Genomic DNA, 55,997 nt, shown 5'->3' with positions numbered 1-55,997 from the left:
TTTTTTCCAAATTACTCACAGATCAATAGCGCTAGAGAGAACGTATTTTATGACAATGTATATGTCCTCTACTATTAGCAATTGTAATTTCGTTTCTAGAATAAATGACAAAAAAATCTAATAGACCAAGAACGGAATTTCAGCAAAATTACGCAGCCTGGTCTCAGATCATTTCGTATTATTCTGTACGTTGGTCGACGGGGCGGGAGAAACACAGCCTTGGGATGGAAGTAACAGCTGGCAAGAAGTGCACAATATCTGTCTTATTTCCATATTTCTGTTTAGTAATGCTTGTTACTTTCAACAAATGTACTATCAGCCATCATTTCATGTTTGTATCGAGTTCAATAATTCATGCTATAGGTTAAAAATGTATGAAAATGGACCATGCATCAACATCACAATGTTGCGCAAACACAACAATTTGCCTTACAATATGAATCAGACTAAAATGGATCACATAACAGCTATATTAACCATCATTTTCTCATCTCACTTTAATGGGAATGTAGTAAGATATCTTTCTCTCCATTTTCCATGACTATTCATACTAAGCCAATCAGGTGCACTCCAGCTGTCCTTGTCATGCACACTCCTCGTGTCTTCATAGAATAAACATTTTGATTATTTTCACAAACTCATCAGGCTTATCACATTTTCATGGCTTGACACAAGGTAATTAACCACCAGAATCATAAAAATATATATTTTTAATAACCCCTAACCTGTCGATAAAAGCTTATGTGAGAAGCTGATTCATCAAGTCAATTGATTAAGGCATAATTCTAATGACATCATATAGAATTTTCGAACATTCAGTCACTTGTTGATATTTCGCATTATAAAAGCAATATCAACTAGAGAAGACAATGGCCTGTGTTAAAACATTTACACAATTTTATTCCAGGTCATCAGTTAACATTGTGTTACTTTCGTCCCACCCATCTCTCCTGTAACTTCTCCCAGGCTAATGCCGCGTTCAAAAGAACTGGGAACTCAGAACTCAGAAATCTCTAACTACCGACTCACTGGGACAACAAAAAAAACTATCCCCGACTGGGAAAAATAGTTTTGAACGGTCATCCAACACAGAATTTCAATTTAGGAATTCGGGCCCCTTTCCAGAGCTCCAACTTTCTGACCTGAAGATCACGGACGTCATGATTTGACCTTGTATTTTTCAGAGTTCCACAACGCAACACAACACCCATGAATAGCTAGCATGATACTTGAAACCTATGCTGTCATTTAGTCACTAGAGGGGTTAAGAAAAGTACGTATGTTAGGAACCTTGAACAACTGAACAACTCTACAGCTCAAAACCACTTTTTGTTGATAACTTAGAAAAACATGGTCGGACTGGGCTGTTTTTTTTTTTTTTGCAGGGAGCTCGTCCTCCGCATTAGGTACATGCTTCTGTCTTATCTGAGAAAATGGGCGTGTTACTTTCACCCCATGTTACTTTCGTCCCGGCTTTCCCTTCATAATTTGTTTTATTTTAGACAAATAAACATGGTTTCCCGGGTCGTGGTGGGGGGGACTACACACCATATCATCGTGTGACTCCAAGTTTACTTTGATATGATGGTTATCATATCAATATTTGCGCAAAAAGGCGGTTCCACTGCCATTTCTAGCATAATTAATTTGACCAACAAAATAATATCCCACCATGTCGAAAAACACATTTTCTGTCAGCATTTGTAAAATTGTACCAAAACTTCCCTTTTCCATCACTTTTTTTTGAATTTACTGGCATAAAACCTGTGGATGGAAATGTGGTTAATGAGGACTTTTCTTTCCGAGACAAATTCCGTTTGACAAATAAAAATATTCTTGCTCTTATCCATAATAACTTCATCATGTAGACTAGCCTACCTGCACTGTATCTGCCAGCTGTTGGCTAGAGAGCACGTGCCAAGACCAGAGGAGGCACATTTGCTATTGAACGCAACAGTTTTTGTGACAAAAATATTGGTAGAGTTTAAAATGAGATGGAAACACATTGACCTTTAGATTTTTATTCGGTACATGAAAACTTAAGAGATAAAGTACATTTTGTGTGCACTACATCATCATGCACTGATTCTTATCCACAACAAGTCAGTTGGGTGGAAACACACCACTAGTGGGAAAATTAGCATATTTTCTTTATGTGAATTTTTGAATATTCACATATATTCACATGAAAATGAATGGTAACCTAACATGGTAACCTAGCAACCAGTTCGTCTTGTCAGGTTGCACCAGCGTGTTTCCCTGTTCTCAAGTTTTTTTTTGTGTCTAGTCCTCCCTGTTCTGACCTTTCTGCCTTTCCTGAGCACAGGCTCATCAGTAGGTACAAGTACGCTGGTGAGCCGTACGGGGAGTTTCCAATCTCCCATTACTCGCACCCCTTTCCATGCTATCCTGTTGAGTGGTGACCGGTCCAAATCTTTCCGGGTGCTCATTGACTCTGGAGCTGACGAGAGCTTTATGGACACTACCCTGGTATCGTAGCACAACCCCCTCTCTGTTCCCATGGATGGCAGAGCGCTGGATGGGCGCTCTATTGGCAGAGTCACCCAGAGTACGGTTCCTATCAACCTGCGAGTATCAGGTAATCACAGTGAGTCTATGCAGTTCCTGCTCATCGAATCTCCTCATGTACTTCTGGTTTTCATGGCTCCAGAGGCACAATCCCCTGATTTGACTGGGGATACTGGTTCTATCATGGGTTGGAGCCCGTTCTGCCACGCGCATTGTCTGAAGTCGGCGCAGCCTGCCCCGGGACGTCTTCCTGCGGGCTTGGGAAAAGCCTTGGATCTGTCCCCGCGGAGTACCAGGAACTCTGGGAGGTTTTCAACAAGGCCCGCGCCTCATCTCTTCCTCCGTAGCGCAGTCGTAGGGTCGATATCGACCTTCTCCCAGCACAACACCGCCTCGGGTCCGGAGACCAAGACGATGGCAGGGTACATTGAGGACTCTCTTCTCGAAGTTGGACCTTCGGAAACGCCTACCATCTGGTTCGGATATGGGAAAGGAGACGAAAGGAAGACAGCCTTTAACACGGCTAGTGGGCACTACGAGTACCTTGTGATGCCATTTGGACTGACCAATGCTCCCACAGTATTCCAGGCCCTGGTCAACGATGTGCTCCATGACATGTTGAACCTTTTCGTGTTCGTCTACCACGACGACATCCTCATCCCCCCCCACCGTTCAGCTCAAAAGCAGGTCCTCCAGTGTCTCCTGGAGAACCAGCTTTTTGTGAAAGCAGAGAAATGTGAATTCCATCACTCCACTGTCTCCTTCCTGCAGGATTCTGACAAGGTGAGGGTCCCGTAAACTTTCCCCTGGTTTTATCGGCCCTTTCCCTATGTCAAATCCTTAGCCCCTCTACTGTTCGTCTTCTGTTGCCCCCGCACCCTCCGTATACATCCCACTTTTCATGTGTCTAGGATTAAACCTCTGTCTCTCAGCCCTTTTTCTCTTGTGTCTTCATCTGGGTCTTTTACTGAGTTGTGATTGTGCTTCCTTCCTTAATTGTAACATTACTGTCCTTTACTTTAATTGAAAAATATCCTCGAACTCTGTCATGCTTGTCTGAATTACCTTGATTCACGGGTAGGGAAGAGTGAGGGAAATTGTTCTAAAGTTACATGTTCCATTAGTAAGGGGAGACCGGGGGAAGTTGTAACATATTTAGTATTTTTATCTAGTATAGACCTGTTTGGGTTAGTGATCATGTAGAGTGGCTCCCTATTTGCCCTCAGCATGCATATTTTCAACATTCTATATGTCTAAAGAATCCGTATGTTCTGAAATATGAACATAGATATACTGAACACTTTGAACTTATGGTGGCAATTTGAAACCATAATAAGAGGGGGGTAGGGGCAAAAGGGGTGCACTATATAGGGTGCCATTTAGGATTCAGACCTGTCATTTCTCAGTACTTGTGGTTTCTCTTAACAGAAAAGAACAGAGGAGCATCCAAGCATTTCCAGTTCAAGATTTTCAAGACAAATGTTTATCGTTCATAAGTTGGAGGTCGTCATTACTAATCTACTGCTAGGGCTGGGTGGCTGAGTGGAGACTTGTTGATGGAGAGTAGGTCTGCGTCCCAAATGGCACTCTATATTTTTGTGCACTGCGGTTGACCATGGCCCATAGGATTGGGGCGCACTGGTTAAAAGTAGTGCACTAAAATGGGAATAGGGTGCCCATTTGGTGTAACGTCCGTCGTTCAAGGTAGACCAAGGCGCAGCGTGAGTTGAGTTCATAATCTTTTATTTTAAAGGTGAACCAGCAAAAAAACATAAACAACACAATGAACAAAAATGAACAAAAAGCTTCAAAATAGCTTCAAAATACATGCAACCAAACAAAGACAAGATCCCACAACTGACTGTGGGGAAAAAGGGCTGCCTAAGTATGATTCCCAATCAGAGACAACGATAGACAGCTGCCTCTGATTGGAAACCATACTGGGCCAATCAAAGGAAAAACCAACATAGAATTACAACACATAGAATGCCCACCCCATGTCACACCCTGACCTAACCAAACAGAGAAAAACCGTCTCTCTCAGGTCAGGGCGTGACATTTGGGATGTAGCCACAAGAGGCTATGCCCTAATTGATCCGAGGACAGTGAATGCTGTGGGACCGAGGCAAGCCTGGACGAGGCTCCAGATATGGAGATATTTTTATTTATTAGCCAGTTTAAAATAGATATTGATGTTCTGTCAGTGATGGTGCACCATTTTGATTGTTCAATTATGAATAAATGTATTGGAAAATGTGTGTGTTTGGCCGGTACCTGTTATTTTGCCCTCCATAAATTGTCTGTCAGACACGCAGTAGGGAGAGAGAGATCTGCCTCTCTGTTCCGTTGTAGAAATCCACAGTGTATTCCAAGAGGACAGATGAGAAAGCCGTTGAGGGTGTGTCCCCAAAATGGCACCATGTTCCCTTATCTGGCTACCCATCCTCATCACATCGGTTCTTCTGCATGATGAGTCTGGATTTGCCTCCCTCCCTGATGATTTTCTGGAATGTGAACACATTCTGACCATTGTGATTGGTCCCAGAAAACTAATGGGTTGGGCAAAAGGCGGCCCTACATGATATCAACTTTGATACTCTGACTGGTTAGAGACGATCCAATCGCTGATGAACGCCCCTCATTTTGAAGTCCCACAAACGACTTCTAGGGTGGCAGTTTCAGACTGTATGTCATGAACGATAGAGCAGAGGAGTTAAATTGAGGGTGAGTCATCAGGAACCATATTTCCTACATAGCACACTACCTTTGACCATAGCCCAATAGGAATAGGTCACCATTTGGGACACGTTTTAGGTTTGGTTAAGATATGAAGACAACCAGTTTTCTGTCCACGAGAGAGATTAAATGAAAGTCAGCTCTACTTCATCTATTTATCTCCCTGTTTTCATTATAATAAATGGCCTAGTGCATGGGGTAATAAGCAAGGGCAGACAGACAAAGTAGAGAGTTGTTTTTCTGTGGTACTGCTAATGGCTTAGTCTGGAGAGGTGCTTGTCCACGTCTGACTGTCCCTGGGCCAGGCTAACTGCCGCTCCAGTGTTCCACTTTATCACTGATTGGAACCAAGCAGCAAAACAGATCTGCCCGGCAACAGTTCAATGTTTATTAAACAACTTAACTACACAATGTTCTAGAAGCCTTTTCGGGCCAATCAGTCATTTCCCCACCATAAGCTGGACACGGTCACTGGAATCCCACTTGTACAATACAATGGATTGTGTTGTGTATTGTATGCTGGGTTGTAATGTGCTACATTGAACACTACCCTCTGTTGTGTGAATCCAGTACTGCAACTAGGGACAACAGTGAAGGGCCTCTCAATGATTCATATGCCCCAAATGGCCCCCTATATTCCTGGGTAATGTTCATGATGCTGTTGACCTTAACAAGGGCCCCAGGACCAGTGGAAGCGAAATAGCCCCACAACATCAAAGATCCACCACCATATTTTACAGTAGGTATGGGTATTATTTTCTGCAGATCGTCGCTGTGATAAACCTTGTAACAAACATTTTGCCAATACATTTTTTTAAATTCTTTTTTTTACATGTATTGAAAGCAGTAACTCCCCTCAATGTACTCTGAACATGTAATGACTCCAGGACCAAGAACATTCATTCAAAATAGCTTCTGATGTTTCAAGATTGTATGTTCATTAAAGGAAAAATATGGCAGTTTCCTGAGAACCTCTTATCTCCAAAACAGAGAATTTTTCATCAGACTGCAACTAAATTTATCTCTCTTTCGACACAATACCCACCACTGGTGTGTGTGGCCAAAGAGCTTTATTTTCATGTCATCTGACCATAGCACCTCCTGGAGTTTGATAACTGGCATTGGCACTTGGATTGGAGCTGGTGGTATGGTCATATGACATGAACATAGAGCTCTCTGGCCACGCCCACCAGTGGTGGGTTTGGTGTTGAAAAACAGAAGCTTATGCAGAAAAGTACCTCATACCTACAGTAAATTATGGTGGTGGATCTGTGATGTTATGGCGCTATTTAGCTTCCACTGGTCCTGGGGCCCTTTAAGGTCAACGACATCGAACTTTACCAAGTAGCAGGACATTTTAGCCCAAAATGTTTTTGCCTCTGCCAGGAGGCTGACAGTTGGCCACAAGTAGATCTTCCAGCAAGATAACCCCAAGCAAGCATTCATCAAAATCCACAAAGAAATGGTTAGCCTAATTGACCACAAAATCAACATTTTGCAATGGCCATCTCAGTCTCTGGAATTGAACCCCATTGAAAACCTGTGGTTTGACTTAAAGAGGGCAGTCCATAAGCACAGACAAGGGGTATCAAGGATCTGGAAAGATAATGTGTGAAGGAATGGTCTAAGATTCCTCCCAATGTGTTTTACAATCTCATAAAACATTTTAGAAAAAGTCTCCCATAAGTGTTCATTTGGGTTGAGATCTGGTGACTGAGACGGCCATGGCATATGGCTTACATCGTTTTCATGCTCATCATATTATTTAGTGACCACTCGTGCCATGTGGATGTGGGCATTGTCATCCAATGGGGGCATAGCCGTGGTAGTAAAATAATGACCTGAGTGACAGAGTGAGGGTTTTGCATAGGCGCTTTGAGTTTTTGTTGTGGGACTAGAAAAAAATGTTCGGAATATATAAGAACTTCATTAACCGGTTCCCATGCTTTTAAAAATAATGGTTCTGTTCCCGGAACAGTATGGATCACTTTCGTTCCAGGTTTTATTTCTGTTCCTAGAAAAACGTTCTGTTCCCTGAACAGGTTCCAACCCCTGGTGTTAATTGCTTAATTAACTCAGGAACCCCACCTGTGTGGAAGCACCTGCTTTCAATATACATTGAATCCCTCATTTACTCAAGTGTTTCCATAGGAGAATTGGTTTAAGCTTAGGAAAATGCTAAAATTGTCACAGACACGACTCAAACTTTTTTTTTTTACTTTATCTGTACTTCATCTACCCACAACTGCAGGATGGGAGTCTGGTTCACTGGAAGTTAAAAGGTTTGCTGACTGTCACTGATTCATAATGTCCCAAATACCCCCGATCTAATCCCTTTATAATCCACTACTTGTAACCAGGGCCCTGGGCAAAACTCTCTAAAATCAGGAGTCAAATCGATGTCTTCTTTCCAACAACTCACAATGTTCATACTAGATTTAACACAAGTCATTGTGTTTGCTCAACCGGGGGGGGACTCTTGAGTGACAACCTGTAATTCTGTTGAAATTGGTGATCAAATCGCTAGTTCCAGGGAGACGGGGCCTGGAAGGCTTATATGGACCAGTGTGGTGGTACAGGCTGGGAAGGCTGAGGGTTATATGGACCAGTGTGGTGGTACAGGCTGGGAAGGCTGAGGGTTATATGGACCAGTGTGGTAGGTACAGACTGGGAAGGCTGAGGGTTATATGGACCAGTGTGGTGGTACAGGCTGGGAAGGCTGCGCGTTATATGGACCAGTGTGGTAGGTACAGGCTGGGAAGGCTGAGGGTTATATGGACCAGTGTGGTGGTACAGGCTGGGAAGGCTGAGGGTTATATGGACCAGTGTCGTGATACAGACTGGAAAGGCTGAGGGTTTTATGGACCAGTGTGGTGGTACAGGCTGGGAAGGCTGAGGGTTATATGGACCAGTGTGGTGGTACAGGCTGGGAAGGCTGAGGGTTATATGGACCAGTGTGGTGGTACAGACTGGGAAGGCTGAGAGTTATATGGACCAGTGTGGTGGTACAGGCTGGGAAGGCTGAGGGTTATATGGACCAGTGTGGTGGTACAGACTGGGAAGGCTGAGGGTTATATGGACCAGTGTGGTGGTACAGACTGGGAAGGCTGAGGGTTATATGGACCAGTGTGGTAGGTACAGACTGGGAAGGCTGAGGGTTATATGGACCAGTGTGGTAGGTACAGACTGGGAAGGCTGAGGGTTATATGGACCAGTGTGGTGGTACAGGCTGGGAAGGCTGAGGGTTATATGGACCAGTGTGGTGGTACAGGCTGGGAAGGCTGAGGGTTATATGGACCAGTGTGGTAGGTACAGACTGGGAAAGCTGAGGGTTATATGGACCAGTGTGGTGGTACAGGCTGGGAAGGCTGGGGGTTATATGGACCAGTGTGGTGGTACAGGCTGGGAAGGCTGAGGGTTATATGGACCAGTGTGGTGGTACAGACTGGGAAGGCTGAGAGTTATATGGACCAGTGTGGTGGTACAGGCTGGGAAGGCTGAGGGTTATATGGACCAGTGTGGTGGTACAGACTGGGAAGGCTGAGGGTTATATGGACCAGTGTGGTGGTACAGGCTGGGAAGGCTGAGGGTTATATGGACCAGTGTGGTGGTACAGGCTGGGAAGGCTGGGGGTTATATGGACCAGTGTGGTGGTACAGGCTGGGAAGGCTGAGGGTTATATGGACCAGTGTGGTGGTACAGACTGGGAAGGCTGAGAGTTAATTGGACCAGTGTGGTGGTACAGGCTGGGAAGGCTGAGGGTTATATGGACCAGTGTGGTGGTACAGGCTGGGAAGGCTGAGGGTTATATGGACCAGTGTGGTGGTACAGGCTGGGAAGGCTGAGGGTTATATGGACCAGTGTGGTGGTACAGGCTGGGAAGGCTGAGGGTTATATGGACCAGTGTGGTGGTACAGGCTGGGAAGGCTGAGGGTTATATGGACCAGTGTGGTGGTACAGACTGGGAAGGCTGATGGTTATATGGACCAGTGTGGTGGTACAGACTGAGAAGGCTGAGGGTTATATGGACCAGTGTGGTGGTACAGGCTGGGAAGGCTGAGGGTTATATGGACCAGTGTGGTGGTACAGGCTGGGAAGGCTGAGGGTTATATGGACCAGTGTGGTAGGTACAGGCTGGGAAGGCTGAGGGTTATATGGACCAGTGTGGTAGGTACAGACTGGGAAGGCTGAGGGTTATATGGACCAGTGTGGTAGGTACAGACTGGGAAGGCTGAGGGTTATATGGACCAGTGTGGTAGGTACAGACTGGGAAGGCTGAGGGTTATATGGACCAGTGTGGTAGGTACAGACTGGGAAGGCTGAGGGTTATATGGACCAGTGTGGTGGTACAGACTGGGAAGGCTGAGGGTTATATGGACCAGTGTGGTGGTACAGACTGGGAAGGCTGAGGGTTATATGGACCAGTGTGGTGGTACAGGCTGGGAAGGCTGAGGGTTATATGGACCAGTGTGGTGGTACAGGCTGGGAAGGCTGAGGGTTATATGGACCAGTGTGGTAGGTACAGACTGGGAAGGCTGAGGGTTATATGGACCAGTGTGGTAGGTACAGACTGGGAAGGCTGAGGGTTATATGGACCAGTGTGGTAGGTACAGACTGGGAAGGCTGAGGGTTATATGGACCAGTGTGGTAGGTACAGACTGGGAAGGCTGAGGGTTATATGGACCAGACATTTAGTGGGTGCTAGAATAAAAGCTGTGTACGGTACTCACGCCTGGCAGCATGACATGTCCCCGTTGGTTTGACAATAGCAGTTCATGCAATCACTGGTCCTCCAGCGGGACCCAATATCATGCCACGTCCCATCCTTGTCGTAAAGACACTGCCTTATGCCTAGACAAGAAAACAATAAAAAAATACATATTTGTTGTGATGTCATGCCATGTCCAAGAAACATCAGTGCATAACAATATGAAATGAGGTTAAAGGTCAGGTGGAGGACCACTGAAATAAAACCCTAAAATCACATCATTAATATTGCTATACGAGGGGTCCTTTTTTTTGGTTATTAAATATACAGGTGTTTTGTGTACTTGTGTGTGTACTTGTGTGTGTACTGTGTGTGTACTTGTGGGTATGTGGGTAGGTGTTAGCAGCTGGTTATCTTTGTCCTTTACCTGGTTCTGCTGGTTTAAACCAGCAGCCAGCATGGAAAAGTGGCAGCAGTACACACAGGATTACAGCTACAGCCAAGGACATCTTCCCAGGGAGAAAGAAGTGACACATTTCAACATTTGGCACTAGTAGGTCATTAACCCTACTCTAGATCTCTAGGTAACATATTTACCTTTCAGTATGTTGTTCCAATGTTACTTGCCTATTATGTAATTTAAATGTCCAATATTTATTAAGTCCATATTAAGACAAACAAATATCAATCACATGAAAATGAAAACCACATTACTTACAGTGCCTTCGGAAAGTATTTCTCCCCCTTTCCCTTTTTACACGTTTTGTTACGTTACAGCCTTATTCTGAAATGGATGAAATCATTTCTTCCCCTCATCAGTCTAAACACAATACCCCATAATGACAAAGAAAAAAACGTTTTTTATAAATGTTTGCAAATTCATAAAAAATCCAAAACAGAAATACCTTATTTACATAAATATTCAGCTCAGGTGCATCCTGTTTCCATTGATCATCCTTGAGATGTTTCTACAACTTGATTGGAGTCCACCTGTGGTAAATTCTATTGTTTGGACATGATTTGCAAAGGCACACACCTGTCTATATAAGGTCCACAGTTGACAATGCATGTCAGAGCAAAATTCAAGCCATGAGGTTGAAGGAGTTGTCCGTAGAGCTCTGAAAAAGGATTGTATTGAGACACAGATCAGGTGAAGGGTACCAAAACATTTCTGCAGCATTGAAGGTTCTCAAGAGCACTGTGGCCTCCATCATTCTTAAATGAAAGACGTTTGAAACCACCAAGATTCTTCCTAGATAAGGCTGCCCGGCCAAACTGAGCAATTGGGGGAGAAGGTCCTTGGTCAGGGAGGTGACCACGAACCCTATGGTCACTCTAACAGAGCTCCAGAGTTCCTCTGTGGAGCTGGGAGAACCTTCCAGAAGGACAACCATCTCTGCAGCACTCCACCAATCAGGCCTTTATGGTAGAGTGGCCAGAAGGAAGCCACTCCTCAGTGAAAGGCATATGACAGCCCGCTTGGAGTTTGCCAAAAGGCACCTAAAGGACTCAAACCATGAGAAACAAGATTCTCTGGTCTGATGAAACCAAGATTGAACTGTTTGACCTGAATGCCAAGCGTCACGTCTGGAGGATACCTGGCACCATCCCTACGGTGAAGCATGGTGGTGGCAGCATCATGCTGTGGGGATGTTTTTCAGCGGCAGGGACTGGGAGACTAGTCAGGATCGAGGGAAAGATGAACGGAGCAAAGTACAGAGAGATCCTTGATGAACACCTGCTCCAGAGCACTCAGGACCTCAGACTGGGGGCGAAAGTTAACCTTCCAACAGGACAACGACCCTAAACACACAGCCAAGACAACGCAAGAGTGGCTTCGGCACAAGTCTCTGAATGTCCTTGAGTGGCCCAACCAGAGCCCGGACTTGAACCTGATCGAACATCTCTGGAGAGAGAAGAACGGGAGAAACTCCCCAAATACAGTTGTGCCAGCTTGTAACGTCATACCCAAGAAGACTCGAGGTTGTAATCGCTGCCGAAGGTGCTTCAACAAAGTACTGAGAAAAGGGCTGAATGCTTATGTAAATGTCATATCTCCTCCCAGAGTGCTAAGAGCCTTGGCGTGACCCTGGACAACACCCTGTCGTTCTCCACCAACATCAAGGCGGTGACCCGATTCTGTAGGTTCATGCTCTACAACATTCGCAGAGTACGACCCTGCCTCACACAGGAAGCGGCGCAGGTCCTAATCCAGGCACTTGTCATCTCCCGTCTGGATTACTGCAACTCGCTGTTGGCTGGGCTCCCTGCCTGTGCCATTAAACCCCTACAACTCATCCAGAACGCCGCAGCCCGTCTGGTGTTCAACCTTCCCAAGTTCTCTCACGTCACCCCGCTCCTCCGCTCTCTCCACTGGCTTCCAGTCGAAGCTCGCATCCGCTACAAGACCATGGTGCTTGCCTACGGAGCTGTGAGGGGAACGGCACCTCCGTACCTTCAGGCTCTGATCAGGCCCTACACCCAAACAAGGGCACTCCGTTCATCCACCTCTGGCCTGCTCGCCTCCCTACCTCTGAGGAAGCACAGTTCCCGCTCAGCCCAGTCAAAACTGTTCGCTGCTCTGGCACCCCAATGGTGGAACAAGCTCCCTCACGACGCCAGGACAGCGGAGTCAATCACCACCTTCCGGAGACACCTGAAACCCCACCTCTTCAAGGAATACCTGGGATAGGATAAAGTAATCCTTCTAACCCCCCCCTTAAAAGATTTAGATGCACTATTGTAAAGTGGTTGTTCCACTGGATATTATAGGTGAATGCACCAATTTGTAAGTCGCTCTGGATAAGAGCGTCTGCTAAATGACTAAAATGTAAATGTAAATATTTAAGTGTTCATTTAATGTCATTATGGGATATTGTATGTAGATTGATGAGAAAAACAACAACAATTGAATACATTTCTGAGTAAGGCTGTACTGTAACAAATGTGGAAAAGGTAAAAGGGGCCGGAATACTTTCCGAATGCACTGTCTGTGTAAATTAGAAAGATTCTAATAACTCATACTTAACATGCAAAATTTGAAGAAATGTTCCATGATTCATAGGAATGTGGACTTGATTCAAAGGTAGATTCTGTAGGTTCTGTTCAAATGGAGAGAGAGTGCGTGAGAGAGAGTCAGAGAGAGAGAAGTATCAGTTATGTTGTTGTCTGAAGAGCTTTAACAGAGACTCTGAGCGGTGGATGTTTTAGACAGCAGCAGAGCAGATTCTAGCAGTGTAATGTCCAGGGACTGACTTTCATTTACACTGACAGATCAGTTGGTAAACTGTACACTTTGTATCAGACCTGGTTTACTATACAATATACTATTTAGGGTGTTTCAATTACTTTCAAAGACAAAACACAAGTTGGAAAGTATTGGCATGTATTTGAAAATACTCAAATACACAGTATTTATACAAATGTTTAAATACTCCCATGCATTTGAATCAGGTCTGTTTGGTATTTGATATAATGTATTTGGAAATAAATATTTGAAATACTTTTAAATAGTGTGATATTTATAGGAAAGTATTTGAAAATACTTTCAAATACTTCCAATAGAAGTAGATGATTCGGGCCACATTATTTGAAAATACTTAAATACACAGATAATTACTTTTTAAATAGCAAATACACATGTATTTGTGCCCAGGTCTGCTATGTACATATCTACAACAAAACATTACACAGTGACATCTCTCCAACAACTCACCATTTTTATACTGTGTTTGCTCAACTGGGGGGTAAGTGACACCTTGTAACTCCGGTGAAATTGGTGATCGCTAGTTCCAAGGAGAGGAGGCACATAGGCAATAGTTAAATGTGATATGGTGTTATCAAAAGAAAATAAATGAAAACTTTAATAAAAAGTTTTGCACGCAATGCTGTTCCTTCCCTTGTATGGTGGCAACATGATGACGATGTTGTTGAGGAGGATGATGATGCATTCATAATAATGATGGGCCCTGGTCAAAAGTAGGGCACTATAAATGGAATAGGGTGCCATTTGGGGCGTATATTTCACCTTCAAGCCTTGTCCTTTACCTTCTCTTGAAGAAGTAGAGATTTGAATTCTTCCCCCATTGTAACTCTCAATGAAACATATCCTGACATAAAGGAACAGAATGTCAATCTTCAACAGTCCTCCAGTCAGTGGTCTGTGGTATTCCTCCACTCTGAACAAATCTCTCCCCCTCTTCCTCTGACCATAGACTGCACTCTGGACTAAGATGTTGTGAGTAAGCAGCGACCTTCCATTTTTCAGCTGAATGGAGAGCGTCTTGGCTCCCAAACACATGGAAAAGGCATTAATATGTAGAAACTGGGCCTCTCAGGCTTGAATCCAGGCACATGCATACTGTTCCTTCTTGACTACTACTCATTGGATATTAGACTGGATTTGTTTATCCAGTTCAAACACAACCAAAGGTAAGATGGACAGAATCCACATCTGTAGTGTGGGGTTATAACGTATAGGCAGGCAGTAAGGAAGCAGGTGGGTGAAGGTGAGTTTAATAATAGACATGAAGAAAATACAAAACAGGAGAAGCGTACTGAACGTAACCAAAACCAATACTGCCTGATGACTGAGGGTTATAATGAAGGGAGAGTAATCAGGGTGGTGATGAAGTCCAGGTGTGCTTAACGATGGGGAGCAGGTGTGCGCAATGATGGTTGCCAGGTGTGAAAAATGTGGGATGCCAGGACCCGTGGTTAGTAGACCAGCGACTTCGAGCACCGGAGGAAGGGAGCAAGAGTAAGTGTGACGGGCTGCAATGTTCTTTCTCAGTGTTCTCACTGGTGACAGACTGTGTGTCCCAAATGACACCTGGGCCAAGAAACACAACCTGATGAGTCCAAATTGAGATTTTTGCTTCCAACCACCATGTCTTTGTGAGATGCAGAGTAGGTGAATGGACGATCTCCGCATGTGTAGTTCCCACCGTGAAGCATGGAGGAAGTGGTGTGATGGTGCTTTGCTGGTGACACTGTCTGTGATTTATTTAGAATTAAAGGCACACTTAACCAGCATGGCTGCCACAGAATTCTGCAGCAATACGCCATACCATCTGGTTTGCGCTTAGTGGGACTATCATTTGTTTTTCAACAGGACAATGACCCAACACACATCCAGGCTGAGTAAGGGCTATTTTACCAAGAAGGAGTGATGGAGATGATCTGGCCTCCACAATCACCTGACCTCAACCCAATTGAGATGGTTTGGGATGAGTTGGACCGCAGAGTGAAGGAAAAGCAGCCAACAGCATATGTGGGAACTCCTTCAAGACGGTTGGAAAAGCATTCCAGGTGAAGCTGGTTCACAGAATGCCAAGAGTGTGCAAAGCTGTCATCAAGGCAAAGGGTGGCTACTTTGTTGAGTCTCAAATATAAAATGTAACACTTTTTGGGCTACTATTTTGGGTTAATATTTCATAGTTTTGATGTCTTCACTATTATTCTACAATGTAGAAAATTGTAAGAATAAAGAAAAACCATTGAATGAGTAGGTGTGTCCAAACCTTTGACTGGTACTGTGTATGCATGTATATTATTGTACTGCTCTAGGGATATAATTATTGTTTGGATACTTGTTTCACTCTTTATGCGATGCGCACTGCAGAGAACACCGGAAGACGAAATTATCACAGTGAATGTCACGCCCTGACCATAGAGAGCCATTGTTTCTCTATGGTGTAGTAGGTCAGGGTGTGACTAGGGGGTGATCTAGTATGTCTATGTTGTGTTATAGTTTCTTTTTCTATGTTGGTGTTTTGTATGATTCCCAATTAGAGGCAGCTGGTAATCGTTGTCTCTAATTGGGGATCATATTTAAGTAGTTATTTTTCCCACCTGTGTTTGTGGGATTTTGTTTTTGTGTAGGTGCCTTTTTGCACTTCACTGTCTTCACGTTTCGTTTGGTCACTTATTGTTTTGTATTTTGCTGAAGTTTCACGTTATAATAAAGATGTGGAACGCTACTCACGCTGCGCCTTGGTCCAATCATTACGACGATCGTGACAGTGAATTGTGATGTTTGTTTATGTCAATTAATCCCATATGGGAAGGGTTGCCAACTGGCGATGTGACACACAAATAACATTTCATTCATTCAATACTCCATAATTCACATTATACAGGCCTTACTGAGGTTGAAATTGCTGCTCACGTCTCGCAAAATAATGCTCTATTTCTAGAGAACAAAACTACTGTTCCTCACGCCATAGCTTGACACATCTATGATGTGACCGGTTTGGTTTTACTATTGCATCACCAGTATTACAAGCATTCATCAAATGTGTATTCACCAAAACCAGTTTCCCAGCAATATGACCTTAAGACCACCATTTTACTATGCTGAATTCAAGGCGAATGTTTCAATCAAAAGTTTATTCTTTATTCCCCAGGGTTCTATTCATTATTCTATATTCCCCAGGGTTCTATTCATTATTCTATATTCTCCAGTGGTGTGTGTGGTACAACACCAAAATGTATTTTTGTTTCTGCTGCTTGAAACTCAGGTGGTGGGGTGGGATCAGTGACACCTTCCCAATGGATCTGAGCTGGCCCTGGTCAAAAGTAGTGCATTATGGGCCCTGGTCAAAAGTAGTGCACAATATATAGTGAATTGCGTGCTATTTGGGAGACAACCCTGCTATTTTCATTAACTGCTGAATTCCCCAGCTTAGTCTCAATGGGCTCTATAAGCACGGCGGTGTCATGCTACAGCACCATTGAGGGCAGAGCCGCAGAGCCACCACATCTTTCTTAATGGAGTGGGAAGAACTGTGGCGCTGCCCTGTTGCCATGGCAGCAAGCACTGCTCTTGTTGGCATTTTCCCCAGCTACTGTTGACTGGCTTGCTGTTCCATCAGAATGCTCCCTTCCACGCCACAGAGACCGCTCTGCTCTCCGAGGGAGCACAGTGAAGCTTACCTTCTTCTCTGATGTAGTGACACTTCAGATGTTTCCCAAATGGCACCCTATTCCTTATAGGTCCCTGGTCAAAAGTAGTAGGGAATAGGGTGCCATTTGGAACGAAGACTCACTCTTAATCCCATTGCTGACACCAATGTCTGAATCACATTATTACTAACTAATACATGGTGCAGCCCGATAACCAGCTCTCATCTATCTGCTGTCATACCTTTCTGTAGGTACCGTGATGTTGTTTCAGAAGACTTCTGGATTGGATAAAAAAGTCTGAAACCATCTTATTTCTTATTTTTATATCTTGTGTGTTTTTATTCTACCTTATTTTCTAAAATTATTTGTAATATTACATAATTATTGATTACTGCATTGTTGGGTTTAGAGCTGGCAAGAAAGGCATTTCACTGTACTTGTGCACGTGACATTAAACCTTAACTGCCACTATGGTGGTCCTATGGGGCAAAGGGTCTGTTCAAATGAAGTTACAGTGCACACGCAAAACAATACCTTGAACAGTTTTGCAATGCTGTCCCTTCCCTGGTATGATGAGAATGTTTTTTGTTGTATTTTTTCACAAATCATTGTACAAATGTCTGTAAACAATGATTTGTTAAATAATAATAACACAACATTATTATCATCATTATACCAGGGAAGGAACAGCATTGCAAAACTGTTTATCACAAGTGTGTTTCCTTTTGATAACAGCATGTTACAACACATCACACTTTACTATTGTTTATGTAACCCCTCTTCTTATTGGACTTAACGATAGTGATCACCGATTTCACCACAACTACAAGATCACTTAAAAGCCATGCCCCTAGGTTGAGCAACTACAAGGACTTGTGTTAAATCTAGTATAAAATGGTGAGTTGTTGGAGAGAAGACATGGACTTGACTCCTGATCACACAGACCAGCTCTAGCATCTTGTTACTGAAGGTAAGAGACTGATGGAGTTTCCTTATCTTGTTGTGCTTATTGTCTGATGTTATGGCGAGGATTATTGAATGACACCTTGCTCTACAGCTCAACAGAACCTACAGAATCTACCTGTGAATCCAGTCTAAATTCCTGTCAATCATGGTAAGTTCCTTCTATCATTGCATGTTATGTATGAGTAATTACAATTAGAAATGACTTTAGGTTATTTTATTCCCCAGAGATCTAGAGGGTTAATGACCTATCACCTCCACATGTTCAAATGTGTCAGTTCACTATGCTAGTTTTTAATCTTTTAATGTTTAGACGGTTTGATGAAAGGTCTATGTTTTATTACCCAGAGATCCAGAGGAGGGTTAATGACCTATCACCTCCACATGTTAAAATGTTAAAGTTCATTTTGCTAGTTTTTCATCTTTAATGTTTAGACGGTTTGATGAAAGGCCTATGTTTTATTGCCCTCTGTCTACATCTATGTATCCTGTCTGTATATTCTCTTCATTGTGGTCAGCAAGTACTGTAAATGTAGCCTACTAGGAGAATAAAGGGGATTCAGATAACATGCTTTTCTTCTTTCTCCCTGGGAAGAGGTCCTTGGCTGTAGCTGTAATCCTGTGTGTACTGCTGCCACTTTTCCATGCTGGCTGCTGGTTTAAACCAGCAGAACCAGGTAAAGGACAAAGATAACCAGCTGTTAACACACACGCGCACACACACAACCATAGGGCTCTGGGCAAAAGTAAATGGTGTTGTAACATGCACGCACGCACGCACGCACACACACACACTCCTGTACACACTCCTGTACATTTATCAACCTAATAAAATAACCTCTTGTTCCAAATCATTATGTGATTTTAGGGTTTTATTTTTGTATTTTATTTTATGACCTGTAAAGGACATTTCATATTGTTATGCAATGATGTTTTTAATACACTTGAATCTTGAATCTCATTGAAAAAGACAACAAACACATTGATATGATATATTGAATAGGCATGTATTGTATAGGTATGAGGCAGTGTCTTTACAACAAGGATGGGACGTGGCATGATATTGGGTCCCGCTGGAGGACCAGTGATTGCATGAACTGCTATTGTCAAACCAACGGGGACATGTCATGCTGCCAGGCGTGAGTACCGTACACAGCTTTTATTCTAGCACCCACTAAATGTCTGGTCCATATAACCCTCAGCCTTCCCATCCTGTACCTACCACACTGGTCCATATAACCCTCAGCCTTCCCAGTCTGTACCTACCACACTGGTCCATATAACCCTCAGCCTTCCCAGCCTGTACCTACCACACTGGTCCATATAACCCTCAGCCTTCCCAGCCTGTACCACCACACTGGTCCATATAACCCTCAGCCTTCCCAGTCTGTACCACCACACTGGTCCATATAACCCTCAGCCTTCCCAGTCTGTACCTACCACACTGGTCCATATAACCCTCAGCCTTCCCAGCCTGTACCTACCACACTGGTCCATATAACCCTCAGCCTTCCCAGTCTGTACCACCACACTGGTCCATATAACCCTCAGCCTTCCCAGTCTGTACCTACCACACTGGTCCATATAACCCTCAGCCTTCCCAGCCTGTACCACCACACTGGTCCATATAACCCTCAGCCTTCCCAGCCTGTACCACCACACTGGTCCATATAACCCTCAGCCTTGCCAGTCTGTACCACCACACTGGTCCATATAACCCTCAGCCTTCCCAGCCTGTACCACCACACTGGTCCATATAACCCTCAGCCTTCCCAGCCTGTACCACCACACTGGTCCATATAACCCTCAGCCTTCCCAGCCTGTACCTACCACACTGGTCCATACAACCCTCAGCCTTCCCAGCCTGTACCACCACACTGGTCCATATAACCCTCAGCCTTCCCAGCCTGTACCACCACACTGGTCCATATAACCCTCAGCCTTCCCAGCCTGTACCACCACACTGGTCCTGATTAAAATGGCAGCAGTTTTATGGCGCCCAACCAATTGTGCTATTATGTGTTTTTTTGCGTTATTTATAACTTATTTTGTTCATAATGTTTCTGCAACCGTATCTTACGGCAAAAAGAGCTTCTGGATATCAGGACAGCAATCACTCACCTCGGATTAGACAAAGATTTTTTCTACAACAAGGCCGACATCCTCGTTATTTGCAAGAGGAAGCGACGCAGGTACAGAGGACAAAGAGCCGGATGCCCTGTCAGGACCCGGAGAAGGCGAGTGGGAAAGCTGCCGTTACCGTCAATATTACTCGCCAACGTACAATCATTGGACAATAAATTAGACGAGGTACGATCACGAATATCCTACCAACGGGACATCAAAAACTGTAATATCCTATGTTTCACGGAATCGTGGCTGAATGATGACATGGATATTCAGCTAGCGGGATATACGCTGCACCGGCAAGATAGAACTGCACACTCCGATAAGACGAGGGGGAGCGGTCTGTGCATATTTGTAAACAACAGCTGGTGCACGAAATCTAAGGAATTCTTTAGATTTTGCTCGCCTGAAGTAGAGTATATTGTGGTAAATTGCAGGCCACACTACTTGCCTAGGGAGTTTTCAGCTATACTTTTCGTGGCTGTTTATTTACCACCACAGACAGATGCTGGCACTAAGACCGCACTCAGTCAGCTGTATAAGGAAATAAGCAAACAGGAAACCACTCACCCAGAGGCGGCGCTCCTAGTGCCCGGAGACTTCAATGCTGGGAAACTAAAATCAGTTCTACCAAATTTCTATCAACATGTTAAATGTGCAACCAGAGGGAAAACAATTCTAGATCACCTGTACTCCACACACAGAGACGCGTACAAAGCTCTCCCTCGCCCTCCATTTTGTAAATCCGACCACAACTCTATCCTCCTGATTCCTGCTTACAAGCACAAATTAAAGCAGGAAGCACCAGTGACTCGGTCAATAAAAAAGTGGTCAGATGAAGCAGACGCTGAACTAAAGGACTGTTTTGCTATCACAGACTGGAACATGTTCCGGGATTCTTCCGATGGCATTGAGGAGTATACCACATCAGTCACTGGCCTTATCAATAAGTGCATCGAGGACATCGTCCCTACAGTGACTGTACGTATATACCCCAACCAGAAGCCATGGATTACAGGAAACATTCGCACTGAGCTAAAGGGTAGAGCTGCCGCTTTCAAGGTGCGGGACTCTAACCCGGAAGCTTACAAGAAATCCTGCTATGCTCTGCGACGAACCATCAAACAGGCAAAGCGTCAATACAATGCTACGATTGAATCATACTACACCGGCTCTGACGCTCGTCTTATGTGGCAGGGCTTGCAAACTATTACAGACTACAAAGGGAAGCACAGCCGCGAGATGCCCTGTGACACGAGCCTACCAGACAAGCTAAATCACTTCTCTGCTTGCTTCGAGGCAAGCAACACTGAGGCATGCATGAGAGCATCAGCTGTTCCGGACAACTGTGTGATCACGCTCTCCGTAGCTGATGTGAGTAAGACCTTTAAACAGGTCAACATACACAAGGCTGCGGGGCCAGACGGATAACCAGGACGTGTGCTCCGGGCATGTGCTGGCCAACTGGCAGGTGTCTTCACTGACATTTTCAACATGTCCCTGATTGAGTCTGTAATACCAACATGTTTCAAGCAGGCCACCATAGTCCCTGTGCCCAAGAACACAAAGGCAACCTGCCTAAATGACTACAGACGTGCTTTGAAAGGCAGGTAATGGCTCACATCAACACCATTAGCCCAGAAACCCTAGACCCACTCCAATTTGCATACCGCCCAAACAGATCTACAGATGATGCCATCTCTATTGCACTCCACACTGCCCTTTCCCACCTGGACAAAAGGAACACTTATGTGAGAATGCTATCCATTGACTACAGCTCAGCTTTCAACACCATAGTACCCTCAAAGCTCATCACTAAGCTAAGGATCCTGGGACTAAACACCTCCCTCTGCAACTGGATCCTGGACTTCCTGAGGGGTCGCCCCCAGATGGTGAGGGTAGGTAGCAACACATCTGCCACACTGATCCCCCAGGGGTGCGTGCTCAGTCCCCTCCTGTACTTCCTGTTCACCCACGACTGCATGGCCAGGCACGACTCCAACACCATCATTAAGTTTGCAGACGACACAACAGTGGTAGGCCTGATCACCGACGAGACAGCCTATAGGGAGTAGGTCAGAGACCTGGCCGGGTGGTGCCAGAAGAACAACCTATCCCTCAACGTAACCAAGACTAAGGAGATGATTGTGGACTACAGGAAAAGGAGGACCGAACACGCCCCCATTCTCATCAACGGGGCTGTAGTGGAGCAGGTTGAGAGCTTCAAGTTCCTTGGTGTCCACATCAACAACAAACTAGAATGGTCCAAACACACCAAGACAGTCTTGAAGAGGGCACGACAAAGCCTATTCCCCCCCAGGAAACTAAAAAGATTTGGCATGGGTCCTGAGATCCTCAAAAAGTTATACAGCTGCACCATTGAGAGCATCTTGACTGGCTGCATCACCGCTTGGTATGGCAACTGCTCGGCCTCTGACTAAAAGGCGCTACAGAGGGTAGTGCGTACGGCCCAGTACATCACTAGGGGCAAGCTCCCTGCCATCCAAGACCTCTATACCAGGCGGTGTCAGAGGCCCAAATTTGTTTTCAAAGACTCCAGTCACCCAAGTCATTGATTATTCTCTCTGCTTTCGCACGGGAAGTGGTACCAGAACGCCAAGTCTAGGTCCAAAAGGCTCCTTAACAGCTTCTACCCCCAAACCATAAGGACTCCTGAACAATTCATCAAATGGAGACCCGAACGATGTTTAATCTATGCATAGTCACTTTACAAATTACCTTCATTACCTCAACTAACCTGTACCCCCGCACATTCATTCGGTACCCACTGTACATAGCCTCGTTATTGTTATTTTATTGTGTTACTTCAGTTTATTTAGTAAATATTTTCTTAACTCTTATTTTCTTAAAACTGCATTGTTGGTTAAGGGCTTCTAAATAAGCATTTCACAGTAAGGTCTACACCTGTTGTATAAATTTGATTTGAGAATGAGTGAGTGAGTGATAGTCCATACATTTTCTATCAAAGTATTTGCTGATGTTGATTGTTTGATTGCAGATATTCTGAGCCCACAAGATTTCCTGATGATTGCGTGAAGGAGTTTGACCAAAAGGCATGTAAATACAACGTGTTCAAGAAAACTGATCGCTCCATTCCATGTCCTATCTACGGCGGTAAAGGGAAGTGATAGGTTTTCTTCCCCGTGCTCTCAATAAACAGGGAATGAAGAAGGAAAGGGAAAAGTACAGTTATTGTTTTATAGATTTAATTGACATAATTGTTAGCTTAGCTCTGCCATACTGTCTGGTAACTTTCTGTAACTGTAATGATTGAAAAGCCATAATGTAATATGTCTATCATTGAAGATCTGTTATCATCTGTGCTGACTGTGTCATGAGAAGAACCTGGGTTCAAAAACTATCTGAAACTGTGAGCATTTGATATGTCCTGCCTGGAGTGCCAGATGGGCGGAGTTTGCTATTTTGGGACAATTCTATTGGTTCATTAAGTCAGTGTTTCCCGACCCTGGTCCTCCAGTACCCCCAACAGTACAAATGTTTACTGCAAACCTGGACAAGCATACTTGACTCAACTTGTTAACTAATCATAAAGCTTTCAATGAGTTGAATGAGGTGTGTTTGTCCAGGGCTACAGTGTAAATGTGTTCTGTTGGGGGTGCTGGAGGACCAGGGTTGGGCTGTTCGGGGTACTGGAGGACCAGGGTTGGGCTGTTCGGGGTACTGGAGGACCAGGGTTGGGCTGTTCGGGGTACTGGAGGACCAGGGTTGGGCTGTTCGGGGTACTGGAGGACCAGGGTTGGGTTGTTCGGGGTACTGGAGGACCAGGGTTGGGCTGTTCGGGGTACTGCAGGACCAGGGTTGGGCTGTTCGGGGTACTGCAGGACCAGGGTTGGGCTGTTCGGGGTACTGGAGGACCAGGGTTGGGCTGTTCAGGGTACTGCAGGACCAGGGTTGGGCTGTTCGGGGTACTGCAGGACCAGGGTTGGGCTGTTCAGGGTACTGCAGGACCAGGGTTGGGCTGTTCGGGGTATGCAGGACCAGGGTTGGGCTGTTCGGGGTACTGCAGGACCAGGGTTGGGCTGTTCGGGGTACTGGAGGACCAGGGTTGGGCTGTTCGGGGTACTGGAGGACCAGGGTTGGGCTGTTCGGAGTACTGGAGGACCAGGGTTGGGCTGTTCGGGGTACTGCAAGACCAGGGGTGGGAAACACTGCATTTAGCCATGCAAGCTCAATCAATCAAGATGAAGTATTTGAAATGATTTCAAATACTATTTGAACCCAGGTCTGTTAAAGACACACAAGCTGCATAATGTACATGAAGTGTTGATATATAACCTTGAATAATAATAATAATAATAATACTGTTTGTTGTTAACGCTTTCTTATTAGTCCATAGCCATAAAGGTGGATATTGATATGCTGTTTCTTCTATGGTTCCTGACCCACAATACAGTTGCTTTGGATGCATTCTGTCATTTAATGTCAATAAATCTATACGATCAAGGTTGTCTTGTCCTTGGGGGTTATGTGTAGACACTCTAAAACCCTGGTCACATGACATAGGAGCTGACTTCATCTTCCTCTGTGGTGTCACATGGAGTAGTTCACTCTAAGCAGGTTTGGTGAAGTATTGCAGGCTCAGTTGAACATTTACTGAATTAACTAAGGGGTCATTATTGTGGTTAACTACTACTAACTAGGGCCACCAATGGGGCCAACCACCAACCACACTCCAGTTAGCTCTACTACATGTATTTGCATCACAGGAGGTTGGTGGCACCTTAATTGGGGAGGGTGGGCTCGTGGTAATGGCTGGAGTGGAATTAGTGGAATGGTATCAAATGCATCAAACATTCCATTAGTTCCGTTCCAGCCATTATTATGAGCCTTCCTTCACTCAGCAGCCTCCTGTGATTTACATGTGAGTCACCCTGCCTGCCCCCTGTGTTTCTGAATCTGTGCTACATGTCCGGACATGTCTACAACTGGGTTTAGGGAGAATTAAAGGTGCTGTCCTGCTGGGAGTAGAGTGTTAAGAGGAGAATTAAAGGTGCTGTCCTGCTGGGAGTAGACTGTTAAGAGGAGAATTAAAGGTGCTGTCCTGCTGGGAGTAGACTGTTAAGAGGAGAATTAAAGGTGCTGTCCTGCTGGGAGTAGAGTGTTAAGAGGAGAATTAAAGGTGCTGTCCTGCTGGGAGTAGACTGTTAAGAGGAGAATTAAAGGTGCTGTCCTGCTGGGAGTAGACTGTTAAGAGGAGAATTAAAGGTGCTGTCCTGCTGGGAGTAGACTGTTAAGAGGAGAATTAATGGTGCTGTCCTGCTGGGAGTAGAGTGTTAAGAGGACACTTGAGAGACAATATGACTGTAGAGATGACATGGCTGGACAATCTAGCACTTAAAGGTACAGCATTTTTCTGCTTTGCCATGTATTTATGACTACTCCTGCTTGCTTGGATTGAGGAAGCTAAGCTATTCTGTTGACAGTAGAAGCAGGTGTATAGAAGAGAATGTGTTCAGACAGGACATGCAGTCTGTTGCATGTATTCAGACAGGACATGCAGGGGGGGCATGTATTCAGACTGGACAGGCAGTCTGTAGCATGTATCCAGACAGAACAGGCAGTGTGGTGCATGTATTCAGACAGGACAGGCAGTGTGGTGCATGTATTCAGACAGGACATGCAGTGTGGTGCATGTATTCAGACAGGACATGCAGTCTGTACCATATATTTAGTCAGGACATGCAGTGTGGTGCATGTATTCAGACAGGACAGGCAGTCTGGTGCATGTATTCAGACAGGACATGCAGTGTGGTGCATGTATTCAGACAGGACAGGCAGTCTGGTGCATGTATTCAGACAGGACATGCAGTGTGGTGCATATATTCAAACAGGACATGCAGTGTGGTGCATGTATTCAGACAGGACAGACAGTGTGGTGCATGTATTCAGACAGGACAGACCTTGTGTTGCATGGCAAGTTCCTATATAATAACACTTTTTATTCTATAGTACAGTATTTCAGGCCTGTAGTACTTAAATCATCTCTGCTTCTCATGTCTCAATGCTGTTTGAACTTTAAAGGTTAAGGAGAAGACATCACACGGTATTTCCTTGGAGGAAACTGGACACTTTGGAGCGACTGATCTGATCTCACAACTGTTCTCGACAAATATCACAGTTTTACACACTTAAGGTGAGTTGAATACCTAAATGTGATGAGACCTTGGAGACACGTCCCAAATGGCAACCTATTCCCTATATAGTGTGCTACTTTTGACCGGAAGCCGCCCTACAGGGTGCTATTTAGGACACAGCCCATTAATGCCACTTCAGGCCAGAGAGGTATCAACAAAGTGCGTGGGATTAAATGATATTATTTTGTTATGGAGTTCTCTCAGTTCCGAGAGGAGGTGGGTCTGTCTATATGCCCTATTAAAGGTAAGGTTGTGTAACATGCCACAACAAAACAGCCATGGTTCTCCCGGTGATGACAAGGTGAAAGGTGTGAAAAAGGAAATGAGAAAGTGTGAAAAGAAAAATAAAGTATTCAGGGTGATTGTGGAGCGAGAGAGAGAGAGAGAGAGAGAGAGAGAGAAAGAGAGAGAGATGACTAGCTAGGCCTTGAAATAGAAGAATAACCTACGTCACAGAAAGTGTGTGGGGACAGGCTGCGTAGATAGAGAACAGGGAAGGAAATGCTTGTAGACAGACCATTTTTGTGTCCACAGTAACTGGTTCAACTGTGCCCGTCGTTCGCTATGGACATAGTCCCATGTTAGTTTAGAGCTGGAATGGCGAGAGCGAGCAGAGACCAGCTTACAGTATAACCAGGGCCCGTTTGTCACAAGCACACACACACACACACACACCTTTCTCATGGTTACAATTATGAATTTTCTATAAACATCATCCACAGACTGATCCAAGTCACCCTTGTTCACACATGTTGCCTGGTAAAGTCAGTACATATGTAGTTTCACCCTGCAGGAGCCATAGAAGTTGCTATTGTAGCAGCTACAGTAGACCTTTTAGTACAGCAACATCACCAATGGCATCCTATTCCCTGTATACTGTAGGGCACTACTTTGGACCAGAGCACTATAGGCCTATAATGGGAAAGGCACCATTTAGGACACAGATGTGTTTTAATGAAAATATTCAACCCTCATAACACTTGTGGCTGTGGGATGTCAGGTGTGCGTGCGTGCGTGCGTGCGTGCGTGCGTGCGTGCGTGCGTGCGTGCGTGCGTGCGTGCGTGCGTGCGTGTATGTCCCTGTCCTGTTCACAGTATTATTGCATGCAGACACAACTGACTCCCAGGGCTTGTTGACCCGTATTATGGAGACTCCTTGGAACTCATCCTTGTCTTCCTGAAACCTCACCTATAGGCCTCAGCACTGCTGTGGCTGTGTAATGCAGTGCAATATGTTTGACAAGGAATAGGGAGGCATGTTACTAAAATGACGTTTTTAGATACACATGGATAACAACTGTACAACTATAAAACTGGCCAGCACCCTCCTGTTCCAGGCATGGGCAACACATCACTCATCACCTATGTAATTCACTGTGTGTGTGTTGGGTGCTGTGGAGGGTGTGTGTTAGGGTGCTGTGGAGGGTGTGTGTTAGGGTGCTGTGGAGGGTGTGTGTGTGTGTTAGGGTGCTGTGGAGGGTGTGTGTTAGGGTGCTGTGGAGGGTGTGTGTGGGGGGGGTATGGGTGTGTGCATGATTGAAAGGTACATCTACAATCCCCATACATGGACATGGAGGAGAGATAGGGGAGGTCTGGAGGAGAGCTAGGGGAGAGCTAGGGGAGGTCTGGAGGAGAGCTAGGGGAGAGCTAGGGGAGGTCTGGGGAGAGCTAGGGGAGAGCTAGGGGAGAGCTAGGGGAGGTCTGGGGAGAGCTAGGGGAGGTCTGGAGGAGAGCTAGGGGAGGTCTGGGGAGAGCTAGGGGAGGTCTGGGGAGAGCTAGGGGAGAGCTAGGGGAGAGCTAGGGGAGAGCTAGGGGAGGTCTGGGGAGAGCTAGGGGAGGTCTGGAGGAGAGCTAGGGGAGGTCTGGGGAGAGCTAGGGGAGGTCTGGGGAGAGCTAGGGGAGGTCTGGGGAGAGCTAGGGGAGGTCTGGGGAGAGCTAGGGGAGAGCTAGGGGAGGTCTGGGGAGAGCTAGGGGAGGTCTGGGGAGAGCTAGGGGAGGTCTGGAGGAGAGCTAGGGGAGGTCTGGGGAGAGATAGGAGAGGTCTGGGGGAGAGCTAGGGGAGGTCTGGAGGAGAGATACCCTCTCTCTCTCCCTCCTCCCTCCTTCGTGTGTGAGCATAGTCTGTTATGTGTGTGTGTGTGTGTGTCTGTCTGTACAAGCTATTCACTTACGTTCTATCTTCCACCCATCCCTCTTTTATCCCCTCCTCCCTCTCTTCCTCCCTTCTCTCTCTGCCTACTCCCTCTCTTCCTCCATTCTCTCTCTGCCTCCTCCCTTTCTCTCTCCCTTCTCCCTCTCTTCCTCCCTTCTCTCTCTTCTCCTCCCGCTCTCTCTCCCTCCTCCCTCTCTTCCTCCTTCTCTCTCTGCCTCCCCCTCTCTCTCCCTCCTCCCTCTCTTCCTCCCTTCTCTCTCTGCCTCCTCCCCCTCTCTCTCCCTCCTCCCTCTCTTCCTCCCTTCTCTCTCTGCCTCCCCCTCTCTCTCCCTCCTCCCTCCTTTCTCTCTCTGCCTCCCCCTCTCTCTCCCTCCTCCCTCCTCTGTGTGTGAGCGTAGTCTGGGCGCTCAGCCAAGTAGAATGTGTTTTTGAATGAATATCTGATGCGGCTGGCTGTGGGAGGAGCTATGTTACTGGAGTACTGGGAGAAAAGGAGGGAGGGAGCGTGGGAGATAGAGAGAGAGAGCGAATGAGAGAGAGAGATGGAGAGAGAGAAAGGGGGAAAGGGAGAGACAGAGAGAGAGAAAGGGAGAGACAGAGAGAGAGGTCTGACTGCCTTGCATAACACACGTTGGAGCAGCTTTGCACGCAGGACTTCATGTGATTCTTCAACCAGGGGGACTTCCTCTATCGCTGGCTCATCACAGAGCCTTACGGCTGGGTGTACATGTTCACCCTCTCTCCCGGACGGACCCTGCCTGGAGCCTGGAGGAAAACAGGGCTGGAGCAGAAAAATGACTGGCTCTGAAAAATAGACCTGCACAAAGGAGACGTAGAGAAAAAGGATTTCCCTATAGGAATACGTAGTGTAGAAGCTACACAGGCAAGAGGAAGCCTGACAATGCTCTGCCAGCTGTGGCTGTGTACAGCCTGGTAAGCTTTTCCCCTCTCCCTCGGCAAAGGCAGTGTTTCTTCTTGTTTTGTGCTTGATTTGTGGCATAGTATTTTGGACCCTGTTCCTCTCCACTCATGCGTTCATCATCACTGTCATTTCCTAATCCAGTAATGCCCCTAGAGGCTACAGAACATACACTGCATCTGGTTGGCTTTGGATCACATTACAATAAATAGATTTACAAAAGAGCAAGTCATACAGGTTTGTAGAGAGAGGTGTTTGCTTGTTTACAAGGGAATCCCTGCCTCTCTGTTTGTCTCTGTCTCTCTGTCTCCATCTGTCTGCGTCTGTCTGTCTGTAGTCTGACATTGTGTGATCTAGCTTAGTGAGGAGATGAGCGATGCAGGACGCTGGAGTCATTGTGAAAAGAAGACAAGCAGCCAGCTAGCCACAGCTCGCTCTCTCTCTCTCTCTAATACTGCGTTCATAACTAAATGGGAATATACCACATGCGACAGGGAAAAATCCAGTTGAACAGCCCTCCAACTGGTAATTACTAGTGCAAAACTCATCTATCATCCTGAGCTGCCACTTCACCCACATGCTGACCTCTGACGTCACCTACCAAGGAAATGACCTTCATAACAGCATTTTGGGTATTTAACTGTAACAACAAAACTTTTTAAAATAGAAATCAATCTGTTCATGTTTTTTTGAACACTATAATTTGTTTATAAGCATGATAGCTGTACTTTTAGTTCATGGTTTACGCAGCTTGTTGGCCATTAGCCAATCTGCGTTTCTTAACTTGTTTAAAGTATGTGAATGCATCCAACTGGTAAATTCCCACCTCCCACTTGGTTACGAACACAGCATTAGAGTCTCCTTCACACTCCTGGTCCGCCTTTTAAAGGGAGAGTCAGTCAGGGAATGGAAGGGTTTATTTGGAGTATTAAAGCTAGTAGCCCAATAGACACACACAGATGGTTAACCTTGTGTTTGGTACATTTATAGGAGATTTGTGGAGGAAAGATAATATCACAGATGGTTAACCTTGTGTTTGGTACATTTATAGGAGATTTGTGGAGGAAAGATAATATCACAGATGGTTAACCTTGTGTTTGGTACATTTATAGGAGATTTGTGGGGAAAGATAATATCTGATGGAGAGTGTAGACAGTCAGTTAGTCATTGTCAACCAGTCAGTCATTCAGCCAATCAGTCAGTCATTCAGCCAGTCAGCCAATCATTCAGCCAATCATTCAGTCAGCCAGTCAGTCTTAGTCACCCAGTCAGTCAGTCAGTCAGTCAGTCAGTCAGTCAGTCAGTCAGTGAGTCAATCAGTCTGATGGTCAGCCAGTCAGTCATTCAGTCAGTGAGTTAGTCAGCCAGCAAGCCAGCCAGTCATTAATTAATTAATTAATTCAGTCAGTCAGTCATTCAATCAGTTAGTTAGTCGGCCAGCCAGCCAGCCAGTCATTCAGTAAGTCAGTCAGCCAGCCAGCCAGTCATTCAGTCAGTCAATTAATTAATTAATTATTTCATTTAGTCAGTCAGTCAGTCAGTTATTCATTCATTCATTCAGTCAGTTAGTCGGCCAGTCAGCCAGCCAGCCAGCCAGTCAGTCAGCCAGCCAGCCAGCCAGCCAGCCAGCCAGTCCTTCAGTCAGTCAATTAATTAATTTATTATTTCATTTAGTCAGTCAGTCAGTTATTCATCATTCAATCAGTCAGTTAGTCGGCCAGTCAGCCAGCCAGTAAGTCAGTCAGCCAGCCAGTCCTTCAGTCAGCCAGCCAGTCAGTCAGTCAGTCAGTGAGTCAGTCAGTCAGTCAGTTAATTCATTCATTCATTCATTTAGTCAGTCAGTCAGTCAGTGAGTCAATCAGTCTGATGGTCAGCCAGTCAGTCAGTCAGTCAGTCAGTCAGCCAGCCAGCCAGCCAGCCAACCAGTCAGCCAGCCAGTTAGTCAGTCAGACAGCTAGCCAGCCAGCCAGCCATTCAGTCAGCCAGCCAGTCATTAATTCATTCAGTCAGCCAGCCAGTTAGTCAGTCATTCATTAATTAATTAATTCAGTCATTCAGCCAGCCAGTCGTTCAGACAGTCAGCCGGCCAGCCAGCCAGTCATTCAGTGAGTCATATGTAGTGTAGTCTCTGTGACAACAGAGTCAGGTCACAGAAACACAGCAGGGCAACATGTTGTTTCATCGTCAATGTTTGGTTATTTCTTGGTTATTTGGTCGTCAAAGCTCATTTCTGGGAATAATGTACATAATGTGACCATGGCCCATAAGGCCAAGTGCACTATATAGGGAATAGTGTGCCATACGGGATGCAACCAGTCCCTCTCCAGGTCTGCCTAGCCAAAGGGCCCAAAGAGCTTCCTGTATTTGTGGACTGTGGGTTTTTTTCAATTTTATTTGAATTTTTTTATTTCACCTTTATTTAACTAGGTAGGCTAGTTGAGAACAAGTTCTCATTTGCAACTGCGACCTGGCCAAGATAAAGCATAGCAATTCGACACATACAACAACACAGAGTTACACATGGAATAAACAAAACATACAGTAAATAATACAGTAGAAAAAAGAAAACAAAAAGTCTATATACAGTGAGTGCAAATGAGGTAAGATACGGCAATAAATAGGCCATGGTGGCGAAGTAATTACAATATAGCAATTAAACACTGGAATGGTAGATGTGCAGAAGATGAATGTGCAAGTAGAGATACTGGGGTGCAAAGGAGCAAGATAAATAAATAAATACAGTATGGGGATGAGGTAGATAGATGGGCTGTTTACAGATGGGCTATGTACAGCTGCAGTGATCTGTGAGCTGCTCTGACAGCTGGTGCTTAAAGCTAGTGAGGGAGATATGAGTCTCCAGCTTCAGAGATTTTTGCAGTTTGTTCCAGTCATTGGCAGCAGAGAACTGGAAGGAAAGGCGGCCAAAGGAGGAATTGGCTTTGGGGGTGACCAGTGAGATATACCTGCTGGGGCACATGCTACGAGTGGGTGCTGCTATGGTGATGTCACGTCCTGACCAGTATAAGGTTAATTGGTATTGTAGTTTGGTCAGGACGTGGCAGAGGGTATTCGTTTTATGTGGTTCGGGGTGGTGTGTTTTGTTGAAGGGGCATTTGGTTTAAGTATTCCGGGGTTTTTGGGCACTGTTTGGTTTTCAGGTATTCTATGATTTTGTCTAGTATGTCTGTTTCTATGTTTGGTTAATTGGGTTTGGGACTCTCAGTTGAAGGCAGGTGTTGTCTATCTGCCTTTGATTGAGAGTCCCATATATGAGGGTGTGTTTGTTTGTTATTTGTGGGTGATTGTTCCGTGTATAGCGTCAAGCCTTACAGGACTGTTTATTGTCGGTGTGTTTCTTTTTGTATACGTGTTTATTTTGGGTTTGCCTTCTTTCCTTATAATAAAGAAGATGAGTATACACATACCTGCTGCGTTTTGGTCCTCCATTTCCAACGACAAGCGTGACAGGTGACCAGTGAGCTGAGATAAGGCCGGGCTTTACCTAGCAGAGACTTATAGATTGTAGCCAGTGGGTTTGGCGACGAGTATGAAGCGAGGGCCAACCAACGAGAGCGTACAGGTCGCAATGGTGGGTAGTGTATGGGGCTTTGGTGACAAAACGGATGGCACTGTGATAGACTGCATCCAGTTTGTTGAGTAGAGTGTTGGAGGCTATTTTATAGATGACATCACCGAAGTCGAGGATCGGTAGGATGGTCAGTTTTACGAGGGTGTGTTTGGCAGCATGAGTGAAGGATGCTTTGTTGCGATATAGGAAGCCGATTCTAGATTTAATTTTGGATTGGAGATGCTTAATGTGAGTCTGGAAGGACAGTTTACAGTCTAACCAGACACCTATGTATTTGTAGTTGTCCACGTATTCTAAGTCAGAACCGTCCAGAGTAGTGATGCTGGACGGGCGAGCAGGTGTGGGCAGTGATCGGTTGAATAGCATGCATTTAGTTTTACCTGCGTTTAAGAGCAGTTGGAGGCCACGGAAGGAGAGTTGTATGGCATTGAAGCTCGTCTGGAGGTTAGTTAACACAGTGTCCAAAGTTTAATACATGAAGTGCTCTCATTTGTGTTTCTTAATGGCCGTGTGTTTGTTGTTCTCAAGGTTGTAATAATAACTGTGGGAAATGGAGAAGGTTTCCTCCTTGGTTTCTGTGCTGCTTGCTATCCATGCCAGTGAGTGCCTGAGTCCCAAATGCCATCATACAGATACACTACATGACCAAAATTATGTGGACACCTGCTCTTCGAACATCTCATTCCAAAATCATGGGCATTCATATGGAGTTGGTCCCCCCCTTCACTGCCATGACAGCCTCCACTCTTCTGGGAAGGCTTTCCACTAGATGTTGGAACATTGCTGCAGGGACTTGCTTCCATTCAGCCACAAGAGCATTAGTGAGGTCGGGCACTGATGTTGGACGATTAGGCCTGGCTCGCAGTCGGCTTTCCAATTCATCCCAAAGGTGATCGGTAGGGTACAGGTCAGGTCTTTGTGCAGGCCAGTCAAGATCTTCCACACCGACCACGACAAACCATTTCTGTACAGACCTCGCTTTGTGCACAGGTGCATTGTCATGCTGAAACAGGAAAGGGCCTTCCCCAAATTGTTGCCACAAAGTTGGAAGCACAGAATCGTCTAGAATGTCATTGTATGTTGTAGCGATCGGGTCCTAGCCCGAACCATGAAAAACAGCCCCAGACCATGATTTCTCCTCCACCAAACTTTACAGTTGGCACTATGCATTGGAGCAGGTAATGCTGTCCTGGCATCCACCAAACCCAGATTTGTCCGTCGGACTACCAGATGGTGAAGTGTGATTCATCACTCCAGAGAACGCGTTTCCACTGTTCCAGAAACCAATGGCAGCAAGCTTTACACCACTCCAGCCGATGCTTGGCATTGCTCATGGTTATCTTAGGCTTGTGTGCGGCTGACAAACTGACTTGTTGGAAAGGTGGCATCCTATGACGGTGCCACGTTGAAAGTCACTGAGCACCTCAGTAAGGCCATTCTATTGCCAATGTTTGTCTATGGGGATTGCATGGCTGTGTGGTTGATTTTATACACCTGTCAGAAACGGGTGTGGCTGAAATAGCCGAATCCACTAATTTAAAGGCGTGTCCACATACTTTTGTATATATAGTGTATTCTATCTTAATTTGATCACTCTGTGGTCGCAAATGTGTAGGAAATGCACGTTTGTAGTGTATTCAATAAAGGCTTCTAAAGTTTGTAATTTCAACTTCAACAATGTATCAACCCCTACAAAAATGTCCATTAATTATAATCCACATAAAAATTCTGATTTTCTGTTGCCGCAGAATTATTTTCCTTCTGTGAAAAACTGGTCAAATTAAGATAGTACGTCTGTATAGTGCACTGTGGATCCTGGTCAAAAGTAGCCAGTCATTGGTAGTGAGTTGAGTTGAGTTGTAGTGAATGGAACAATGCTTGTTCCCATTCAGGACGTGTCTGCTGCCTCTGGGGCATGTGAGGAGAGACTCTCCATATAGCTGAGCACAGGAGAGTTGTCCAAGGGGGCTGGGATCCACTGGTTGTCTTTAGCGTTGTCGGGCAGTGCGTGTGCGTGTGTTGCCCGACACTGTGTTGCCATGTGTCTCCCGGTGTGCTGTGAGAGTGTTGGACTGTAAACAGATGACTGTATTTACTCCAGTGGAAAGTGGGGCATGGTGTCTCCGTGTTGTGACTGTCCTGTAACCATGCCTCATAGATTGTTTTTGTGTTACCGCAGTGTTCATTGTCAAGGCTCGGGTTGTTGTGGTGTTGTCCTCGTGGTGTTATCATGGGATTGTCATGGTGATGGGGTTGTGCTGTAGCAGTGTCGTAGCGTGTGTGTCTGTGTGGAGCTAATCGACTATGTCTGTGTGAAGTGGAGGCTATATGGTGCTCTGATGCTACAGCCACCGCTTAATGTGGGTCAGGAAAAGCAGCTCTCTCTCTCCCTCCCTCTCTCTCTCCCTCCCTTCTCTCTTTCTCCCATCCTCTGCCACTTTCTGTTTTTCCTCTCTCCCTCCCTCTCGCTTTGTTTTTCTCTCTTTCTTCCCCTCCCTCTTTCTCTGTCACTCCATGTTTTTCGCTGCATCTCTCCCTCCCTGCCTGCCATCATGCTTTCTGTCTGTCTGCCTCTCTGTTTATCTCCTCTCTTTCTCCCTTTCTTCCTGCCTCTCTCCTCTCTTCCCTCTCAGGTGCACCTCTCATTTGTTACCTCTGGTACATCTAGCAGGCTTTATCAGGCTGTTCTGTTATAGATATAGAATGGTACATCTAGCAGGCTTTATCAGGCTGTTCTGTTATAGATATAGAATGGTACATCTAGCAGGCTTTATCAGGCTGTTCTGTTATAGATATAGAATGGTACATCTAGCAGGCTTTATCAGGCTGTTCTGTTATAGATATAGAATGGTACATCTAGCAGGCTTTATCAGGCTGTTCTGTTATAGATATAGAATGGTACATCTAGCAGGCTTTATCAGGCTGTTCTGTTATAGATATAGAATGGTACATCTAGCAGGCTTTATCAGGCTGTTCTGTTATAGATATAGAATGGTACATCTAGCAGGCTTTATCAGGCTGTTCTGTTATAGATATAGAATGGTACATCTAGCAGGCTTTATCAGGCTGTTCTGTTATAGATATAGAATGGTACATCTAGCAGGCTTTATCAGGCTGTTCAAATCAAATTCAAATTTATTTTTATATAGCCCTTCGTACATCAGCTGATATTCTCAAAGTGCTGTACAGAAACCCAGCCTAAAACCCCAAACAGCAAGCAAAGCATGTGAAAGAAGCACGGTGGCTAGGAAAAACTCCCTAGGAAAAACTCCCTAGAAAGGCCAAAAACCTAGGAAGAAACCTAGAGAGGAACCAGGCTATGAGGGGTGGCCAGTCCTCTTCTGGCTGTGCAGGGTGGATATTAAAACAGAACATGGTCAAAATGTTAAAATGTTAAAATGTTCATAAATGACCAGCATGGTCAAATAATAATAATCATAGTAGTTGTCGAGGGTGCAACAAGCACGTCCGGTGAACAGGTCAGGGTTCCATAGCCGCAGGCAGAACAGTTGAAACTGGAGCAGCAGCACGGCCAGGTGGACTGGGGACAGCAAGGAGTCATCATACCAGGTAGTCCTGAGGCATGGTCCTAGGGCTCAGGTCCTCCGAGAGAAAGACAGAAAGAGAGAAAGAGAGAATTAGAGAGAGCATATTTAAATACACACAGGACACCGGATAAGACAAGAGAAATACTCCAGATGTAACAGACTGACCCTAGCCCCCGACACATAAACTACTGCAGCATAAATACTGGAGGCTGAGACAGGAGGGATCAGAAGACACTGTGGCCCCATCCGATGATACCCCGGACAGGGCCAAACAGGCAGGATATAACCCCACCCACTTTGCCAAAGCACAGCCCCCACACCACTAGAGGGATGTCTCCAACCACCAACTTACCGTCCTAAGACAAGGCCGAGTATAGCCCACAACGATCTCCGCCATGGCACAACCCAAGGGGGGGCGCCAACCCAGACAGGAAGACCACGTCAGTGACTCAACCCACTCAAGTGACGCACCCCTCCCATGGACGGCATGGAAGAACACCAGTAGGCCAGTGACTCAGCCTCTGTAAAAGGGTTAGAGGCAGAGAATCCCAGTGGAAAGAGGGGAACCGGCAAGGCAGAGACAGCAAGGGCGGTTCGTTGCTCCAGCCTTTCCGTTCACCTTCACACTCCTGGGCCAGACTATACTTAATCATAGGACCTACTGAAGAGATAAGTCTTCAGTAAAGACTTAAAGGTTGAGACTGAGTCTGCGTCTCTCACATTGGTAGGCAGACCATTCCATAAAAATGGAGCTCTATAGGAGAAAGCCCTACCTCCAGCCGTTTGCTTAGAAATTCTAGGGACAATTAGGAGGCCTGCGTCTTGTGACCGTAGCGTACGTGTAGGTATGTACGGCAGGACCAAATCGGAAAGATAGGTAGGAGCAAGCCCATGTAATGCTTTGTAGGTTAGCAGTAAAACCTTGAAATCAGCCCTTGCCTTAACAGGAAGCCAGTGTAGGGAGGCTAACACTGGAGTAATATGATCAAATTTTTTGGTTCTAGTCAGGATTCTAGCAGCCGTATTTAGCACTAACTGAAGTTTATTTAGTGCTTTATCCGGGTAGCCGGAAAGTAGAGCATTGCAGTAGTCCAGCCTAGAAGTAACAAAAGCATGGATTAATTTTTCTGCGTCATTTTTGGACAGAAAATTTCTGATTTTTGCAATGTTACGTAGATGGAAAAAAGCTGTCCTTGAAACAGTCTTGATATGTTCTTCAAAAGAGAGATCAGGGTCCAGAGTAACGCCGAGGTCCTTCACAGTTTTATTTGAGACGACTGTACAACCATCCAGATTAATTGTCAGATTCAACAGAAGATCTCTTTGTTTCTTGGGACCTAGAACAAGCATCTCTGTTTTGTCCGAGTTTAAAAGTAGAAAGTTTGCAGCCATCCACTTCTTTATGTCTGAAACACAGGCTTCTAGCGAGGGCAATTTTGGGGCTTCACCATGTTTCATTGAAATGTACAGCTGTGTGTCGTCTGCATAGCAGTGAAATTTAACATTATGTTTTCGAATGACATCCCCAAGAGGTAAAATATATAGTGAAAACAATAGTGGTCCTAAAACGGAACCTTGAGGAACACCGAAATTTACAATTGATTTGTCAGAGGACAAACCATTCACAGAGACAAACTGATATCTTTCCGACAGATAAGATCTAAACCAGGCCAGAACTTGTCCATGTAGACCAATTTGGGTTTCCAATCTCTCCAAAAGAATGTGGTGATCGATGGTATCAAAAGCGGCACTAAGATCTAGGAGCACGAGGACAGATGCAGAGCCTCGGTCTGACGTCATTAAAAGGTCATTTACCACCTTCACAAGTGCAGTCTCAGTGCTATGATGGGGTCTAAAACCAGACTGAAGCGTTTCGTATACATTGTTTGTCTTCAGGAAGGCAGTCAGTTGCTGTGCAACAGCTTTTTCTAAAATTTTGGAGAGGAATGGAAGATTCGATATAGGCCGATAGTTTTTATAATTTCTGGATCAAGATTCGGCTTTTTCAAGAGAGGCTTTATTACTGCCACTTTTAGTGAGCTTGGTACACATCCGGTGGATAGAGAGCCGTTTATTATGTTCAACATAGGAGGGCCAAGCACAGGAAGCAGCTCTTTCAGTAGTTTAGTTGGAATAGGGTCCAGTATGCAGCTTGAGGGTTTGGAGGCCATGATTATTTTCATCATTGCGTCAAGAGATATAGTACTAAAACACTTTAGTATCTCCCTTGATCCTAGGTCCTGGCAGAGTTGTGCAGACTCAGGACAATGGAGCTTTGGAGGAATACCCAGATTTAAAGAGGAGTCTGTAATTTGCTTTCTAATGATCATGATCTTTTCCTCAAAGAAGTTCATAAATTTATTACTGCTGAAGTGAAAGCCATCCTCCATTTGCGAAGGCTGCTTTTTAGTTAGCTTTGCGACAGTATCAAAAAGAAATTTCGGATTGTTCTTATTTTCCTCAATTAAGTTGGAAAAATAGGATGATCGAGCAGCAGTAAGGGCTCTTCGATACTGCACGGTACTGTCTTTCCAAGCTAGTCGGAAGACTTCCAGTTTGGTGTGGCGCCATTTCCGTTCCAATTTTCTGGAAGCTTGCTTCAGAGCTCGTGTATTTTCTGTATACCAGGGAGCTAGTTTCTTATGACAGATGTTTTTAGTTTTTAGGGGTGCAACTGCATCTAGGGTATTGCGCAAGGTTAAATTGAGTTCCTCGGTTAGGTGGTTAACTGATTTTTGTCCTCTGACGTCCTTGGGTAGGCAGAGGCAGTCTGGAAGGGCATCAAGGAATCTTTGGGTTGTCTGAGAATTTATAGCACGACTTTTAATGCTCCTTGGTTGGGGTCTGAGCAGATTATTTGTTGCAATTGCAAACGTAATAAAATGGTGGTCCGATAGTCCAGGATTATGAGGAAAAACATTTAGATCCACAACATTTATTCCATGGGACAAAACTAGGTCCAGAGTATGACTGTGGCAGTGAGTAGGTCCAGAGACATGTTGGACAAAACCCACTGAGTCGATGATGGCTCCGAAAGCCTTTTGGAGTGGGTCTGTGGACTTTTCCATGTGAATGTTAAAGTCACCAAAAATTAGAATATTATCTGCTATGACTACAAGATCCGATAGGAATTCAGGGAACTCAGTGAGGAACACTGCATATGGCCCAGGAGGCCTATAAACAGTAGCTATAAAAAGTGAGTGAGTAGGCTGCATAGATTTCATGACTAGAAGCTCAAAAGACGAAAACGTCATTGTTGTTTTTTTTTTGTAAATTGAAATTTGCTATCGTAAATGTTAGCAACACCTCCGCCTTTGCCGGATGCACGGGGGGTATGGTCACTAATGTAACCTGGGGGTGAGGCCTCATTTAACACAGTAAATTCATCAGGCTTAAGCCATGTTTCAGTCAGGCCAATCACATCAAGATTATTATCAGTGATTAGTTCATTGACTATAACTGCCTTGGAAGTGAGGGATCTAACATTAAGTAACCCAATTTTGAGATGTGAGGTATCACAATCTCTTTCAATAATGGCAGGAATGGAGGAGGTCTTTATACTAGTGAGATTGCTAAAGCGAACACCGCCATTTTTAATTTTGCCCAACCTAGATCGAGGCACAGACACGGTCTCAATGGGGGAAGCTGAGCTGACTACACTGACTGTGCTAGTGGCAGACTCCACTAAGCTGGCAGGCTGGCTAACAGCCTGCTGCCTGGCCTGCACCCTATTTCATTGTGGAGCTAGAGGAGTTAGAGCCCTGTCTATGTTCGTAGATAAGATGAGAGCACCCCTCCAGCTAGGATGGAGTCCGTCACTCCGGCTGTTCTGTTATAGATATAGAATGGTACATCTAGCAGGCTTTATCAGGCTGTTCTGTTATAGATATAGAATGGTACATCTAGCAGGCTTTATCAGGCACACATGGAGGTTCACTGAGGTCTTCAGTCCAGTTGCCTGTATGTTTATTGTTGAATGTGTAGATGATGTGATGACCACTAGTGGTTCTGAGGGAAAGCCAGTGCCCCTGTGACAACAATTTTGGACCCCCTGTGGCCCCCCTAAATGTGGAGTATGAAATACTTTTTACATAACGAATTTTTGCTATCGTTCTTTTTTTTTTTACATCCGTTATTAGACAGTGGCAACGCGGAACACTAATTTAACCCACACATTTTCTAGAGGGACGGCTTTAGGCGGAACACAACAATATCGTACCACATGCAAAATGATATGACAACAATAACATCTAATGTAACTGGCCCCTCTAACAGTACAACTGGCCCCAGCTTGGCCCCCCCAGTTGAAATGGTCTAGAACCGCCACTGGTGATGACGTGAGGCAGGGGGTAATATACACAATACAACGTGACTTCATAGAACATCATGATGTGATTGTCAAATTATCCTTTCAATGGGGTGTGACTTGGGTGAAATGGATGGACACACACACACGCACACGCACGCACGCACATAAATACACACACACACAGGCCTCCCGAGTGGCGCAGTGGTCTAAGGTACTGCATCGCTAGCTGTGCCACTAGAGATTCTGGGTTCGAGTCCAGGCTCTGCCGCAGCCGGCCGTTACCGGGAGACTCATGGGGTGGCGCACAATTGGCCCAGCGTCGTCCGGTTTAGGGGAAGGTTTGGCCGGCAGGGATGTCCTTGTCCCATCGCGCACTAGCGACTCCTGTGGCGGGCTGGGCGCATTGCACGCTGACACGGTCGCCAGGTGTACGGTGTTTCCTCCGAAGTGGGCATTGTCTCAAGAAGCAGTGCGGCTTGGTTGGGTTGTGTTTTGGAGGACGCACGGCTCTCAACCTTTGCCTCTCCCGAGTCCGTATGGGAGTTGCAGCGATGGGACAAGACTGTAACTGCCAATTGGGGACCAGGAAATTGGGGAGAAAAAGGGGTTAAAAAAATAGATATAAATACACACACAGAACAACAACAACCAGGATGTCATTGGATCTGGTGTCTGGCTTGCTTTTCACACCTACCTTTTTCCACTCACAGTCTTTGAAGCAGGGGTTGGAACCGGTTCAGGAAACAGAACCAAAAACTGTGAAAAACAACAAATATTCAAGTAATGGAAATAGAACCAGCAACTAAAGAGATCTCTAGTGTTCCGGAACAGAACCGTTATTTTCAAATCGTGAGAATCGGTTAATAATGATATTTTTTGTTCCGGAAAATATTCTGTATTTAAGTAAAGTTCTGATGCTAGAAATAGCCTAAACTCATGCCATGATGTTCAGCGCTTCAAGCCAAGCCCGTTACATGTCCACCCCTCTTTCTCACTCTCTACTCACCCACATGTCATGCCTAAAGGGGCGCATATTAAAATATGGAATGTGATGATTGCATATATCCTTTGACGTGTGTCATGCACAGAGAGTAAGCATGTTGGAAATGTACATACATCATTCTTCTCTGTTGTTTCTACATGCTAGAACATAACAATTGTGTGTCTTCCTCTGTCTCCAGATTTAGAGCTGGCGGACGTTGTGGAGGCCGGTGGTTAGTCAGAGATGATTCCTCATGAAGTCCATGGAGCCATCCTCTCTGTCGCCTGGCAGACGTCCCTCTGCCCTCTCTAGACTACTGAGTCCAGGACACACAGTCACACAGTGAAGACCTGAAAGAGACCTGATAGAGCCCACGACAACACTGACAGAGAGAGAGATGTTTCCCATGCCAATAAAGCCCTTAAATTGAATTGAAATTGAGAGAGAAACAGAGATAGGGACAAAGAGAGAGAGAAACAGTAGGTTCACAAAACCTACTTGAGAGACAAACAAAGCGTTAAAACCAACCATGAAATCCAACCAGGAGAGGAGGCATGGCTGTCTACCTCCAAAGAAGCGTGAGATCCTAGCCCTGGAGCAGAAGCCTGTGGTGGTAACAGCAGCAGCTGAGATCCTGGCTCTGGAGCAGAGGCCTGTGGTGGTACCAGCAGCAGCTGCAGCCTCAGCAGACACTACCTTACACACAGAGAACCTGGCTTGGCTGGCTAATGTAGCCAGCGAACGCTGCAGATCCACAGAAACTCCCAGCCCCAGGTTTCATGTCTCATCGTCCTCCTCTTCATCCCCCTCCCCTTCTGCTACCTCTCTGTCTACGATCCCCCTGTCCTCTCTCTCCACTGTCTACCCCACTGGGGTGGGGCTCAGCCAACAGGGCGGGACAATCCAGTACGCCCAGCTGGCCCCTAACCTCCAGTTCATTAGCTCGGGGCCGTACACTGGCTACATCTCCTCTCAGATCATCCAGTCCCCTGCCACCAGTGTAGCCACCTCCACAGGGCAACAGCGCCACCATCTGGATGGCCACTGCTACACCGCCGCCCTCATCTCCCAGGCCACCAAGGTGTGTGTCTATTGTGTATGCATTCAGAAAGTATTCAGACCCCTTGACTTTTTCCACATTTTGTTACGTTATAGTCTTATTCTAAAATGTATTAAATTGTTTTTTCCCCTCATCAATCTACACACAATACCCCATAATGACAAAGCAAAAACTGTTTTGTTGAAATTTTAGCAAATTTATTAAAAATAAAAAACAGAAATATCAAATTTACACAAGTATTCAGACCCTTTACTCACTACTTTGTTGAAGCACCTTTGGCAGCAAATACAACCTCAAGTCTTCTTGGGTATGACGCTACATGCTTGGTACATCTGTATTTGGGGAGTTTCTCCCATTCTTCTCTGCAGAGCCTCTCAAGCTCTGTCAGGTTGGATTGGAGCATTGCTGCACAGCTATTTTCAGGTCTCTCCAGAGATGTTCGATCAGGTCTGAGGTCCTGAGCTATCTGGAGCAGGTTTTCATCAAAGAACTCTCTGCACTTTGCTCCATTCATCTTTCCCTCGATCCTGACTAGTCTTCCAGTCCCAGCTGCTGAAAAACATCTGCCACCACCATGCTTCACCGTAGGGATGGTGCCAGGTCTCCGGCAGACGTGACATTTGGCATTCAGGTCAAACAGTTCAATCTTGGTTTCATCAGACCAGAGAATCTTGTTTCTCATGGTTTGAGAGTCCTTTAGGTGCCTTTTGGCAAACTCCAAGCGGGCTGTCGTGTGCCTTTTATTGAGGTGTGGCTTCCGTCTGGCCACTCTACCATAAAGGCCTGATTGGTGGAGTGCTGCAGAGATGGATATCCTTCTGGAAGCTTCTCCCATCTCCACAGAGGAACTCTGGCGCTCTGTCAGAGTGACCATCGGGATCTTGGTCACCTCCCTGACCTAGGCCCTTCTCCCCCGATTGCTCAGTTTGGCGGGCAGCCAGCTCTAGGAAGAGTCTTGGTGGTTCCAAACTTCTTCCATTTAAGAATGATGGAGGCAACTGTGCCCTTGGGGACCTTCAATGCTGCAGACATTTTTTGGTACCCTTCCCCAGATCTGACAATTCCTTTGACCTCATGGATGCACTGTCAGCTGTGGGACCTTATATAGACAGGTGTATGCTTTTCCAAATCATGTCCAATCAATTGAATTTACCACAGGTGGACTCCAATAAAGTTGTAGAAACATCTCAAGGATGATCAATGGAAACAGGTTGCACCTGAGCTCAATTTTGAGTTTCATGGCAAAGGGTCTGAATACTTATGTAAATAAGGTGTTTATTACATTTATTTTTATACATTTACAAAAATGTATAAAAACCTGTTTTTGCTTTGTCATTATGGGGTATTGTGTTCAGATTTCAGATTTTTATTTTATTTAAGTCAAGGGGTCTGAATACTTTCCGAAGGCACCGTATATCAACGTTGCGGAGTAGTGAACTACATGGAGTTCAACTAGTAAGTTAACTACATTTTGCAGTATCTTGCTGGTAGTTGAACTAAATTACATTTTTTGATGTGTTTTCAGTAGTTAATGACTGTTTTGCCACGTAGCGGCGTAGCTAACTACTGGAACTTCACACAATGTTTTTTTTGCAAAAAAGAAAAGAGAATATGGGTAGACAATTTCCTTATTTTATTTGTTTGTGTCAGATCTGCCCAATTCTCACTTAAAAGATCATTTTTGTGTTTAATAGACTAAATTGTGATCTGTTTTTGCAATTTGTAGACTATGACATTTCAGATTTCAATATGATAATGCATCATTAAGTAGTCAACTACTTTTTCAAGGTGACTTTAAGGTTCAGTAAACTACACTACAGCTAGCCTTCAGAAAGTATATCTTAACTTCTTCCAGAGTGAAGTAATTGTTAGCTTGATAAACTATACTTTCAGAGTAGCTTCCCCAACTCTGGTATTTATTGTGTAATTATTATTATTATTATTTTTATTATTATATAATTATTTATGTTTTTATGTATTGCTTGGTGCGAACAAATATCCCCTTTGGGGCGATTAATGAAGCACTATGTTATGTTAAGGTTTGTGACCATCAGAACCAGCTCCAGATAGGGCTGCCGTCTGACCTGGCTGTGTCCGTTGGAGGGTCTACCGTCTCCCTGCCGACCTCCACCCACTTCACCAGTACCCACCAGTACATCCAGCTGGACAGCAGCAGCCCTCTGAGCGTCCCCTCCCCTACCCAGGTCCACCTCCAGCCTCTCCAGCTCCACACCCACCCTGGGGTGGGCCTCCTCCCCCACACCCTCACCCTCGCCCCCTCCCAGGTGCTGGTCCAGTATGCGGATGGGTTAGGGGTCAACAAAGCTGAGGGCGGACACACCAAGGTATTTATATTGTTTTTTTATTCAATACATTTTTAGATGTTGAACTGTTTGCGAGGAGAGCTTGACAAATAAAGATTGATTCGATTTGAAGGTGGTGCAGCTGAATGGAGAGCTGGAGAGGAGTTTCGGTAAACAGAGCTGTGCTGGCATCAAAGGAACCTCCTACTCTAACCAGAACAATCAGCAGGTTCACCATGGATATGAAGCTCGACACATCCTCATTCCCGCAGACTACACTACCCAGGATTCCACAGGACTACAAACCTCCCTGGTGCTGGTAGCAAATGCCCAGCCCCACCCCCACCCCCACCCTACCAGAGGTGCTGAGCAGGACAAGGTCCAGGTCCACCCATCACTAATACACAGTGAGGGAGGAGGTATCTGTCTAGGGAAACCTGTCTCTAGAACCTCCTCTTTCACCTCACTCAATTCCTCCGAGGCTCTGAAGGTCTCTTCTGCCCCTCACACGGTTATCCAGACCACCCACCACTCTGACCAGCATGTACACAGCCTGTACTCCACCACCCAGGCACCAATCATTGGCTACATCGCCAGGACAGGTAACCAGCATGGCGTCAGCTACGCCACCCTGCCGCAGCACCTGGTCATCCCGGACGGCCAGTCCCTCCAGTCTCTCCTGATACCCGTTAACGGAGTCGGTGACGTTACCACCACTACGGACCTTGAGGCTGCCTGCTCGGTGACCGCCAGGACAGCCAGCACCACCGCCAGCACCACCGTCTCTCAGCTGGCTCCAGCGACCGTATCCCTCCCCCGCCACACCTACCTCACCGCGTCCCCCTCCCCTGCCCCAGCCCTAGCTCCCGCCCCTGTCCAGGCCTCCCCCTCTGTCTCCTCTTCCCTTTCCTCCTCTCCAGCCCTAGCTCCCGCCCCTGTCCAGGCCTCCCCCTCTCTCTCCTCTTCCCTCTCCTCCTCTCCAGCCCTAGCTCCGGCCCCTGTCCAGGCCTCCCCCTCTCTCTCCTCTTCCCTCTCCTCCTCTCCAGCCCTAGCTCCGGCCCCTGTCCAGGCCTCCCCCTCTCTCTCCTCTTCCCTCTCCTCCTCTCCAGCTCTAGCTCCCGCCCCTGTCCAGGCCTCCCCGTCTCTCTCCTCTTCCCTCTCCTCTTCCCTCTCCTCCTCTCCAGCCCTAGCTCCGGCCCCTGTCCAGGCCTCCCCCTCTCCCTCCTCCTCTCCAACCACGCTCCCACCGTTCTTCATGCGTGGCTCCATCATCCAGCTGGCGGATGGGGAGCTGAAGCGAGTGGAGGACCTGAAGACGGAGGACTTTATCCAGAGTGCTGAGATCAGCAGTGAGCTGAAGATTGACTCCAGCACTGTGGAACGCATCGACACAGGCCAGACACCCAACGCTGTCATCATACAGTTCGGTGTCGGGGAACACAAAGCACAGGTAAGCTAGCAAAGCTTGTTGTTGTCTCCTTTCCCCGAGACTCAGTGCCAGTCTGTTTGTACTATCCTGCCAACGCCTTGTCACTCATACCGCAATGGTGTTGAAAAGAGTACAAACAGATCTGAGAACAGATCTGAGACCATGTTACCATAACCCCATCCTAATGTCAATATTTATGCCAATAACAGTTTATTGTGTATCCTTTGTGTGTTGTATTCCTCTGCAGGTGTGTGTGGAGGTGCTGTTAGAGTACCCGTTCTTTGTGTTCGGCCAGGGCTGGTCGTCCTGCTGCCCTGACCGGACCACTCAGCTGTTGGAGCTGAGCTGTGCCAAGCTGTGTGTTGGGGACGTGTGTGTCTCCCTGACCCTCAGGAGCCTGAGGGGTGGCGGCGGCTCTGTATCTGGGAGGAACCACAGCAGCCAGGGTCACGAGGTCAAGCTGAGGCACAGCCACAACACTGGGGACATCACACAGGGGTCTAACCGCCAGGGGAACAGTCAGGGGAATAGCCAGAGTAATGGTCAGAGTATTGATCAAATCAACAGTCCAATAAATAGTCAGAGCAACGGTCAGAGCGACGGTCAGAGCGACGGTCAGAGCGACGGTCAGAGCGACGGTCAGAGCGACGGTCAGAGCGACGGTCAGAGCGACGGTCAGAGAGACGGTCAGAGCGACGGTCAGAGCGACGGTCAGAGCGACGGTCAGAGCGACGGTCAGAGCGACGGTCAGAGTATGGACAAGGACTTTAGGAACAGTTTGAATGCTGCAGGCAGCAACAGTGTCTTCCTGGTGCAGGTGGGCAAAACAGACAGGTTGAATAAGGAGGACAGGTGCGTTCCCTGCTGTGTGGACCAGGTGACAGAATCTGGACTGAGACCCGGATCTGGACCAGGGGTCTACGGAACTGGAGTTGGACCCAGGAGTACCTCGAACCTGCAGGCTGTCTCAGGCAATGGAGAGATGAGAGACAGAGAAAATGTAGAGATAATAGGGAGAGACAATGGAGAAATGCGAGAGAGAGAACAGAATAGCCACATGCCCCCTCCGCCCCTCAAGACAGAAGTGGGTGAGGCAGACAAAGAAAAACCCTGGGGTCGTAAGAGGAGGTGGTCTGCTCCAGAGAGAGATCAGACAGAGCGGGCGGACGAGGAACCCCCTTTGACTCTGCCAAAACCCTCTTTTATAACTCAGCAGGTCAAACTCTCCATCGAGGGAAGGTCAAATGTTAGTCGTTGAAGGAGCTGGAGTGCTGTACGGGAGGTAGGGAACATAGTTTTATATGTTTGTAACGTTGTTAGTGTTGTTTGGTTTAATCTATCTATCCACATTAATGGAAAGGATTTGTTTACCTTGTATATACATGTTTTATGATTCTATTTCTATGGAAGGAACCTTGTTGTCTCTGTGTTTGACCCACTGTCTGCGAGGCCAGTCTCTCTCCAGAACACAGTTAGTGGCCCACTGCCTGGGAGGCCAGTCTCTCTCCAGAACACAGTGAGTGGCCCACTGCCTGGGAGGCCAGACTCTCTCCAGAATACAGTTAGTGGCCCACTGCCTGGGAGGCCAGTCTCTCTCCAGAACACAGTTAGTGGCCACAGTTAGTGAACACAGTTAGTGGCCCACTGCTTGGGAGGCCAGTCTCTCTCCAGAACACAGTTAGTGGCCCACTGCCTGGGAGGCCAGTCTCTCTCCAGAACACAGTTAGTGGCCCACTGCCTGGGAGGCCAGACTCTCTCCAGAACACAGTGAGTGGCCCACTGCCTGGGAGGCCAGTCTCTCTCCAGAACACAGTGTGTGGCACACTGCCTGGGAGGCCAGACTCTCTCCAGAACACAGTGAGTGGCCCACTGCCTGGGAGGCCAGACTCTCTCCAGAACACAGTGAGTGGCCCACTGCCTGGGAGGCCAGACTCTCTCCAGAACACAGTGAGTGGCCCACTGCCTGGGAGGCCAGACTCTCTCCAGAACACAGTGAGTGGCCCACTGCCTGGGAGGCCAGACTCTCTCCAGAACACAGTTAGTGGCCCACTGCCTGGGAGGCCAGACTCTCTCCAGAACACAGTGAGTGGCCCACTGCCTGGGAGGCCAGTCTCTCTCCAGAACACAGTGTGTGGCCCACTGCCTGGGAGGCCAGACTCTCTCCAGAACACAGTGAGTGGCCCACTGCCTGGGAGGCCAGACTCTCTCCAGAACACAGTGAGTGGCCCACTGCCTGGGAGGCCAGACTCTCTCCAGAACACAGTGAGTGGCCCACTGCCTGGGAGGCCAGACTCTCTCCAGAACACAGTGAGTGGCCCACTGCCTGGGAGGCCAGACTCTCTCCAGAACACAGTTAGTGGCCCACTGCCTGGGAGGCCAGTCTCTCTCCAGAACACAGTGAGTGGATACTGTAGCTAGCAGATGGTTGACCTGGAAAGGTTTGAATTTACTAAACCATGAGATTTGTCCTCTATATTGACCTATAAAGTGAATTATGCATGTGTGAGTTATATTAATTGATAGTACCTACCTACCTAGTTAGAATACAACCCTCTACTGCTCATCGTTACCCTCAGTCATCAGAACCCCCACCCCCCATATATTTGAGGACATGTTTTATGTGATGAAATGTAGTTTCTTTTTGTTGCCTCATGGCAACGATGTGCAGTTAGGCTACTTTAAAGGGCAATACAATGCTGAATGATAGACATGTAGATTCCCAGACAATGGACCCAGGGACATTCTATGAGCCAAAGCAACCTAATTGAGCAGTTAAGATCATACCCTCTGATTGTGAGGACAGTCCCAGCGAGGAAGAATGGACCTCAGAATCAGGTTTGAGAGGCAGTGAAATACTAGTTTAGGGAAACGCTTTCACTATCAGCTTTTCCATGGTGTTATAGTAAGTACCCTTATGGCACAGAACGCCTAAATCTTCCCCCAAAAAATAGGATGGAATATTTGTTTCAATGAAAAACCACAATGTGTGCAGTAAAGGATTACACATATACTGTATGTAGTGCATTCCTGAAGTAATCAGACCCCTTGACTTTTCATACATTTTGTTACATTACAGCCTTATTCTGAAATTGATTTTTCTTTTAAATCTTCATCAATCTACACACAATACCACATAATGACAAAGTGAAAACAGGTTTTTAGACATTTTTAACCGCTAAAAAACAGTAATACCTTATTTACGTAAGTATTCAAACCCTTTGCTATGAGACTCGAAATTGAGCTCAGGCAGTTAGGAAAGCTAAGGCTAGCTTTTTCAAACAGAAATTTGCATCCTGTAGCACAAACTCAAAAAAAGTTCTGGGACACTGTAAAGTCCATGGAGAATAAGAGCACCTCCTCCCAGCTGCCCACTGCACTGAGGCTAGAAAACAGTGTTACCACCGATAAATCCACTATAATTGAGAATTTCAATAAGCATTTTTCTACGGCTGGCCATGCTTTCCACCTGGCTACACCTACCCCGGTCAATTGCCCGGCACCCCCCACAGCAACTCTCCCAAGCCTTCCCCATTTCTCCTTCACCCAAATCCAGATAGTTGATGTTCTGAAAGAGCTGCAAAATCTGGACCCCTACAAATCAGCCGGGCTAGACAATCTGGACCCTCTCTTTCTAAAATTATCTGCCGAAATTGTTGCAACCCCTATTACTAGCCTGTTCAACCTCTCTTTCATATCGTCTGAGATTCCCAAAGATTGGAAAGCTGCCGCGGTCATCCCCCTCTTCAAAGGGGGAGACACTCTAGACCCAAACTGCTACAGACCTATATCTATCCTACCCTTCCTTTCTAAGGTCTTCGAAAGCCAAGTTAACAAACAGATCACCGACCATTTCGAATCCCACCGTGCCCACCGTACCTATGCAATCTGGTTTCAGAGCTGGTCATGGGTGCACCATAATCGCCATCGATAAGAGACATTACTGTGCAGCCGTATTCATCGACCTGGCCACGGCTTTCGACTCTGTCAATCACCACATTCTTATCGGCAGACTAAACAGCCTTGGTTTCTCAAATGACTGCCTCGCCTGGTTCACCAACTACTTCTCTGATAGAGTTCAGTGTGTCAGAGGGCCTGTTGTCTCAACCTCGGGCAGTCTCTACGGAGGTGCCACAGGGTTCAATTCTCGGGCCGACTCTCTTCTCTGTATACATCAATGATGTTGCTCTTGCTGCTGGTGATTCTCTGATCCACCTCTACACAGACGACACCATTCTGTATACTTCTGGCCCTTCTTTGGACACTGTGTTAACTAACCTCCAGACGAGCTTCAATGCCATGTGTAACCCTCTCACCAGGCTCGAATATGACTCTCACAATATTAACTTATGCAGAGTATCTCAGCAGCATGGGATGTTAGGTGAGAAGGACATCTCCAATAATAATTCCTATTGTAAACTATCTAGGGTTATGACAATAGGGTATTAACTTCAGATTAAATGATTATAGGTTTCTGTTATTGATTCAGGATAGACCATCCCATGCATTAAATTAAATTGAAACAATCAATGACTCCACCAAGGCAATATACATAACGTTCCATATGTGTATTAAAACATTTTTAAACACAAATACATTTTCAGACACAACATCAAAAGAAATAAAGAATCACCAATGAGTCGTGCACAACCCGTGTCCAAATTATTTCAAGTTTGCTTAAATAAACCGTTGGCGCGCGTGTGACACCCAAAAATATCCAGAAGCACCTCACGTTGTGGTTACTCACTGCTTGGTAGATATTCCCTCAGCGAAGTATGGCAGTTCCATGCAGGTTTCCTCACAAAGTCCAAGGCAAGCACAGCTACCCATGCAGACAGTACTCCTTAGCCGTAACCGATATCCCATGGGAACACGAACTCGTTAAGCTTCCCAAGCAATTATCTCCCGGTGTCACATGATGCTAGGCTAACCTCAATGCTGGCAAATACCTCCACGACGAGACGGTAACTTCAGTCTTTACTAAGTTTTAACAAAATTATAACAACTCTTTTATAAAATAAAACATGTATTTCCCTTCATATCCTAGTAGGTATGGGTTTTGTTCTAGTTCTGTCATCTTCTTTTATAATTTCTTTACCAACCGTTCTAAGGTAAAAACGTCCATCCTCTCATCAACGTCTTTTTCCCTCTCTTTTTTTCCCCAGGCCTCCCGTTAATCAGGTCAACTCCCATTGGCCACAACTTAACAAGCGACCTTATTGGTCAAAACTTACACTTCAAAGTAAAACAAACTATTCACTTATACATTAAATAAATATTTATTCAAAAGCATAATGCATTAACAACATTACAGTTTAGGAGCAATTCAATCATCTTTTAAATATATAACCAATTAATTATAACAAATAAACTCAATACCTGGTTCAAACAAGGGTATTACACATGCAACTCTCCTTCCGTGGCCTCCAACTGCTCTTAAATACAAGTAAAACTAAATGCATGCTCTTCAACCGATTGCTGCCCGCACCTGCCCGCCCGTCCAGCATCACTACTCTGGACGGTCCTGACTTAGAATATGTGGACAACTACAAATACATAGGTGTCTGGTTAGACTGTAAACTCTCCTTCCAGACTCACATTAAGCATCTCCAATCCAAAATTATATCTAGAATCGGCTTCCCATTTCGCAACAAAGCATCCTTCACTCATGCTGCCAAACATACCCTCGTAAAACTGACCATCCTACCGATCCTCGACTTTGGCGATGTCATTTACAAAATAGCCTCCAACACTCTACTCAACAAATTGGATGCAGTCTATCACAGTGCCCTCTGTTATGTTACCAAAGCCCCATATACTACCCACCATTGCGACCTGTACGCTCTCGTTGGTTGGCCCTCGCTTCATACTCATTGCCAAACCCACTGGCTCCAGGTCATCTACAAGTCTCTGCTAGGTAAAGCCTCGCCTTATCTCAGCTCACAGGTCACCATAGCAGCACCCACCCGTAGCACGCGCTCCAGCAGGTATATCTCACTAGTCACCCCCAAAGCCAATTCCTGCTTTGGCCGCCTTTCCTTCCAGTTCTCTGCTGCCAATGACTGGAACGAACTGCAAAAATCACTGAAGCTGGAGACTAATATCTCCCTCCCTAGCTTTAAGCACCAGCTGTCAGAGCAGCTCACAGATCACTGCACCTGTACATAGCCCATCTGTAATATAGCCCATCCAACTACCTCATCCCCATACTGTATTAATTTATTTATTTTGCTTCTTTGCACCCCAGTATCTCTACTTGCACATTCATCTTCTGCACATCAATCACTCCAGTGTTTAATTGGTATGTTGTAATTACTTCGCCACCATGGCCTATTTATTGCCTTACCTCCCTTATCTTACCTCATTTGCACACACTGTATAAATATGTTTTTTACTGTATTATTGACTGTATGTTTGTTTATTCCATGTGTAACTCTGTGTTGTTGTATGTGTCGAACTGCTTTGCTTTATTCTTGGCCAGGTCACAGTTGTAAATGAGAACTTGTTCTCAACTAGCCTACCTGGTTAAATAAAGGTGAAATAATTTTTTTATTAAAAAAACCCGATGGTCAATCTGACAGAGTGCCAGAGTTCCTCTGTGGAGATGGGAGAACCTTCCAGAAGGACATCCATCTCTGCAGCACTCCACCAATCAGGCCTTTATGGTAGACTGGCCAGACGGAAGTCACTCCTCAGTAAAAGGCACATGACAGCCCGCTTGGAGTTTGCCAAAAGGCACCTAAAGGACTCCGACCATGAGAAACAAGATTCTCTGGTCTGATGAAACCAAGATTAAATTTGTTGGCCTTAATGCCAAGCATCACGTCTGGAGGAAACTTGGTACCATCCCTACGGTGAAGCATGGTGGTGGCAGCATCATGCTGTGGGGATGTTTTTCAGCAGCAGGGACTGGGAGGCTAGTCAGGATCGAGGGAAAGATGAACGGAGCAAAGTACAGGGAGAGCTTTGATGAAAACCTACTCCAGAGCGCTCAGGACCTTAGACTGGGGGCGAAGGTTCACCTTCCAACAGGACAACAACCCTAAGCACAGAGCCAAGACAATGCAGGAGTGACTTCGGGACAAGTCTATGAATGTCCTTGAGTGGCCCAGCCAGAGCCTGGACTTGAACCCGATCAAACATCTCTGGAGAGACCGGAAAATAGCTGTACAGCAACGCACCCCATCCAACCTGACAGAGCTTGAGAGGCTCTGCAGAGAACAATGGGAGAAACTCCCCAAATACAGGTGTGCCAAGAAGACTTGATGCTGTAATCGCTGCCAAAGGTGCTTCAACAAAGTAGTGTGTAAAAGGTCTGAATACTTTTGTAAATGTGATATTTCATTTTTTTATTTTTTATAAATTAGCAAAAAAAACAAAAAGCAGTTTTGCTTTGTCATTATGGCGTGTTGTGTGTAGATTGATGAGGGGGAAAAAACTATTGAATACATTTTAGAATAAGGCTGTAACGTAACAAAATGTGGAAAAAGTCAAGGGGTCTGAACACTTTCCGAAGGCATTGTATGTTTCAATCATTTCGGTTTACAGAAATATGGGTGCGTATAATTTTGTTATTGGCCATATTCCACAAAGTGAATTTAAAGAGTAATCATATTGATTTGAACATCAACCAATGTCTACAGGACAGGGTTAGTAGTATCTTTGATAGCCAGGTTGTGTCCCAAATGGCACCCATTTCCTATATAGTGCCCTAACTTTGGGCTCTGGTCAGTTGTAGTGCACTATAAAGCTAAGAGGGTGCCGTTTGGGACGCATTCTTTGTGATTTAATGTCTTCATTCCCTTCTTGTTTTAGATATACTGTTGTAAGTTACATGCTAGCTTCATACTGTAGTAAGTTACCTGATAGCTTCATACTGTAGTAAGTTACCTGATATCTTCATACCTGATAGCTTCATACTGTAGTAAGTTACCTGATAGCTTCATACTGTAGTAAGTTACCTGATATCTTCATACCTGATAGCTTCATACTGCAGTAAGTTACCTGATAGCTTCATATTGTAGTAAGTTACCTGACAGCTTCATACTGTAGTAAGTTACCTGATAGCTTCATACTGTAGTAAGTTACCTGATAGCTTCATACTGTTGTAAGTTACCTGATAGCTTCATACTGTTGTAAGTTACCTGATAGCTTCATACTGTTGTAAGTTACCTGATAGCTTCATACTGTAGTAAGTTACCTGATAGCTTCATACTGTTGTAAGTTACCTGATAGCTTCATACTGTAGTAAGTTACCTGATATCTTCATACCTGATAGCTTCATACTGCTGTAAGTTACCTGATAGCTTCATATTGTAGTAAGTTACCTGATAGCTTCATACTGTTGTAAGTTACATGATAGCTTCATACCTGATAGCTTCATACTGTAGTAAGTTACCTGATAGCTTCATACTGTAGTAAGTTACCTGACAGCTTCATACTGTAGTAAGTTACCTGATAGCTTCATACTGTTGTAAGTTACCTGATAGCTTCATACTGTGGTAAGTTACCTGATAGCTTCATACTGTTGTAAGTTACCTGATAGCTTCATACTGTGGTAAGTTACCTGATAGCTTCATACTGTTGTAAGTTACCCGATAGCTTCATACTGTTGTAAGTTACCCGATAGCTTCATACTGTTGTAAGTTACCCGATAGCTTCATACTGTTGTAAGTTACCCGATAGCTTCATACTGTTGTAAGTTACCTGATAGCTTCATACTGTGGTAAGTTACCTGATATCTTCATACCTGATAGCTTCATACTGTAGTAAGTTACCTGATAGCTTCATACTGTAGTAAGTTACCTGATATCTTCATACCTGATAGCTTCATACTGCAGTAAGTTACCTGATAGCCCTCATACTGTTGTAAGTTACCTGATAGCTTCATACTGTTGTAAGTTACCCGATAGCTTCATACTGTAGTAAGTTACCCGATAGCTTCATACTGTAGTAAGTTATCTGATAGCTTCATACTGTTGTAAGTTACCTGATAGCTTCATACTGTAGTAAGTTACCTGATGGCTTCATACTGTACTAAGTTTCCTGATAGCTTCATACCGTTGTAAGTTACCTGATAGCTTCATACTGTAGTAAGTTACCTGATAGCTTCATACCTGATAGCTTCATACTGTAGTAAGTTACCTGATAGCTTCATACTGTAGTAAGTTACCTGACAGCTTCATACTGTAGTAAGTTACCTGATAGCTTCATACTGTAGTAAGTTACCCAATAGCGTCAAACATGATAGCTTCATACTGTAGTAAGTTACCTGATAGCTTCATAGTGTTGTAACCTACCTGACAGCTACATACCTGATAGCTTCATACTGTAGTAAGTTACCTGATAGCTTCATACTGTAGTAAGTTACATGATAGCTTCTCCTGCAGTGAGTTCTACTTCACCTTTTATCGGGGGCTTTCTGTGGTTCTTCTGGACGTTATACTACGTTTTACAGTGGTTCTTCTGGACGTTATACAACGTTTTACAGTGGTTCTTCTGGATGTTATACAACGTTTTACAGTGGTTCTTCTGGACGTTATACAACGTTTTACAGTGGTTCTT

The 55,997-nt window shown here is 45.5% G+C and overlaps 1 protein-coding gene and 1 non-coding gene across 2 annotated transcripts; both read left to right on the top strand.

Annotated features, from left to right (window-relative positions):
- Positions 1–17,728: 17,728 nt before the first annotated feature.
- Positions 17,729–23,161, top strand: LOC106606171 (uncharacterized). The gene is made up of 5 exons (XR_006759659.1): positions 17,729–17,849; positions 17,937–17,993; positions 18,438–18,519; positions 18,861–18,981; positions 22,989–23,161. It is a non-coding gene; the product is annotated as an uncharacterized protein (transcript).
- Positions 23,162–28,820: 5,659 nt separating this feature from the next.
- LOC106597954 (ataxin-1) lies at positions 28,821–49,628 on the top strand. The gene is made up of 5 exons (XM_045696891.1): positions 28,821–29,230; positions 41,844–42,725; positions 44,744–45,049; positions 45,141–46,457; positions 46,684–49,628. The coding sequence occupies exons 2-5, from the start codon at positions 42,174–42,176 to the stop codon at positions 47,692–47,694; spliced, it is 3,186 nt and encodes a 1,061-aa protein (XP_045552847.1). The 5' UTR covers positions 28,821–29,230; positions 41,844–42,173; the 3' UTR covers positions 47,695–49,628.
- Positions 49,629–55,997: the final 6,369 nt, after the last annotated feature.

The sequence above is a fragment of the Salmo salar genome, chromosome ssa02 (assembly GCF_905237065.1).
Source record: "Salmo salar chromosome ssa02, Ssal_v3.1, whole genome shotgun sequence".
NCBI lineage: Eukaryota > Metazoa > Chordata > Actinopteri > Salmoniformes > Salmonidae > Salmo > Salmo salar.
Note: the sequence above shows the minus strand (reverse complement) of the source record. Positions and strands in the feature narration are given on the sequence as shown.

Bases quoted from the DNA above. Each gene is read 5' to 3' on its own strand.
- LOC106597954 (XM_045696891.1), top strand. From the start codon at position 42,174: ATGAAATCCAACCAGGAGAGGAGGCATGGCTGTCTACCTCCAAAGAAG. The intron at 42,726-44,743 runs GTGTGTGTCTAT...TGTTATGTTAAG, and splicing joins TCATCTCCCAGGCCACCAAG to GTTTGTGACCATCAGAACCA. The intron at 45,050-45,140 runs GTATTTATATTG...TTCGATTTGAAG, and splicing joins CTGAGGGCGGACACACCAAG to GTGGTGCAGCTGAATGGAGA.